A 72,089-nucleotide genomic window follows, 5' to 3' on the forward strand; every position below is an offset into this window, starting at 1 on the left:
GTTCCACGCATGCCCAAGACTGAGAGCGATTGTGATCCGATGATGCCCCTACCGTCTACTCCAGTATCAGTTGATGAGGATCCATTTGAAGATGAGGAAGAACCTAGTGAGGAGGAGCATCCTGACGATGATATTGGTGGAGTACCTGTAGACAGTTCACCTTATCCAGATTCGTCTTCCCACCAGGATCATGAGGAGACTCAGGAGGAGGACCCTACTGAGTCAGATTCATCCCCATAGACGTTGTCCCACCTTCCCCATCCCCTCTCAGTATTCATACCCTAGGACGCAAAATTATCACTACCCCCAGAAAATCCATTCTTATCCCGTCCCGCAAGAGGGCAGCCTCACCACCATCATCCTCGAATCCATCGAAGAAACCCCTGCCCTACCCACAGATGGACACCCTAGGTGGACGAATGGATACAGGAAGATAGTATTGGTTTTTATGAGGTTGGAGAGTCGTCCCAGGCGCCGATACGCCATTCCATCCCAAAGGATCCCACTGATCGAGTGATCTCAATGTTAGTCCCGCGTGTTGCACGACACGAGCTTCACATACATCGGGTGGAAGAGGATTGCGACTCGTTGAGGAGGGAGGTCATGACGTTAGCTGGTAGAGTTAGGGGATTAGAGTAGGAGAGAGATTACGAGGAGATGAGGATCCTTCATGCTTATGATCATCTGGAGGAGACTCATTCTCTCGTAGGGTATCAGCAGATCGTGATTGAGAATCTCGAGCAACGGGTGAGAGAGACGGAGTTGAGGTTGTTAGTATCTAAGATAGGAGTGGCTACTATGGAGGTGATGATCAGATGCCTCCAGTATCAGTTAGCTCAGATAGTGTCCTGTATATTAGTTTTTTTTTGGGTTATCGTAGATAGTTCTAGTCTCTGGAAGCTAGAAACTATGATTTTTGGGTTTGATGGAAGGAATAGCAATGTAGCCGATAATAGGAAACCACTACGTCTTTTGTGTAAAATAGAATACTTCCTGCTCAAATCACATCGTTGTACACTCTTTTGCTATTTCTGAAAATCTGATGTAAAAAGTTTGTGAAAAGTTAATAGAAACTATGTGATTTTAATGATTATTGTAAGACTTTTTTGATTGTTTTGTTGATATAGTTAACGTTTCTAACTAAAATATCAAAGTAAACTTAAAACAAAAACTAACATATACCTTAAATTTAGAATCATACCTCGCACTAGAAGGAACCCGGGTCAACCCGAAACTAATCCCGAGCCTATGAGCTCAGCCGCGATCGAGACACTAGTGGCCCAACACATAGTTAATGCCATAGCAATTTTAGAAACCCCTAGGAATTTAGGATCAAGAGGTAATGGAGGCGAGAGCTTGCAGGGAGATAATTGAGGTCCAACTAGAGTTTGTTCATATAAAGATTTTATGAACTATAAGCCAAAACCCTTCTATGGAAACGAAGGCGAATTTGGGCTGACTGGGTGGATGGAAAAGATGGAGTCTGTTTTCGAGATAAGCTTCTGTCCGGAGGACTGTAAAGTCAAGTTCGTCGCCTGCACCCTGTCAGACGCAACTTTAAGCCGGTGGAACAGTTACACCAAGACCATGGGCGTTAACTTAGAAAACGCCATGTCTTGGAATGAGTTGAAGTAACTCATGATTGGAGAGTATTGTCCATGCAAAGAGATGCAGAAGTTGGAGCAGGAGCTGTGGAATCTCACGATATAAGAAGCTGATGTTGCCACCTACACAAGTCGTTTAACCGACAAATACACCTTATGTCCCAGGATGGTTACCCCAGAAGAGAAGAAGATAAAGAGGTATATTTGGGGTTTGCATCAGCCTATCCAAGGCTTAGTCACTGTTTCAAAACCAACTATCTTAGACAGTGCCAAGAGACTAGCCTTTAGTTTGACCCATCAAGAGGTTCGTCGCAGAATTATGGTCGAGAAGGTTGACCTTCAAAATGTGGAGGGTAGAAAGAGGAAGTTTGGCAATGAGTCTAAAAGGAAGGCTAGGGAACCAACATAGAAGAAGTGGGAAGTTATTCAAGCATTTGCGGTTTCAACACCCTCTATAGGGTCTACCTATGGAAGTAGCACTAGATGTAATGAGTGTGGGTTTCATCACAATGGAGCATGTTGGATCTGTACCAACTGCGATAAGAAAGTTCATCTTGCCAACAGATGCAAAATCGCACCCAATTGAGGAACTGCAACCCTAGATAGTCGAGCGTGCTATGAGTGTAAGGATATTTGAGAGAAGTGATTATCCAAGTTTGAAAGGTTAGGGAGATAATTCTAGAGGCAGAGCATTTGTCATAGGAGAAAGAGAGGTCGTCCAAGATCCGACGGTGGTGACAGGTACATTCCTAATCAATAAATTATATGCAAATATACTTTTTGATACCGGCGCCGATAGAAGCTATATTATTCCCAAATTTATGAAATTGTTAGATCACCCCTCCAGTAAACCTAGGGAAGCATATATGGTAGAAATGGCTAACGGTCAAGTCGGTAGTGTTAAACAAATACTTAGGAACTACGCCTTAACGTTAGATAATCATACTTTTCTCGTCGACCTTATGCCAATGGTTATTGGAAGTTTCGACGTCATCATCGGTATGGAATGTTTATCCTCTAACCATGTCGAGGTGCTATGCTCCGAGAAAGCCTTACGTCTACCCTTACTAAACGGAGAACCCTTAATCGTCTACGACGACAACCCCAGTAGAAACCTTAGAATCATCTCCTGCATGAAGGCTAGAAAATACTTGCAGAAAAAGTATTTCTCCTTCTTTGCTCATATTGTGGATAGGAAAGACAATAAGAAGAAAAAGATCGAGGAAGTACCTCAGGTGTGCGATTTCCCTGATGATTTCCATGAAGATCTACCAGGTCTACCGCCAGCTCGACAAGTAGAGTTTCGAATAAATCTAGTTCCTGGAGTTGCCCCAGTAGCAAAGTCTCCTTATAGATTGGCACCCTCGGAGATGCAAGAGCTCTCCAACCAACTACAAGAACTTATTGACAAGGGTTTCATTAGACCAAGCTTTTCTCCTTGGGGAGGACCCGTTCTATTTGTCAAGAAGAATGACATATCTTTTCGAATATGCATAGACTATAGAAAGCTAAATAAGTTGACCATTAATAATAGATATCAAAGACCCTAAATACACGATCTCTTCGATCAATTGGAAGGATCTAATTACTCCTTTAAGATCGACTTGAGATTGGGATATCATCAACTTCGAGTCATGGAAGAGGACATTCCAAAAACTGCTTTCATGACGCGCTATGGTCATTAAGAGTTCTTGGTCATGCCCTCGGATTGACCAATGCCCCAAGTGTCTTTATGGATCTTATAAATCGAGTGTGCAAGCCCTACTTGGATAAATTCATGATTATATTCATCGACGATATTCTGATATACTCACGAACCAAGGAAGAGCATGTGCAACACCTTCGAGTGATCCTAGAACTGTTAAGGAATAAAAACTTATACACAAAATTCTCTAAGTGCGAATTTTGGATAAGAGAAGTACACTTTCTTGGGCATTGTCACACCCCGCTAAAGCGGAAACACGAGACGCAACAGTACAAAGGGTCTCATAGCAAAACTTAAAAGACAAAACCAACCATAGTATTAAAAAGCATTACAGTTTACACTGACTTTGATCAAATTTAAAAAAAAATGCAATACATTTGAAAAATAACACATGCGTAATGCTTCTACAAGTGTTGTATCTCTATGTGCCACTTACTAGACGAGTTCCTGAAAAATCATGTAAAATGAACGGTCAACTACCGAAATAGTTAGTGAGTTCAAAGGTTTACAAAAATAGTAGTATATGAGTCATAATCATAGTTTTAATAAAAGTTTCCATAAACAGTAGTTCGTTGCTAAAATGAGTAACAAGTTTATAAACAGTAGTTCGTTGCTAAAATGAGTAAACAAGTTTGTTGCTATATTGAGTAAACAAGATCATTGCTATAATGAGTTAACAAGTTCATTGCTATAATGAGAAAACAATTTCACTGCTATGATGAGTAAACAAGTTCATTGCTATAATGAGTAAACAAGTTCATTGCTATAATGAGTAAAGAAGTTTGCATAACAAATTTCGGATCTACCATGAGAAATAAAGCCCGTTAACATCATGAGAACCAAAGTTTGATGCTAACATGAGAAACAAAGTATGTATGTGCCTAATGAACAAAACATGAGTTCACAACCCAAGTCTAATGCCCGAGTGCCCTCTTGAATACTATGTCTATCACTAACATAGGGAGAAATATGGTAAAATGCACTATGCGGGTGTGCGAGTGAGGATTTATCTACGTCCTAATAGCGATGTCCATAATGATCGTCGACCCGAAAGAGTTAATGAGTTGTGTAAAATGTTCTAGGGACTTAACCGCGATAAGGCCTCATGAATCAAAATAACATACACATACATAGAAAAATATAGCAACCAAGTTTGATACAAGTCAAATTAAATACAACGAACAATAAGTAGTTTTTTTACATGCTTTTCCACCTCGAAACGTAAAATCCGAAAATATGGGTTGTGAATATTCAAAACTTATTTCGTGATGATGCTAACGATGCCTTGAACTAAGTTCCGATCGTACCACTACCGATGTCCTACAATAATGGTATACACTAATGAGTCTCTAATCGAAATCTAATACTAGTATACTTATCTTATACAATAGAATTACGCCAATAATGTGTCAAAAGTTTGGTTTTGAATAAGTTACAATATTTTTTTTGGAAAATTTAGAATTCCATGAATCAAATTGTTAATAACAATTTAAGTGGAAAATTTCCATTTTTGAATTGTTACAACTTAACATTTTAGAAGGTGTTCCAAAGATTAGATATTTAAAATCAAAATCAAATTTGATCTAAAAGTATCCAAACTTTATATTTATGTGTTTACTGTAATTAATAACCTTCTTGTAATTTTTCATGAATTTTTGATATGCCAAAGTATTTTTCACCAAATTTAATTCCTTGAATAACCACAAAATCATGGAAAATAGTAAATGATCATGAAAAATTCTTAGAATTTTTGTATAAGTGATTCACAATATCCCTAAACTGGGAAAAATATTAAATGTCACTTTTGATTAATAAAACATGTTTTGTAATTTAATTATGTTTTACACCAATAAATTCTAATTAAATAGAAAACGGTAATTAAAAATCACAAAACATTTTATTTGTGTTCCAATTGCATTCAAAGACTTCTAGAAAATGTTTCATGAATTGTATATATGTATATCTATTTTTTTATTTAACTAATTGAATCAACACAAATCAAGAAAAATAGGAACCAGTTAAGAAAAATTGTCAATCTTTTTGTAAAACTAATATACAATGTATATGAACTGAGAAAAATATTGAAACTAGTTTTCATATAGTGGAGTCTGGTTTTCACGATTTAAGTGTAATTAATGTAAGAAAAATAGAATAAATTGTAAACAACTAAGATAATTTCTCAAATTTTTTGTACGACTGTTTTGTTATGCATATAATATGGGAAAAATATGAAAAGTGATTTTCAAATAGTGAGATCTGATTTTTGGATTTATGAGTGTTTAATCTTAGGAAAATATAAGAAAAATAGTAAAAAGTAGATAAAAATCACTAAAATTTTTATTTGGTATCCTACTATAATAGAAGATATCCTGATGAATTTTCATAATTTATGGGAAAGTGTAACTATTTTTTCCTGATTTAGTCCATTAAATATATAAAAATCATGTAAAAATAGAAACAAGTTATGAAAAATTCTCAAAATATTTATCTAGGTGTTATAAAAGGTCTAAAAGCTGAGAAAATTATTATATTTTCATTTCATATCTCAGAACTTGGTTTATGATTTATTTAAGTTAAACAATAAACTTGAAAATAATAGAAAACGGTGATTTAAATGGCTCAAACTTCATGAAAACTATTTATTTATTGTATAGATCATCTAGAAATACTCCTATAATTTATTGAACTCAGGAAGTATTTTATATAATTTATTGAACTCCAGATCATCTTATTATACCTCCGATATTCTTGGAAAATCGGGTTTAGATAAAAAATGAGTTTTAGATATTTTTGTGGATTAAAGTCTTTTATGAACATATTTGAAGCTTTTAATAACATACTTTGATCATCTTGCATCCAAGCTTGAAGGTCATCACATGCATGTTGGTTTAAGGACCATGCATGGCCTTGATTTGTTCAAAATGAAAATTTTAAGAAGAAAACTCGGATGCATGTGGGTGATGAACATCAAAAGTTGTAAAAACTCATTTTCTCTAATTTGACATAGGTTTAGGTCATGGGTTTTCACCATCTAGCAACATGCAAGATTTCTTTGTGAAAACCTACCACTATCATCATCAATTCTGAAGTTCATGAACATACATACATATTTTCAAAGAGAAAGATGTAGGAGAAGAAGAAAATACAAGAAAACGTGAGATTTTTTAATGAAAAGTGAAGGAAATGTAAGGGATTTGATTGTACATTGATGAATGACTCTTCAAGATGAAGATTTTTGAGTAAAATAAGGGATATTTAGCTGTGAATTCGTGGGTTTTGGGGCTAATCATAGAGGTAAAGAATGGGTGTTTTAGAGAGAAGAAAAGAGAGAAAAGAGAAATTCCATCTCTCTGGATATCTCATCTCTCTCGTCATCTCTTTGGGGTTTTACTCCACCAAAATCACACAACAAACTCCATAAATTTAACTTGATTTATGAACAATAGAGTGGGTAAATATCTCCTATATATTATTCTTCTAAATTTATCATTGCTAAAGAGAAGAAAGAGAGAAAATTTTAGAGAGAGAGAGAAGTAGAGAGGTAGAGTGAAAGAGTGAGTAAAATGATTGAGTTTTTGGGGGAAGTCTTGGGGAGGGAGATGAACGATTTTTGAGGGAGAGAGAGGGTGTCTCTTCCTTTCCTTCCTTTATTTTTATAAAATCCTCAATTTTTTTATAAAATCTCCCTTATTATACATACCTTATGCTTTGACCTAGTTTTATTTTATAAAACTTGGCTCTTTTACTTGTAGATTAGGAATAAAATGTTGTTCATTAAAATTTTCTTTCCATGATTATATTTCAAATTTTAAAATTCTAAGATGATATTATAAGCTTCATAATCATTTTTATAAAATTTTGATGTTAGATTTATAAAAATTTGGGTTTTTAGGGCTTTTAGGGTTTTAAGGAATTTGTTAATCTTTGGATATCAAAATAAATTGAATTTTCGATACTTCAAATTATTTTTTCGTTTCCTGACTCTTATTTACATTAGAAATAATGATTGTAATTTATTTTTGTCTGTTATTGGCATTACTATGTAGTGGTTCTGAGATTCAAGTGAAATTGAAGAACCAAGTATACTAGTCCTAGTTTCAACTTTGACTTAAGTTCCTACGAGACTTAGACCTAATTTCTACTACTAGGTCAAGTGCATGATGTGTCTATATGATTCATACAAAGATGTTCAAGTCAGGGAATGACCTGAATTTGGATAGTTGTTATAGTTAATGTACCTATAGAAGTCACGTATCAATGTGAAAGCTAAGTACACTATCCCTTGTTGATAATTGTCTCCAAGTTTCTAGTTGGTTATGACTTAGCCTCTAACTACTAAATCTAGCATGTTTCATGCCTATACGTGTAACTAAGTTTATTTAAATCTAGAACATACTCAAATTTTGATGGTTGTCACAGGCATGTAGTAAGCAACAGAGGAATTCATGTCGACCCTTCCAAGTTAGAAGCGGTAAAGAATTAGGAAGCACCCAAAATGCCAACAGAGGTGTGTCAATTTTTAGGATTGGCTGGCTATTACTGGATATTTATAGAAAACTTCTCTCGTATAGCCATACCCCTCATAACATTATCCCAAAAAGAAGTAAGATTCGTTTAGGGAGACCAGAGGAAACAACTATTCAAAAGCTGAAGGAAATGTTGTATAGTGCACCGATACTATCACTTCCAGAAGGCACTGATGACTTTGTAGTATACTGCGATGCTTCACATAAGGGGTTTGGATGTGTATTGATATAAAGGGAGAAGGTCATAGCCTACGCCTCAAGACAACTTAAGGTGCATGAGAACAACTACACTACCCACGACCTAGAGTTGGGAGCGGTAATTTTTGCCTTGAAGATTTGGCGTCATTACCTTTATGAGACGAAGTGTGTAGTATACACGAATCACAAGAGTTTGCAGTACATCTTCGATCAGAAAGAGATCAACACGAGACAAAGAAGATGGTTAGAGTTGCTAAACGACTATGATTGTGAGATTCGTTACCACCCAGGAAAGGCTAACATTGTAGCTGACGCTTTGAGCCGCAAAGAGCGAGTTAAACCCCATATAGTCAAAGCACTCACGATGACTATCTAGTCAAATCTAATCTCGCAAATTAGGAGTGCTCAACTTGAGGCTTTAATGGAAGGAAAAATTAAAGAATAAGGCCTCAGAGGGATGGAAATACAACTCAAAATTAAGGATAATGGAACGAGATATTTCATGAATTGAGTATGGGTTCCGAAATACGGAGAAGTCAAGGAACTAGTTCTAAATGAGGCCCATAGAACTAGATATTCCATTCATCCTGGAGCATAGAAGATGTACCTGGACCTAAAAGCCCTTTATTGGTGGTCAAACATGAAGGCTGAGATTACGGCCTATGTAGGTAAATGCCTAACATGTTCCAAGGTCAAGGCAGAACATCAACGACCCTTGGGATTGTTGTAGCAGCCGGAGATTCCTGAGTGGAAGTGGGAGCAGATCGTAATGGACTTTGTTACTAAATTACCAAAGACTACTGCTGCTTATGACACTATATGGGTAGTTGTCGATAGATTAACAAAGTCTGCCCACTTCATACCGATAAAAGAGACGGATAAGATGGAGAAGCTGACCAGAACATACCTTAGAGAGATCGCCATATTGCATGGGGTACCATTATCCATTATCTTTGACAGGGATCGTAGATTTACCTCCTGCTTCTAGCAGAGTTTGCAAAAGTCCCTCGGTACGCGTCTGGATATGAGTACAACTTATCATCCGCAGACCGATGGCCAAAGTGAAAGGACCCTCCAAATGTTGGAAGACATGATTAGAGCATGTGTGATAGATTTCGAACATGCATGGGATACTCATCTTCCTCTTGTTGAGTTCTTATACAATAATAACTATCACACAAGCATCAAAGCAGCACCGTTCGAAGCACTATACGACCGAGAATGTCGATCTCCCATTTGTTGGACAGAAGTTGGCGATACCCAACTAGCTAAGAAATTCACAGGGGATACTCTACGAATAGGCCTAGAGGTTATCCATGAGATGACTGAAAAGATAGTGTAGATAATAGTACGCATGAAGGCAGCACGTGACTGTCAAAAGATCTACGCCGACGTAAGGCATAAACCCTCGGAGTTCCAAGTTGGAGACAAGGTGATGCTCAAGGTGTCTCCTTGGGAAAGAGTTATAAGATTCAAAAAACGGGATAAACTAAATCCAAGGTACATAGGACCATTCAAAATCCTCGAAAGGATAGGTCTACTCGCGTATCGACTTAGGTTACCCCAAGAGCTTAATAATGTGCACGACTTCTTCCATGTGTCAATTCTTAATAAGTGCCTTTTCCAATGATACGCTCGTCATTCCACTTGATGAAATTCAGATTAACCCTGAACTGAACTTCATCGAAGAGCCAGACGAAATAATGGATGAAAGTTTAGAAAAACTTAAATTATCAACTAACAATTAAACTAAATTTACTTAGACTAAAGCAAACAAATATAGAAATGATTGAAACAAAGATTAAAGAGTGCTTTTGATTAGCTTTAAATCACCTTTACCCTATGGTTGATTTCTATGTGATGGATTATTTAGTTGGTTACCAAATTATGAAGTTACTAGTTATCTTGTTCCGATTTCCTAGTGTTTATTCAATTCATGACCTACTGTTACAATGGTCATGCAACAAGTGAACACTAAATTGATTTAATGTTATTTGGACGATGAATGCCAAGATATTGTGATTTTCTTATCTATGATCAAGACAATAAATCAAGCACATAATATGATTATTAATGCTCTCTAACATAATCAAAGTTGCTAATTATTACCACCTAACCCTATGATTTGTTCAATCACTAGATCCAACTATTCAATGATCATGAATATATAAATAACAATTTAATACAATTGGAGTGATAATCTAAATACACATAACTCGAAGATAAGCAATACAAATCATAACTTTAACATGCTAGGTTGTTGATTTATCAAACACAAGTAAAAACCAACATAAACAAATCCATAAAAGTCCAAAGCAACGTATAATATCAAGGTTCATCTATGTTAAACGAAAGCTAAGGGGTTGTCATCTCTTGTCTTTGGATATCTTCCATTCTTTTTCTTCAATCACTCTCTAGCCTTCTTAGGGCTTATAAGAGGGTTTTTTTCATCTTAAGTCGCATGTAATCGCATCACACCCTGAATTCTGATCTAGTAATCATTTATATAAGTTTCAACAGTAACATAAAAATGTATGGCCAACTGTAACACACTTCAAGATTAATCTTGAATCATTAGAAAACATTTATTCCGAAAGTAAAACATCAAACCATTTGGTGTTATAATAGACTTTACCCAAATATTTTAATGGTAATTAACAGTCATTTAACTGTATCATATATCAATTGAGAGCATGTATGTGTGTGCCATAATTAATATTTTCATTTTATGTATGTATTGTCATTACTTCATTTCAATTTGATCACATAGAAATATTGATTTATCATATTTTCTTAAGTTTTACTTAGGTTGTTTACTATTTCTACATACCTGCTCTAGCAGTAAGGAACTAACAATATATAAGTATGTCTGTTTCTCTTGCTATGGAGACATTGCAATTGTATAAACTCCCTTATATTGGTTGTTAGACTATTGAGGTGAAGGGGGGTTCCCACATATGGTATTTATCCTTTTTATTATATTGTTAACTCCCACATATGGTATTTATCCTTTTTATTATATTGTTAACTTGTAAAGAAGATCCATACTCCATTTTTAAAAAGTATTGCTATAATTTATTAAGCCTCTTTGTAATTCTTTAAGAGCGGATGTAGGGAAAGCTATTAAAAAACTTAAAAATCAAGGGAAAATTTTCTTTCATTTATATTATTTTATTCCTATGATAGTTACATCGTTTCAAGTGTTGAAGTATCATAAACATTCATTATAAAATTTAGATAAAAGGATGTAACAAATTATTCATCTCATATCCGTTAGTCCACTTTAAGATGTTATTCAATATAAACACAACTACAAATTTTTAATCAATATGACATTTGAACTACACTTTGTGAGGGTTTTCAAGTCATTATTGCAGATTTATAACAAAATATAGAAAATATAATTTTTAAGATCATATTTACATATCACATTTGTTCCTTCCATTTATCTCTCTCTCTCCATCTCTCTCTCTCTCTTATTATCTATTTTTCTAAACACATACACATGTTAACACACACACACACACACACACATATATATATATATATATATATATATATATATATATACATACACGCAATGCATTAATACAATTATCTGCATCTTTACCACGTAGCACCGACCCACCGACCTTTGATTACTATATAGAAGACCATTCTCTATTTACTCCCACCAAACTCTGCAAACCACTTTAATAGATAAAGGTGGGAGAGAAGAACACGTAGAAGGTTAATAAACACCAAGATCTAAAGGATCAATCGTTTCGGCTAATCAAATATATCAAGGTATAACTCTCATCTTCTCAACACTAAATCACTATGATAATGTTGTTCGATCATTATGATATTTAATGTAGATATTTTATTTTCCACACTTATTTGATTTTACTACAACACAATCAATTTATGCTATATAATTGGTATATATGTCTAGTTTTGGAATAAAACTAACCTTCACCTTGATATTTGCATGTTTATTGTAATAATTTGAAGATTATAAAACATAACTAATACACACACAGATACATACATGTCTAACTTAAATTGTATAACCTCAATATTTTTAATTTCACAATTGTATTTTGGCCATCAAAACTTTGTTCCTAGTTGAAACCATGTGTTTGACATAGCAAACCAATTACACTGTTTCCTTTTCATATATACATGAAAGTAATAAAATAAAATCAAGATCATATGATTCTATTATGTTAATAAATTGAGTTTTGGTTAATTTGTGTGGATGTTAATTGGTAGGAAATTCAATATTTACAGTTTTCAATGTACTAGATTTGTAGAATGTGATTTTGATAAATATAGTGTGTGATAAATCTCTTGTTTCTTCAATTTTAACTCAACAAGGGTATTTTTAGTCAATTTCAATCGGTTCATTTATTCATTATTCAATATACAAATCATACCTTGGATGACCATCTAAGTTAGGTGCATTTATTAAACACTACTGAGGATATACATGTGTTCGTCAGAGATGACGACAATTATCTAGCTCTTTCATACATAACACCGACCTTCAACAAACTATATTGAAGGCCTCTGGCAATTGTATTTTGCTAGATTCTACAAATGTCTTTAACAAAGTGCGATCTAAGGAAAAAAAGAACATTCATAAAGGGAGATAACATTGATATTATGCTTTAAGTAATTTAAATTAGTTGAAAGTATGCATAGTCTTTAAAATCTTTCACGGCGTCACTTTTATTAAGTTGTTACGTCATATATATATATATATATATATATATATATATATATATATAGGGCTAAATTATTTTTTTCTTACATTTATTGTGTGCTAGAATGCACCAATAGGAATTTAGTAAATTAAATAATTATTTAATTAAATAAATATACATATTAAATGATTTCCATAATTATATGTATATTAAATGATATTCATAATTATAATTCTCTTTTTATGGAAACTAATTAAATCTGTCATTAATGTCAGCAATAACATTCTTTCAGAATAAATTCGCATCTAGGTTTTTATATATGACTTTGTATTTTATTTCAGGACTCACTCACTTAAATACAATAAAGTTCCATGGAATATGAAGAACTAGAGTGTATTCTACTAGAATACACTCTCATTCTGCTGTAATACACTCTCATTCTTCTAGATATGAATTCATTCTGAAAGAATATTATTGTTAATATTAATGACGAATTTAATTAGTTTCCATAAAAATTAATTATAAGTATGGATAGCATTTTATATACATATAATTAATACTAAATTCTTATTGGTGCATTCTAGCACACAATAGATGTGGGAAACATTTGAACCTACCTCTCTCTCTCTCTATATATATATATATATATATATATATATATATATATATATATATATATATATATATATACAAAATTGCAAAAAATGGTCCCTGTGGTACGCATTTTTTTGGGGTTTTAGTCCAAACTCCGACTTTTTTGGATTAGTGGTCCTTTTAAGCTAGTTTCGTTGCAGATTTGGTCCCTCGGTAAACAGAAATGACTGTAATACCCTTCTGATTTATTTTTTATGTTTTTTTTATTTAATTTAAATAAAAAAGAAAACAGTTAATTAATTTGGGTCCACATCTCTCTCTCTCTCTCTCTAAAGAAAAAGTCAAAAAACCCACCCCAATCCATCTTCTTCTTCCCAACCCATCTTCTTCTTCCCCACGTTTTCTACCTCATCTATTAGGCAATTAAACCTGTAAATTATTGATGAAGAACTATAAGCTACGCTGGAGTAAAAAAAGATGAATCAATAGGAGTTGGGAGCTTACTTGTACGAAGGGGATTTTCGTGTATAGGGGAACGGATAAACCATCGATTAGTCCCTGATGCACACGATTTAGTCTCGGTGATGCATATGTTGAGGCATGGAAGCCTTACCCTTGAAAAAGGTAAGGGGGGTTTGAAGAACACCCAGAAAAATTTCATACTCATGTCGTTCAAGTTTTACTTTGGGTAAGTCGTAATCTTGCAGCTTTACTGGGGACCGAATTTCTTTAGGAGGTTTTTATGAGGATAAAACACATTGTAAAAATACAACATGTCCATCATCTTCTCCATCTCACGCACACAGCTGAATCGATTAGGTTCATTTTCAGATACAAAATCTCCCCAACAACATTCATTCTTCATTTCACATTATCAGATCATCCCCAATTTCTGATCTCCACAAGTAGATATCTTAGATATCTAAAAAATTGGTGAATGTAGTCATTCTTAGATCATGTAGTCAACGTGTTCGATGAAATGCTTATGTGGTTTCTTGCAGTTGCATGAGGATCTACAAACAACTAAAACATCAAGATGTATGGTCGGAAGGCTTATCAACTCGTTAAAGAATTCACAAACAACGAATCTAGGCAGCTCACCACGATGAGAGGTCAAAAAAAATGACAAACATGGGTTATTGATCCAGAGCTCTTGGGTATAGGAAATGTTATTCTTTGGGGCATTTTGTCGAACACCTTGTATGCATGACTCATATCCATTTTTTTTCTAACATGTTTGTTAAACACACACACACACACAAAGAGGTCCTTTATTATTTTTTTAATTGTTAAAATAAATAAATAAATATTAAATTTTAAGAAAAATGAAAAATAAATACCCCAAGGGTATTATAGTCCTTTCAATTTTCAGAGGGACTATTTTCACATACAAACCACTCTAAAAGGACCATGAATCCAAAAAACTGGGGGTTTGGACTAAAACCCCAAAAATTTGCATACCATAGGGACCATTTTTGCAATTTTGTCATATATATATATATATATATATATATATATATATATATATATATATAGACACACACACACAATCTCTCTCTCTCTATCTCTCTCTCTCTCTCTCCCTCCCACTCTCTCTCTCGCACACACACAACAATAATAACAACAACAAAATACTAATGCCATATAAAAATAGTATAAGGAGTAAGGTATGGAGTAAGCAACCTTGTGTCCCCTGAGAGTAGATGGGCTTCTTCCAAAATATGTATTTGACTATATGGTAAGAGTACCAAAATAAAGTTGTTAAATAATCTATAAAGGCTGTTAATATAATGGATAAAATTATATGGACAAATAGATACTATATATGGATACACAACAATGCTAAAATATTATATATGAAAGTATAAAATTTTGCTAACCATGTCTACTACCCTAGCTTTATGTATTAATAAAAAAATATATAAAAATTGCAATTATAAGTATAGAAGGATAATCATGGTAACTACAACATATACTACTATACAAACCTAATTTTAAGCCTCAACTAGTTGCAATTAGAGGTCATGTATTCAGAAAGACACAACTCTTTCATGAATATTCCCAAAATATCATTCGATGTCCTCTTCGAGTATCTTCTCATCCTTGTTCCATATTTTGATATGGGCTTACATTTACCTTTCATTCTTCGTTGTACCCTACTATTACACACAAAAGTATAGTGGTCGCCTTTCATTCTAACTATATCACCTTTATACAAAATGTAATATTATCGTTTATATACCGTCCTTGTAGATCATATATCCCAAATACTTAAAACCCTCATTTGGGTGAAGGACATGCCTTATATACTTCCACCCCCTCAAAATTAGCCCCCTATCAAAATTACGACAAAGAAATTATGTCTTATCTTAATTAATATTTTTTCTTCTAGTATTGTCCTCCACATATTGTACACAATAGAACCAACATAATATCATTAGAAAAGTCATGGACTGTGGCACCTACCTTGAATATTTGAGAGATCTCATCTCGAATCATACTAAAAATGTATTGGTGAAGTATTATCCTTATTAAAATCATGTTTCCACAAAGTAATACTCTAAGTCCCCTACTAGATTTCAAAGATAGGTCTATAACTACAAATACACAAAATACATACATATATGTATGTACACATATCAAGTAAAAAAGGACAAAAAACGATAAACACAATTTAAGAAAAAACTAAAAACAACAACAATAAGAAAAAACACTATATATATATATATATATATATATATATATATATATATATATATATATATATATATATATAAAGAATGAGGTAAAGGGAATGCAATACCTAGGTATTAAGCCTTTACTCGAAGGTAATAAGAATGCTTTGATCGATGAATTTCAACATGGAAAAAACATTAGCTCACATTTGAATACAAAAATTTCCACCCATAATGGTCAATAAAAATGGTAAGCGACTAAAAAACATTTATTAATATTAAGGTTAGGACTTGGGAGTAAAGAGGGGAAAATAGTAAGTAAATACATGTATAAGTAATACAAATAGTGAAAGATTTTTTTTGAAATACATCATTAAATAGATACTAGCAATACAAATTTGAAAGTAAATAGGTAAAAAGTAAGAAAGAATATTATATGGAAACCACAAAGAATGGAAAGGAAATTAATACTTAAACCATGTTTGTACTACTCTACTACCCCAATTTTAAGACATAACACTCTTTTATGTGAGGTCATGTCATCGATAAGAGCCAACTTGTTTAAGTTGACCTTACACTATGTTCCCGCTTCATTCTCGGGGTGTATTCTCCTCCAAATATTACCAACATCGATAATCTCTACATTCCTAATTGTAACTACCAATTTTCTAATTGGATATGTATGAATCGCCACAATCTTCCTTACCTCAAATCTATAGGATCGACATTGATCCTAGTAGTTTTTCATGTTCGATGGATAACATCTTAATTGATACAATTTCCATGTTTAGTGGCTAATATTTAGATCCATACAATAAAGCTAGCCTTACAACAACTATGTAGAGTTTTCCATTAAGTTTAATCAGATCTTTTTGTCGTACAAAACTCATGTGGTTACCCCTTCACTTTAACCATCTCATATTTAAGCGGTGAATAACATCATTCTTTACACTCCTTTCCTTTATAAACCATAGTAAATGATAGTTGTCAAAACACAAATGAAATATTCACCCCTTTTGTAACTATTCAAACATTTTTCTAACCATTAACCTGAATATACAAACCAAAAGTTGGTTAATAATATAAAACACGTTGCATAGGGTGTATTTATATTGTTTCCTCTTAAAATAATATTCCAACACCCATAAGTAATAACTCTTATTTGCATTGTGAAGATTGTGATTACCTCATCAATGTTATACATGATACATGATTCGTCTGGATACCTAAGAACGACACCAATAGCGAATCTAAAACCAAAAACCCATGTTTTGAAAATATAATTGGACCGGCCGGTTCAACCAGGAACCGGTTCTTATAGGCCAGAAAACCGCTCATTATGTTAAACCGGTAAAAACCGGTTTGGTTGAACCGGGAAAACCGGAAATTTTAAATTTTTTTTTTTTTCATTTTTGGTAATTTTTATAAAATTAAAATTAATAATAATATAATTATGACATCATCCGGTTTTTTCAGTTTTTGAGACCGGTCCAACAGGTTGGATCAATTGAACCATCGAGCTGGTAAAACAGCCGGTTCGGTCTACGGTCCGGTTTTCAAAACATTGCCAAAACCATGTGGTTCCTAATGTAAATGAAATTGAAAATATAAAAGAGTAAAAAGTACTAGTGGTGGCGGGTCGGGTTGTAAATAAGTGGATTGGTTGTGGTTTGGTGGAGGGGATGACAACAACAGAGGGCGACTAGGTAGTGGCTGATGGCATGGCTGGACGACGACCGTGAATGGAAGTCGGTAGGAGAAACAATTGAACACTTAAGGCCGTGAAAGTCGCTGAATCGCTGAATGACGTTTCCAATTTGTTTTTGTTTAATTTTAGATGGACCAACTAAGACATTGGGCTATTCAAAATGTTTATTGGGTATAAAAAATATAGACTCATTTATATTTATTTATTTTTCATAAAATCATTAGGTAGTTTCTTTAAAAATAATAAAATAATTCCTATTTTATATGAATATATATATATATATATATATATATATATATATATATATATATATATATTTTTTTTTCTTATATGATTTAAAAAAAAATAGATTTCAGAACCTACCTTCACTAGTTTAGATACGCCATAAATGACAAATAATAACACATAACCATTTTTAGGAACAGGTGAGCCCTATCTAATTTATTTTATTTTATTTTTTTTGTAAATAAGAAGTGTTTTTATCAAAATCAAATAACTAAGTAAGAGAGAATACGTAAAGTAAAATTTAATGTCAAGTATTGCTCATGAAAAGGCTATTTGTAGAAAAAATAAAACAATCGTGGCCAAAGTTGAAAAAGATAAAGAAGAAGGGTAAGCTTAGAATATAAGAATAAGAACACTACACAGATTGAAATGAGAAAAGGTACAGCTAAGACACAAATCGATGCAATTAAGACTTTGACTTCAGTCCGCAAAACTCAAATCAGAAAAACCACCGGAAAATTCAACCTCAGGACGGTTCCAATTCCGATTCACCGCTTGTCTACAATGCACCAGATGACGTCCTTCTCCCTCAGGTTTCCCACAAATATTTTTCTGTTTTTCCATTAGAAAAAATGGCGCTTAGATCCATTTCTCTGTTTCTATGCATGCCTAATTGTTAGTAGCGGTTTAGATATGATTCAGGTGAGTGATTGCCCAAACTTTTTAGCGCCTTTAATTTAATTTCTCAACCAAACTGCTTTATGGTAAATTTTACTAAGTTCTGTAGCTTGATTAGACTCAATTAGGTAATTCGAGTTTGTTTATTTGGCATTTTGATTTACTTTTGCCGAAGTTGTTCGTTAGGGTTTATTTTGAGGTTTATCAGCCTTAGTTCCTAGGTTTTCATTTTAAGGTTAAAAACCTAGGGTTTTGAATTTCACAAAAACCGTTGGATGTTGATATTGATGCCAAAACTGGGTTTTAAGAATCCTCTAGACAAGGTTGAATTAACTGCATTCTATCCCATACCAGTTTGTTTAGGCTAAACAGAAAGCAATATGAAATATAAAGAGGTAAACCCCATTGACATTATTAAAGAGGTTCAACTGATCAACTCCCATAAGATTTAGAAGCATATTCTTTTATGCAAACCTTTTGCATATTTTACTTAGGTGCCTTTTTATTTTGACTCAATGAATACATTAGTGTTTCTTTTTGACTTAATGCATTAACAATGACCTAATAGAGGAAGTCAGGGAAATGAGGCTTCTGTGCTAAGTTCTAAACTTTTTACAAATTTAACATCATTCACTTTTTTCATTCCATTTCCCCATGTTTGTTGTAATTTTTCACAACATGTTATCTTATCATGACCCATGGTTATGCCATGTAAATAATAACAAGTTTACTTTTTGTTATGAAACATACCTATGAGCTTGAATTAGACTTTTTAACCAGTAGAAATGGATAACTGTCGATGTTGATTTTGTAGTAATGGCTATACAAAGATGAAAATGCAGCCAGCCCTTATGAGTTCATTATCTTTTGTTGTATTACTTTCTTTACAACTTGTTAATTCCAATCTTAGATTTAGTGTGATTTTGGTCCTCTAAGTGTTTGTTATTTTGTTATATTCCATATTTAGGTAAACATGTTAGTTTGTTATTCATTTAGGTTTGTTGTAGAGTTTTGGTTGCTTTGAGATGGTGGGGTCTGAGAAAGAAAATGGTTCTTCACCAGCACCACCGTCACAGAAGGCGGATGTGAAGAAGAAGTATGGTGTGGTGAACCCAATATCATATGCGGGACCCACTGAGGCTGACCTTCACAGGAATGCACTCTTGGAAAAGGTAGACACTGGTCTTCCTTTGTTTTTTTTTCCAATTAAATTCGTTTGTTACTTATGTCCAAGTTTTTCTTTTTAACTTTTCAATGATTGTTTTACTTGTGTTTGTTGTAAGCTTTTGATGGAGTCAGGGATATATGAGAGCATGGAAGAAACCGCAAGGAGAGAAGAGGTTCTTTGTCGTCTGGATCAGGTAATTGTAACCCTCTTGTATTTATTGTTATATTCTATGAGGTTAAATGCAAAAAAAAAAAAAAAATAGCAATTTACTTTCATTGAATTGTTTAATTCAGCATCCTACTTGCATTTCTTCCCTCGATCCCATCACAAAACACTCTACATTGAAAAATCTAACAAATTATAGCATTTTCCTCCAAATACAAAAAGTACAAAACATTATTCACTGCTATAATTGAGTATATTTTTCAACTTATAATCTCCTACTAAGATATTTTTTTGTTAAAGTACAAGTTTTAATCGGTAGATGTTTCAAGTATAGCTCTTTAATAAGAACAATATTGAAAGTAGAATGTTGTAACAGAAATATGAAACTAAAGTTACTATTTCTTGCAATGTATTTGTAGCCCTATTCTATTTAAGACATAATGTGCTCATCACTACACCTCCTTCCATAATTTTGTAATCAGTTTGGATATATATAACATTTAGGAATCCGTGACACATTGCAGCAGATACAGTAAGTAACCATTTATTTTGCAGTGATCATTTTGAAACATTTGTTTTGTAATTTGTTCCAGATTATTAAAGATTGGGTGAAGCAGTTAACACGCCAAAAAGGGTACACAGAAAAAATGGTTGAGGAGGCAAATGGTATTGTACGTACCTTTGGGTCTTATCGCCTAGGGGTAATAGCCTCTACTTTTTTTTTTCTTTTCTTTTTTTTTTTTTTTTGAATTTAAAATTGTACTTTTAATTCGCAACATAAAAGGTCAATATCATTATATCACAGCTTATTTGTGTCTTTGAGAATGTAAAGAAGTAATCATAATAAAACACTGAGACATTTTTGTTACAGGTACATGGTCCTAATGCTGATATTGATACACTATGCATTGGGCCCTCATATGTGACTCGAGAGGTGATTTAATGAATTTATCTCGACATTTTTCTCATTTATGATGGATGTATTCATATCTATATGTTTTAACCAATTTTCCCAATTTCTTCTTATCAGCATGATTTTTTTGTTATATTGCATAATATTCTGTTGGAGATGGAAGAAGTATCGGATCTTCAGCCAGTTAATGATGCACATGTTCCTGTGATGAAGTTCAAGTTCCAAGGAATATCCATTGATCTTCTTTATGCCAGTGTATCTCTATTGATTGTTCCAGAAGTAATTTCCTTTCCACATTTGTCCACATTTACTTATTTGCCCCTATATTTGCATCTTATGTGGTATATTTGATAGAAGTAGTACTGGTAGCATACTAGCATCACATGCCATGATTTGAGTAGTAATAGCACATGATGATTTATTACTGTTATGTTTTTGTTTCTTGTATGTTATTCTTATGATGTGATAGTCACTGAATATTTAGTGATATAATTATAAGGTAGAAACAATTAATTGTATTGTTTTATGTGTTTGAGTTTGGTTTTTTTGTTTGTGAAACTAACTTGTGACAGGATTTGGACATCTCTCAAAATTCTGTGTTGTACAACACTGATGAGAAAACGGTTCGAAGTCTTAATGGATGTCGGGTTGCTGATCAAATACTTAAACTTATTCCAAATGTAGAGGCATGTATTGTGGTCCATAATATATATATATATATATATATATATATATATATATATATATATATATATGTATATATACCCTTACATGCTTACATTATTGGTATTTGACATCTATTCATATGCCTTTAAAAATTTGTAGAACTTCTGCACCACACTTAGATGCTTAAAGTTTTGGGCTAAGAGGCGTGGCGTTTATTCAAATGTAAGATTTTTATTCTATGCTAATTTTTATTTTTGAATTGTGTTTTGAGTAAATTACAATTTTGGTCCCTGTGCTATATCAAATTTTTTGGATATGGTTCAAAGAGGAATCTTTTGCCTTTTTTGTTCCCAATTCACTGTTTCACAACACTTTTTTAGTCCCTCAGACAGTCACCGTTTATAAAAGGTTCCTAAGCCTAGACAAGGGTGTTTCGGTCATTTCACCCCCCTCCATAATGATGATTTTTGAAAAGCCCTATAACTGACAGTTGGTTATGGTTTCTGAAAATGATGGTTAAAGTGGTGGTAACGTTAAAGAGATAAATGAAATGACCTAAATGCCCTCTTCTGCAAGGTATGACTATGTTATCGGGCTTAACATCCTTTTATAAATGGCATATGTCCCAGTGACTAAACGTTTTATGAAACATTGAATTAGGGACGAAAAAGTGGTCCTTTTTGGATATGGACCAAAAAAGAATATTTTTGCCCTTTTTGTTTTTTTCTTCCATAATTCACTTTTTTATAACACTTTTAGTCCATGAGATGAGACAGACACCATTGTAAACAGCTTTAAATTCATAATTCACTGTTTCATATCTCTGGATGACTCTGGAAAACCATATATTTGACAATTGTGGATGATTTGTGAAAAACCTCTTTGTAATGATGATGAAAGTGGACATAAATGGAATGAATTAAATACCCTTATGTACAAGTCATGTGATAGGACTAAAAGGCCTTCTTCTATAAAAGGCGTGTTATGGAACAGTGAAAATGAATACAACACAGGGACCAAAAGTGTAATTTAGTCATGTATTGTATTATGAATGATATAATAGTTAATGATGTAGTGAGGTGTTTGTTTGTTGATTTAGGTTACTGGATTTCTTGGTGGAGTGAATTGGGCTCTTTTAGTTGCTCAGGTATGCCAGCTTTATCCCAATGCAATACCTAGTATGCTGGTTTCCCGTTTTTTCAGAGTCTATACCAATTGGCGTTGGCCAAACCCTGTCATGCTATGCCCAATTGAAGAGGATGATCTTGGATTTAACGTGTGGGACCCACGGAAATGGTCCCGTGATCGAACCCATCTCATGCCCATCATCACTCCCGCATACCCATGCATGAACTCTAGTTACAATGTTTCCGCAAGTACCCTTCGTGTTATGGTGGAACAGTTTCTCTTTGGAAATAAGGTTTGCGAGGTAAAACTAAAAAAAAAAAAACTCTCACAATTTTACCGTTTTACCCCTGTTTGATCTGAGCTGGCAAAAGACTTGAATGCCCTTCTCTCTCTCTCTCTCTCTCTCTCTCTCTCTCTCTCTCTCTCTCATCAGAGCCCTAGAAAGGAGTGGACAAGTTTTCTAGGGCTATTTTGAATTTTCAATGACAAGGGGCATTTATGTCTTTTTGCACATTGAGATCATTTGGTAGACTATTGATGTTGTTTCTTTTTGGATGAAATTTAGGAGATTGAGTTGAACAAAGCAAATTGGAGCTCTCTGTTTGAGCCTTCTCTTTTTTTCGAGTCGTATAAAAACTACTTGCAGGTAGACATTGTAGCTGCAGATGCGGATGATCTTCTTGCATGGAGGGGATGGGTGGAATCCCGCCTTAGATTACTTACTTTGAAGGTTTTAATTCATATTTCTCATCTTTCAAACTTTTTACTTTGTGTTTCGTTATGTATGATGGAATCAGAGAAGGAATGGAATTGTTCATTCCATTGGAATCAAAAGAACCGGTTGTTTTCTCTGATGGTATGGACCATTAGTTTTCATTTCAATATAACCCATTTTATTCAATTTATTTGTTAATGACGAATCTTTTTTAAAAGAATACATTTTTTTTTTATTTATCATAATCATATATGGGTTTTAGTAAGTTAACTGTCTGAGTGACTGTAAATGACCATTTTACCCTTAGTATCTGTTTGGATTCCGTACAATAAGTCAAGGGTAAAATAATCATTTACTATCATCGAGTGCAAAAAAGAAACAGTCTTGGTTGTTTGTTGGTACTTTTCAGATACAAAGGGTAAAACGGTCAAAAAGATGTCTAATCCATGTTTCCATTTTCCATGGTTTTTCAGATCGAACGCGATACAGACGGGATGTTACAATGCCACCCTTTCCCAAACGAATACATCGATACATCAAAACCATGTTCCCATTGTGCTTTTTTTATGGGTCTTCAAAGGCAACCTGGAGTCAAAGTTCAAGAAGGTCAACAATTTGATATCAGGGCAACTGTAGATGAGTTTAAGCAAGGAGTAAACAGTTACAACCTTTGGAGACCTGGAATGGACATTTTTGTGTCTCATGTACGTAGGAGACAACTTCCTACATATATTTTTCCTGAAGGGTATAAACGTCAAAGACAATTAAGGCATACTACTACTACTACTCCTGAAGGCTCAAGCTCTCCTTCATCTGAGAAGCGTTTCAAGAGGAAACATGATGCTTCTTCTGGACCTGGAAAACCGAAGAAAACGTCTTTTGGGAGCCCGGAATGTGTGGGAATTGGAGGGAGTAGCATTCCAGTGAACTCCGGAATTGAAGATATTGCTTGTGAGGTGAGTTTTGTAACTTGAGGAATTTTCTACTGTTTTATGTTTACTTTCCTGTCCTTGTGTGAGACGATAAGATTATTGGAATAAAAACAGATAGATAGTGTTTGGTGCGATGGAATTGAGGAAGGAATGGAATGGTTCATTCCAAAAGCTGGCTGTTTTGCTTGATGGAATGGAATGAACCATTTTTGAAGGAATGTGTTTCCTCCCATTTTGTGAATTTTCATTTCTTGGCTAGAGAATTTTTTTTTTTTTTTTTTTTTTCCATCATTGAACGGATGAAAAATGCAATATAACTATATAATCCATTTTTGTTTATATATAGTTATTATTATTTTAATTAGATCACAAATTACTTTTTTCAAAAATATTATTTTTATTGTAATTTATTGGGGTTTAATGAGCTTTTCTTATGTTTATTTATTTATGTTGATAAAAGTCGGAATGGAATGAAGAATTGGTTTATATTTTGTCTACAGTCTTCAATTACACAAAAGGTGGTATTGGAGTCTGAAGATGGAGCAAATCCCGAATCAATGCAGCCATCTGCAATAAGGTATCTTTCCTCTCTGTAGGAGGAGGGCATTTACGTCTTTTCTACAGACAAGAAAGCCGGACCTTGCGACACCTTTTTAAGGTGGGAGAAAAAAATTGCACAGGTTGTCCCATTGATATTAGTACCGGTTAGGGACATTGTGATTTACCTTTATCATGTTAGCAGTTAGCTGGGCCCCACATTTTATTTTCAAATGATATTTTATTTATTTTTTGTGGCAGGTTGAGCCTGGAATCAACAGCTTAAATTATTGAGAGCGGAAGTGTGACCTTTTAGTACTGACAACTTGGGAGTAGTAGTATGTAATTTACCAAGAATGAGGGCTTGTTCTTTAAATTTTAAATTTTAAACCTTGCAACTTTTTTCTTTCTTTCTTTTGTTATGGTTTTGGAATGTAATGGATTGAATCGTGTTTATCGTAGAAAATGTTATCATCACATTGTATCTTGTTAGTTTTAGCTCTTTTTCTTTAATTATTCTCATCACACTAATCCAATCTTGCAAAACTATAATCAAATGAACACAAAACTGTAGATAAGATGTTTAGGATTTTCATGCTCCATATACTTAACAATGCACAATACTCTTTGATCGTAAACCAAAATGATTTTACCTATGAATGATTCCATTTGAGTTGTATTTTATATTTTCGTAATGGAATCAATGGTTCAAAGTACGAATGTAAGATAAAAAAAACTAGGGGTCTAAATTACTAGAATTTGATACTCATGCATGAGTCTAAAATTGCCATTTTACCCTTTTACAAAATGTAAAATGAGCCTACTTCTGTTGCTTGATATGTGCATCGTAAACCCGTCATTATCTTTTTTATCACTAATTTGTCGTTAATTACTTCTGTTTACATGCAATCGCTGATGTCGTTAACCTGTCACTATTTTTCTATATATACACATAGAAATACACGTATACATACATATAACATGGATTATTATACATGTATACAAATCAATTTCACACTTGGGAAACAAGAACACCCTCGTTTTCATTGGGCCCAGTAACAGATCTTTCTCTTTTAAGAAGAGGTGCAACATCAAACTCATCTCTTCCCTCTTTCATTTCTTCAGGGAGTTCATCCATTGGATTACATCTTCTAAGAATCTCAAGAACATCTTTCATTGATGGCCTACTGGAAGGCAATGTGCTTGTGCAAATGAGCCCTAGTTTGAACACGGTGGTCATTTCCTCCATGTAAGTATCGGAGTCTTTGATCTCAGGATCACAGACTCCAACCATGGAGTCACTTTCTCCATGGTGCTTCCATGCCCATTCGGCTAGGTTTAGGTCTCCATCTTTTCCATTTGGTTCTTTTCCGGTTACTAGTTCAAGTAGCACTACACCAAAGCTATATACGTCTATCCTCTCATTAATTCTTGTTGTGTATGCGTACTCTGAAATTGAACATGTCGTACATGATGAGTTTTTGTGTAAAAACTGAAAACTGTAATTGAAACTGAAATAAACGATTGATTGGTTTAAGTTTTAAAGAAACTATTTTGTATGACCGTAATAATGGTAAAGAATGTGAGAATCCACAAGCAGTTAAAACTGAATATATGGACTTTTGTTGTGACAAAATCCATAAAGAAATGAAAATATTTGTTAATTTTGGCTTTTTAAATTGGGCAAATTCCATAAATATCACTATGCTATTTTATTTTTTTGTTTAACAAATGGAAGTTTTTTTAATTGTTTCTGGTTTAACCATTGAGGATTTTTTTAGAAAAATCTACATAAAACTTTGGATTATAGAAAAACCAATATATTTTAGAATTTGATCGGTTTAACCATTCTGATATATATTTTTTTAATTATTTAACCATTGAAACTAAAAATACATCTTTAACCCAAAAAAAATATTCTTCCAGTTGGTTTTTTTGCAACTTATTACCGAAAAAAAATTTACAGTGATTTTTCTGAAAAACAAACAAATTTCGATGTTTAAACTAGAAAAAAAATATTTTAGTCCAAAAAAACAAAACACCAAATTATAATGGTTTTTGATGACATTTAGGTATTTAATAACAAAAAAAGCATTGTATTAAAATATGGTGTGTTTTGGTTTTAAAACAAAAAACCACTCGAACCTAAATAAACAGTATACTTTTAAAAAAAATCGATATTCTATTAACGTTTTTTGGTTAAAAAAAACATGATTTTTTTTTTCTTTCTAGAAAAAAAAAAAAAGAAAAAAAAACCATACATTTTTGTTAAATAGTTAGGTTTTCTGGTTATAAACAATCCTTTATTTTTCTTTTTATTTTGTTTATTTTCCCGATTTATGATTCAATGGCTGTGTCAAAAGAGTTCATACCAGGAGCAAAGTAACCTAATGAGCCAACGATCGACGCCATATTATCATCACCAGGTTTTTGCTTCTCCAAGATCTGTGCCAATCCAAAATCCGCAATCTTTGCTTTAAACTCCGAATCCAACAATATATTGCTCGACTTCACATCTCGATGCACAATCACCGGCGAACAATCATGATGCATATAACAAAGCCCCTGGGCGGCGTCAATGGCAATCTGCAACCGCCGCCGCCAGTCCAACACGAAATGTGGAGGTTCCAAACGCAGCTCCATTTCCGGTTTCCTCTTCTTCCCATGTAACCACTTATCGAGACTCTGATTTTCCATGTACTCGTAAACCAGAAGCTTCGAGTTAGGGTTCGAAAGACAACACAGAAGTTTCACGATATTCGAGTGGCGAATGGAGCCCAAAATCTGAACCTCGGAGGAGAACTCGTTTTCAACATCCCGGTTGAATTTCTTGTTTGAAATCTGTTTCACGGCGACGAAACCTCGAGGCGGACCGACACCGATTCGGTAGACTTTACCGGAACCACCGGAGCCGATTAGATTGGCGTCGGTCATGCAGGATAAGATGTTTTCTTCGGTGAAATCGAGATTGTGGAAGGAGATCAGTTTCCATGTCGTTCGAGTCCGTTTAGGGTTCTTTTTTAAGTGGTCTCGGAACATGAACAATGTGAAGAGGATCGCGAGGAGTAGAAGGAAGGATGATAAAATGACGATTGTGGCGATGATTTTGGGCGAAAATTTCTTCCGGGAGCTTTTGGTGTAACAACTATGGAGATTGGAGATATGGGAAGTGGAACAGAGGTTTGGATTGTTGAAGAAACTGTTCTGAAACGCGGAGTTATCAAAAGCGGAGGGAATTTTTCCGGTGAGTTTGTTGGAAGATAGATTCAAACTGGTAAGTCTGAGATTACTCAATTGAGGTGGGATTTCGCCTGAGAATTGGTTTTCTGAGAGATCAAGTCCAAGAAGATTTGGTAAAGTACTGAGTGAAGATGGGATATCGCCGGAAAGTTTGTTTCTTGCGAGATTCAGAATGGTTAGCGAGTTCCAGGACTTGATCTGTGATGGGAGTTCACCGGAAAGTGAATTTCCGTCAAGATAAAGAACGGATAGCTCTGAAAGAGTAGTGAATTCAGGTGGGATGACGCCGGAAAACAAGTTGTTACTAGCTTTGAACACATTGAGTTTCATCCAAGAAGAAATTTCAGTCGGGATTTGACCTGAAAACTTGTTGTCACTGATTTCAAATCTAGATAAATTCCAAGCGACTTTACCAGGAAGCTCACCGGAAAACGAGTTTCCGGTGAGCAGCAAAGTTGAAAGATTTAATAATGTCCAAACTCCTGGAGGAATCTCACCGGTGAAGTTGTTATTATAGAGTTGGATACTGTTAACCTTGTTACAGCTCTCGTATGATCTTGGTATCTCTCCGGTGAGGCTGTTTGAGAAAACAATCACGCCTGTCAAAGCACCTCCGGCGCATAAACTCTCCGGCAACTTTCCGGTGAGGTTGTTCTCGGATACCTCAAATGATTCAAGTTTGGAGTGAAGTCCAAACTCCGGAGGTAATTCTCCGGTGAGATTGTTTCTAAAGACCCGGAAGGTCCTCAGTGTTGGAATTTGAGAAATACTCGGTGGAATCTGTCCGGAAAATCGATTTGAATACAAATTGAAAACCTCCAGTTTCAGCAATTTTCCAAAATCATCCGGAATCGAGCCGTTCAATCTGTTCATGGCGATATCGATTTGAGTCAAATTCTGAAACTGAATCAAGGAAGGAAGGTTGCCGGATAATTTGTTGAGATACAAAAACATAACATCCAGATTTGTTAAGAGGAACAATCCAGGAGGAATTTCACCTTCCAAGTAGTTTAAACTCAAATCTAACGATGTGAGATTGGCCAAATTCGATAATGATTCTGGAATATTTCCGACCAGATTAGTCGCCGCCATCCACAAAATCTTCAAACTGCTCAATTTTCCAAACTCCGGCGGTATCACTGGATCTGCAAATTCGTTATACGCCAGACCTAATGTTTCCAGATTTGATAAGTTTCCGATCTCCGGAGGTATACTTCCATTAAACAAATTCTGATACAATTGCAACGAAGTCAACGCCGAAATATTCCCGATTGCCGGAGGTATGTCGCCGGTAAAGTTATTACCCCCAAATTCAACGATTTGGAGTTGTGATAGTCGGTCAATGTCTTCCGGCAACCTTCCGACGAACAGGTTCTGTGAGATATCAAGCTCAACCAGCTTCGAGCAGTTATAGAAAACCCTAGGAAACTCTCCGGTGATAAAATTGTCATGGAGAATCATGTTTTCCAGGTTCCGCAGGTCGCAGATAAACGGCGGTATAGGTCCGGTAAGTTCCTTGCTTTTGAGTTGCAGCATGACGACGGAACCATTCCGGCACTGAACCTCCGGCCAGCTGCAAGGTGACGAGGTGGAGTTCCAATCTGCTAGTGACTGTGGATTTCCCCACTGTTGCTTGAGGTTAAGCAAGGTAGTTTGGTCTGAAGTCGAGAACTGTTGTGAACTTACGACGGAGGTGAGGAAGATGAAGACGAAGAATGAGAGGAGATGTGGTGGCGACGGCGATGCCATCTTTTCCGGTGGTGGTTTGTGTTATCGGAAAAACATATCGTTGGCGTGACCTTTTGACTTGGTTAGTTAACTTTTTTGTGACGTTCGACAGGCCGTCAGATTTGTTATGGTGTGTTTGGCCGCCGGTTTGATGTGGTGTGTCCAGAGAGGGCATCTACTTGTATAAACCCACTTGTAAGAATTTTATTAAAATATGGAATTAGGTGACCTTTTAATTAATTTATGCAACTTTAATTTATTACACACAAAAATTGATATAAAATTACTTTAAATCCAGTAATTTATAAAAGTAGTGCCAAATAAAATAGAGATAAAAAGACAAAATAGTTAATTTTTTTATATTTATTTTATAAAAAAACCAAAAACTAACAAAATAAGATTGGTCCTATGTGTTTTATATTTTATATAGTGAAAAAAAATTTAAATTTGTACAAATGGTTTAAAATTAAATTTTTTTTATCTATCCAACTTGAAAAATACTATTATTATATTTATTTATTTTTTATTTTTTTCTATTTATTTTAATGTTTCTAATGGAGGAGGGAGTCATTCCCTCACGATCCATTCCAACATGAGCCCCATATAAGATTTTATTTTTCTTCTCTCTTCTATCTTTTCCAATCCACAACCCATAAAACCTTATGTTTTCCAACCCATTCGACCTATTAAAATAAAATAAAATAAATACCAAACAACTAAAGTATAAGTTTTAAAACACATGAGAGAGAGAGAGAGAGAGAGAGAGAGAGAGAGAGAGAGAGAGAGAGAGAGAGAGAGAGAGAGAGAGAGAGAGAGAGAGAGAGAGAGAGAGAGAGAGAGAGAAACTATATAAACAACCCACTACTCCTAACCCCCTGAGAAAGAGTGGTGTCTTGGAGGTACCAATGTGTAACATCACAAAAATCAAGATAAATTTTTTTTATCAATCAACAAAACCATTCCAAAGACCATAATTCTTTACAAAACATTGTTCCAGAAGTAATAGTCATAAGTCAGAGTATTCCAAGGTCCAATAACGTAAAAATTTAAAGGATGTGCACGATCACACATTTGCTTTCCCCCGATCATCTGAAGTACCTGAAACAATAAACTGAAAACCGTAAGCCAAAGCTTAGTGAGTTCCTATAATGTACCACCACACACACATATAACCAAACGGATACCGGGTCTACAACCTCTTGGTTGGATTACCCCTGGCCCATAACCTTCCGGTTAGAATGCACCGAACCATAACCTTTCGGTTGGACTGCCTAATACATACCAGGTCCACAACCTCCTGGTTGGATTACCCCTGGCCCACAGCCTTCCGGTTGGAATGCCCCGACCCACAACTTTTCAGTTGGAATGTCCCGGATCGTTGACTGATAGCACAAAGCAGTACAGTCTCAACACCACTACATCATGTTGACATATGCATAACAAATAACAAATGTCCATCAACAGATAATCATATAACCAGTCATCAGATAAACATGAGTATCTACAGATCACTACAACATAGCAACATCCTATATACTCAGACACCGATCTAACAGTTCACTACAACATAGTAACATCCTATATACCATGATACATAATCTAATGGGCTGACATTGGTGCCTTCGACCCACAAGTACAGTGAGGAAAAACTCACCTGAAACGAAGAACCCGAAACACTGCAATACGTTTCCCTTCTGTATAGATTGCTCCCACGAGCCCTCTATCACAAAATCTTGGAAGAAACTTAATAAATAGCCAAAAACCTCCAAGTTTGACCCAAATTCAAACAGGTTAAAAAGCCAACGGACAACGGTCAACGAAAGTCAACAGTCAAACCGCCCTTCACGACGTGACCAACTATGGCTCACGTCGTAAGCTACTAAGGGACAAAATAGCCGATGCTCATGATCCTCACGATGTGACAGACAAAGCCTCACGCCGTGAGATAAATCTGAATGACATTTTGATCCATAAACTTCTTAATCCATTAAGCCACGAATCCATATTTTCTAAAAGGCTTCCTAACTCCCTAATGATCATAAAAATCGATGCTTTAAGGTCATGCATGTCCACTGTAATACTTGAGCTCAAACTAGGGCATTCATGAAGAAAAGGGGGATTAATTCTCAAGTATGAACTCAAACATCATCCGAACTTCAGATCCATTACATATAATCACCAAGGGACTCTAAGGACCCATAAAGTTGCTAACTTTATGGAGTCCCAACACTCTAACTCTTATAACAATGGATAAACATGCATAAAATCTTATATCTAGCAACAAGGAAACAAAAAGCTTGAATCTTGCTAACTCACAATGGTCCATAATTGTTGCTAGAGATTGCAAATGGAACTTCCAAGTTGAATCTATGCTCCAATGGGGTTCTCTTCTTCTTTAAGCCATCAAAATTCCACCAAAAGCTCAAGAATCACAAGGAGGGGCTAGGGTTAGGGTTTTTCTATGCTTAAGGCGAAAGAGGATGTTGAGGAACCCTAAAATGAAGTTTATGGGGATTAAATACGAAGGAAACCCTAAAAGATCATGGGCTTGGGTTGCAACGCATCTCACGTCGTGAGCTCAGTCTAAATCAACTTTCTCATTTAATCTCTTGTCACGTCGTGACATATCTATGGTCACGTCGTGACACCTGATTTTACCTAAAAACAAAGCCTTTGACCCCTTGAAGCCCTAAACCAATCCGTTCTAGAAGCTGGGTGTTACATAAGGGTACATCCCCATCTTTTTTCCATGACCATGTCCCCTAATAATTAATTAAAAATGAAAAAGGCCTACCCATCCCACACCCTCTCTTCCTCCCCCTTTCTGATGCACGACACCATTTGAATACATTTCCCTTTCTCACGTATTTTTCTATCATCTTAAAAACCTAACCCTCGCTCACAGTATTCCACACCATAAAAATCTAACCCTATATTAGCTTAAATTTGCAAATCGATTTCATGTGCCCTAACTGGTAGTATCTTTTTGAGTGTCCTCATCACTAAACTTGTCTTAAACAAGTGCACTAATGAGTGGACTCAACTTTAGGGTCGTTGAAATGTTTCTTGCTTTATGAATTATTGTTTATGAGTTTCCACTACACCGCCGTCCTCTAAGCTAACATCATTATTGCAGATTTTATGGATTTAGGGGCGAGGGTGCAAAAATCAAAATCCGTCGGAGAAGAAGGCCAATGTAAAAAAAGAAACCCAATTTGTAGGTTTTCTCGATTTAGGTCATAGTGCGCTTCACCATTTTTATATTTTCTTGGTGGTTGTGGTATCTTTGTTTCTCTTTCCCCTCAGAATTTAAATGTGTGTGTGTGTGTGCTATTATGAATTTGGACACGAGCTGCTAAATCTAGGTATCTAGAATATATTTTATGAATCTAGGTTTGCAAGAATGATTTTTGATTTTTGATTTAGGTTTCATGTGTTTGATAAATCTGGGTTCAAAAACAAGAGGAAGCGGTGGGAGATGACCTTGATAATGGTTGGAGAAGAATAAACTGAAGGATGGTACCGGTGGGGGCGAAGTAATGGCCGGAGGAGATGAACTAGACAATTATTCTTGATTGGGGATGACATGTGGATGGAAGAGAGATGGCGGTGGGTGTGAAATAATTTTATATAACATTATTAAAATAAAAAAATTAATAAAAGAAATTAAAAAATAAATTTTAAGGGATATATTAGTATTTTAGAGTATAAACCAAATAAAAAAAATCAAGTTTTTCAAGAACCAAATCCATATAAACTATCTTGATTTGGATCAGTAATGCAAGTTGAAATCCTTTTTGGTCTAAATCCATAACTTTTCGTAAACCACAAGCACCAATTTTTTAGATTTCTCTTTCGATAATAACCACATATTTTGCACTTAAACCTACACAATGAGCTTAAGCCCTGCAAAATGGTTTGGTGGTTATCCCTAACGAAAGTACACAAACCAGATCTTGATTTTTTGTATCTGAAAAAATATATGATCCTACTTTTAAAATTTGATCTCAAAATATTCGAATAAAATATATACAATCTAGTGGATAGGAGGCTACACCAAAATTTTACGATCAAATATTTCCCTTACGTAAAAACTAGGTTTCAAATAATCGAATCCAAGTTCGGATAAACTGAATATAACTATGCAGAAAGAAAAATAATATTTTTTTTTTGAAAAAACAAACAACTATATGACCATTAATATAACCATTTAGAGCCACTAAGACTCTTATGATCAATGTACAACTTAAGAATTTCCATCCACCTTCTATTTTGCATATTCAGATCTTTTTTATTAAACATGTACTATAGACTCTTATGACTAGTGTTCAACTTACATTTCGTCCCATACAATTAATTTCTCCATAAATTCAAAACATAAACTACAAATGCAAGCTCCAAATCATGAGTTGGATAGTTCATTTCATATGTTTTAATTTCTGTGATGCATAAGAATGACTTTATCTCTTTGCGTGACTATACACTGTTGGGTTAGGATATGTTGTGACAAGTCCAAAGCAAAATGAAAATATCCAGACGTATGCTAGCTATATTGCTCATAACTACATGTATATGTTAGTATGAACATGTTGATGAGACGTAATGTATCCTCGCCTACATGTTATTTATGATTGACTGACATATACATCACTTTTCCCCGTGACTCTATATATAGACATATACTTAATATATATATATATATATATATATATATATATACACTATGATGTCTTCTCATTCAAACAGCTAACAAATGTGATGGTACTTACTAAGTACATGCCATGTGAGATTGCATGACTTGAGATCCATACTCGAGGTAAGTTCACCCTTTCAATCATAAGAATCTTTCACAAAAACCATCAATGATTGAATTTCAACAAATATGTCACTAATGAATCTCCTTCAATTACATAACTTTCCTTGTAATCTTAATAATTACAATATACTCCAAGTTTATTGATAAATCCACTCTGGTGTATTACTTGGTACTCTTCCAAGAAAATACTTCACCATTCATTAAAAGACACGAATTCCATATGCAAACCGAATTGTCTTTATTAGTGTGAAAGCTAATGGGTTTTATAAGTTATAAAATTACATGTGAATACAAAAAAATCACTTAACACTTAAGGGTACATGCAACCTATAAAGATCTATGTTTTCACAATTAATAACAACATACCATGAATATCAAGAACCCTATGAGAACCCTATTATAATGAAACTAGTAGATCTAGCATTACATACCTTTTAATTGTTGTAGTAAACAATTCCTTGAATCCCTTCCTTTGTGGATCTTGGAAAGCTAGCACCAAAAGTATGATGCCTCTAATGGCTCACACCTAAAACCCTAAAAACCTTATAATGAAGAGGAGAGAGAGGGAGGAGAAGCAATTTTTCTTCATAATCCTCTTAGAAATGTTATGCACGAAATTTGGCTCCCAAGGGGTCCTATTTATAGTTTAGGTAACTTGCAGGCAAAACCATATTTGAATTGATTAAATAATATATTTAATCACCAATTCAAATCCTTTCCTTATCTGCAACCAGGAGGCTTCCTGAAACCCTAGGAATCCCTCTAAAACCGTCCATACCATGGAGGGTTCTAGAATTGCTTCTTTTGTTCAACTATTAAACAATTAAAATTCAACCCTTGCACCTTTAATTAATTCTAATTAGTTCATGATGGAGCTCAAGTAGAAAGTATGAGTTAATTTCTCAGAGGCAACGATCTAAGAGACCTCGGACATTACTTGCGAATACAAATTCTTGTTGTGCCGCCAAAGAAGCTCATAAATGTCCATTTACGGGCCAGGGCCATAAAGGCCTAATCCTGAATTAACTCTAGATTAATTCTGATTAATAATTAATTAATTCTTTTTGATTTCATATTAATTTATTAACCATATAAATCAACAAATCAATCATTTAACTATTGATCTCATATTAATTTATTAATCACATAATAATATAACAAATCAATCATCTATTTCCAATTAACATATTAATCATATAATATATTAATAAACCATTTTCCCATAATTTCCAAATAGTTTATTAATCATATATTAATCTAATAAATTATCCTTCTCTATCCTAATATCATTTCTAGCTATTTCTGGTTATGAGGGAAAGCCAAAAAGGACTATGTTTCTAGTTAGAAGAATATACCAATTTAGTTATGAGCTTAGACACCTTAATCCAATAGTCTCCCACTTGGATAAGTCTATAACTACAATTGAAAGTATACCCTCAAACTACACAGCAAAGTGTGCTTTCCAAAGCAACTCCTGAACTCTGGTTTAAATAAAATGTTGGCCCTAAGGTAAGTAATCAACTATTCATTCGTTCTATAAGATATTGTATGAACAGAGTCATGGATTAACTGATCAACCTCATGTTTATTTTTTTTGTTTCTCGGTCTCCGATTTTATGATCAAATTCAGACTACAAAATCGAACACATCAATTTTGTCTGGTCCAGGCGCCTGGTTTTCGTAGATCAACTCAAATCACCGAGGGGCCCAAAGATATCACTTTTCCTATTAGGGAAAAAGGAACGAATAAACTTTGACTACATAACTGTAACCTTTACTCCTCAAATCATACATGACACTAAGTTTTATAACATCATGTTACTGATGCGTTTAGGCAACACTAATGCACAACCGACTTGTAAATTACAAATTACACATCTCCGTTTGAAGAATAGAAGATATTATCATCTTAGAATTACTCGTGATAGACTCCATGAAATAATCTCTAAGCGCGAGTTTATCCAATACTCAAAATCTCCATTTTCTAAGTACTCATGAATATTGCAGTAATCCCTATGCAATGTCTAATCTCTATTGCTAATCTACAATCGATTCATGAAAATCTTAATCCACTACTTACTTCCAAAATTACGAGTGACTGTGGATTTTTGAATAATATTTAAATTACTCAAGAAGTAAAACATGCAAAGTGAAACATAATAATAAACTAATTGACTATGGTATCATACCTATCGAATATAAATAAATCCATATTATTTCATCACCATAACAATTACAAATTTATTCATTGTATAATGTTTCGAGAATCAACTAACCACTTGAATTAAATAACATCAGTCATGACATGTTATAAATATGCATACTATGTCTTTTCACGGTCCTTCCTTTATGAACAGATCGACTGGACATTATTCCAATGATACTCATTTCACAATTCCAAATTCTTACCACTATCCAAGATGTAGTGGAATTCCAACTTTACATGCATTGACGTCCTATGATGTCGAGGTTATAAAGTCATAGAGACCGAGCATTCGATATTACAGACTGTTCCACTGGAACTTGTTACTTGAAAAAATTCCATGGTTATGAAGTCTCTAATTCAAGATACACTCCTTGAACACTTCTCTTGCATTAAAGTTTCCAACTCACATGTAGATTCTACAAGCATCTCCCATTATGGAAACACTTCCATATTCTCATACGACCATTAATTCTGACCAAGAATCATCTCAATCTAAAACGTGTCACTATGGTCCTTCCCAAATAATATCAAACTTTTAACTATCCACAAGCAACCAGTCTTCGGTAAAACCTTAGAATGTTCTTGAAAGTTGCTTAACAACTTTAGTCACATAAAATTCTAATCCTTTTCTCACAATTCTCAAGGCATTTGAAAAATTAGAATAAGTACATATTATAGTATATGTGATCGATCCTCTATCCGAAGCATATAAGACTCGACTCATTATTACCTGTACAAGGATTTAATATATTTTCAATTTCTTTCTATAATATTTCCATATAGAATATTTTATGTTGAAACATTTCAACATGATATTCATATATGTATTTGACTAAGTTATATTAAACAATATAATCTAAACCTTTAGATTCGAAATAAAGCATGAGCACCCTCTCCCTTAAGTCGACTATAGCGAAAAATTTCCTGAACTTTACAATTTGCAAATTGGAAACATTGTTCCCTACGAATAGTATTGTCAACATGCAATACTAGCATAACAATTATGTTCCCACTAACTTTGACATGTACTATAACACCCATAAATTAGGGCAAGTCAATTTGACCATTATAAGCGTTAAAATTAACTTTCTAATAGAAGATTATTTATGATAAATAATCTTAAACAAAGTTATAGTATATGTGACGAGGATTTCGTGCACATAAAGAACGCCCAAATCTGACTTCGAGTGAAGAATTTACAACCTTCCAAAGTTTCGTGTTCAAACTGCATGTCATAAAATCGGAGATAGGTTGTTTTTTAGCCTAGGTGGTCTAAACAAAAGTCGTAGTCGTTGAACCGGGAATGTACATATAGCGAACGTCAAAATCTGGCTTCGTGAGAGGAAGTTAGGATTTTTCATAAGTTTCAACGCAACAATATACGACTAAGAAACTGAAGTAGAGATCGGTTGATTGTTAGGAAAAACAATCTAAACAGGAGTTGTAGATATCGTCCTCTTGATTCCGTCGATATAAAGACAGTTGAGAACGGATATCATATGAGAGAGCTATGAATTTTTAATGTACTTTAACAATCTAAGCTTGTTAAACATATAGCTTTAAATATAAAGTCAAAAGTAGCCGACGGAGTCTAAATGAAAGTTGTAGATATCGTTGATAGCTACGCGTGGATATAAAACCCATTGTAAATGGAGCTCCTATGAAGAAGATATGAACTTTCTTGGGAACATAACTGTAACACCCCGACTCTCAGGTATAAACTTTACAGCCTTATATTTATTTTGAATGGTCTACTCGACGAGTTGGATGCCCTAACTCATCGAGTAGGAACGAACTTGGCCGCGTGTCTTAAGTGACCAACTCGACGAGTTGGAGGATACAACTCGATGAGTTGGAGCTAGAGGATGAAACCCTAATTTCTAGGGTTTTGCACCCTATTTAAAGGGTCATTAGCCTCCCTTACAGCCCCCCTTGAGCTCAGAAACCCTAAATCGTATTTACTCTCCATATTTGTGTGTTATTAAGCTTGGAAGGTGGATTTTGGTGAGAAGCGCTTGAAGTCCAAGGAGCTTGGAGCAAGGAGAAGTTGTGGATCCAAATTCTAATTCATCTTAGCATCACTTTGAAGGTAACAAGTCGTTACCTTGGCTCTCCCTTAGCTAGGTGTCATCATACATGGGTTTAGAACCCTTTCTAGTGTATTGTTGTGGTATTTCTGGATTTGGGGCAAGATCTGAAGTTGTAACTTCAGATCTGGACTCATTTAGCCCCTTATTGTCACAAAGTTCTAGTCATTGTCAAACTATGGCCTTCTCCTTGCCTTAAACTTCTTCTTTAGCCTAGTTTTGGCTCTTAAGACCTTGCATGCACGTAAACTTTGCAACTTTACGTGGTAACTAGGCCCTAGGAGACTAGATCTACCAATTGGAACTTTGGAGTAGCTTATAATCATTTGGACAAGAAATGGACTGCATGAACTCGACGAGTCGGATAAGCCAACTCGACGAGTTGGGAAGGGTTTTCCCGTTGTTTAGTTTCTGCATGGACTCGGCGAGTCAGTAAGAGGACTCGATGAGTCAGTTAGGGTTTTCTCGACTTTTGGACACACATGGACTCGACGAGTTGTCTGGAAACTTGACGAGTCAAATGGGGTTTCACGACTTCTTGAGTTCTGGAAGGACTCGACGAGTCAGTGCTGCACTCGACGAGTTGGGTCAACATGGACTGTTCACCATGATCGTTGACTTTGACCTTGACCAAGGATTGACCAGTTTGACTTCTAGTGGTATTTTAGTAAATTGGGAATTTATGGAAGTGGTCCTATGGTGGATATAGGTGGTGGAGTTCGTGGCTGTGATTCGAGAGTTTGATCTTATCACTACAGATTCGACAATTGTGAGGTGAGTTTTCCTCACTATACTCAAGGGTCTAAGGCACCAAGGCCAACCCTTTTAGATTGTTATCCGGATATGTTATGCTAGTATGATCCATTAGATCAGTACCCTGGTAGATAGGATGGTATTATGCTGTTATGATCTATTAGATGAGTATCCTGGTAGATAGGATGTTATTATGTTGTCATGCATGATCTGTTAGATCATTTTGTTTGTCTATAGTGTAACATCCATAGATTTCACACCAAATTCAAACTTTTTAAATCATTAATAAAAGTCAAATAGTATTGTTTACAACATGTTTTCAAATCAATATCCATCAGAGTGTCCCAAAATCATAACATAAGGATGAGGAGCGGTACGGTCACGCCTTCGCCTTGCCACGATCTCCTGAAGTACCTGAAACAATAAACTGAAAACTGTAAGCCCGAGGGCTTAGTGAGCTACCCCCAAAATACCAATACCACACTGACAATACCATATCAGTAACAATCAATCAATCAATCATGCATACTGGGCCATCGGCCTGACTGGTCCGCCCTGCCGGGCGTACAGTCTATCTGAACCTATCCAAACATACTGGGGCATCGGCCTGACTGGACCGCCCTACTAGGCCTACAGTCTATCTGAATCTATCCCGAGCCTTCGGCATGACTGGTCCGCCTTGTGGGCCTGCAGTCTCCCCGGACCGCTCATAGGGTATGTTGGCCTTCAGCACAAAGCAGGACCGCCTCAACCCAACCAATAAGCAAATAACCAAATTCGCATACTATCATATACTGGCACATACAAACATCAAACATATCTGTCATACTGATCATCAACCATAGAATCCACTCATAACTAGAGTACCGACCTAGCAGGTCACCAACATACCGATCCTTACGGATCATAAGGCATAACATACTGTCTATCCTGATTCCGATTTAGCAGACCAAACCATGTAGCATACCATAACAATAACAACTAAAGGGCCAGCCTTGGTGCCGTAGACCCTATCGATAAAGTGAGGTTAACTCACCTCTCAGATGTCGACTCGGAAGATAACCTCCAGCTCTCGGATCACTTGACACAGGCTCCACCACCTATGATCATAGTACAATATACTCATAAGTCCTTATCCTTATAAGGTACTCCATAACCCACTAGTCAACCCCTGATTAAAGTCAAAGTCCCCAGTCACGGTCAACAGTCCCTGTTGACTCCAACTCGCCGAGTACCCTTGTCTACTCGCCGAGTTCCTCAAAGTACAATCCACTCGCCGAGTCATCGTGGTGACTCGTCGAGTTCCTTCGATTCTCGTTCCAACTTAAAGGCCACTCGTCGAGTTCCCTCCTTGCAACTCGACAGACACACGTGCATACAGGTTCTAGGGAAAACTCATCCGACTCGCCGAGTTGTTCTTCAACTCGTCGAGTCTTATGATGATCTTCATCGGACTCGCCGAGTTGTTCATCCAACTCGTCGAGTTCACGACTATCTTCATGTGACTCGCCGAGTCAACCTTGCGACTCGCCGAGTCCATCCAGTCCTCTTTCCATACAGACTTGTTTTGAGCCATGCAGCGGCTCCAAATCACAGATCCAAGCTTCTAGGGCATACTTATCACGTAAAGTTGCAAACTTTACGTGCATGCATGGCTATAAAGGCTCCAATGTCTATTTTAAGTTCTTAATGGAGCTTCAAGTCCGAGAGGGACCTCAATCACAACCAATACAATAACTTTATGATTCTAGCATCCAAGGAGGGTCTAGATCTGAAGTTACAACCTCAGATCTAGCCCATAGCTTATCCTTTCAACTTAGTATTTCACCAAAAACCCTAAAACTCAACAATAGAAGAGATTCACAAGAAGAAAGGCGATTTGGTTACCTCCAGAAGATGATGACTGAGATAAGAGTTGATTCCCACACTCCACTTGCTCCAATCTCCTTCTCCTCCAAGCCTTCTCCCTCCAAAGATCCTCTTTTCAAGCTTCAATCACACAATGGGCACACACACACACACACACACGTATTAGGGTTTTAAGGGCTCTCGAAGACTGTAAGGAGGCCAAAGGAGGGCGAGGCTCCTTTAAATAGGGGTGCAAACCCCAGAATTTAGGGTTTCCTCTGCCAGCTCCTACTCGCCGAGTCCCAAAGTGGACTCGCCGAGTAGGTCACTTAACACGCGTTCCCACCCCGCTGCTACTCGACGAGTAGGTCGACCAACTCGTCGAGTAGAGCTTCATCACAAAATTCTTATTTAATTAATACCTGAGAATCGGGGCATTACAACTCTCCCCCACTTGAACTAGACTTCGCCCTCGAAGTCCGTTGGAACAAAAAATGTCGGGTAATGCTCGCGCATCTCCGATTCCGGCTCCCATGTCCACTCGGATCCCCTCCGATGTTCCCACTGTACCTTTACTAAAGGTATTTCCTTGTTCTGCAGAATCTTCTTCTTCTTTTCTAAGATAGCCACAGGCCTCTCCACATAGTTCAGGCGCTCATCGACCTGAATGTCATCCAACGGTACCACTGCCTCCTGGTCCATAACGCATTTTCGCAATTGCGAAACATGAAATGTGCTATGGATCCGGCTAAGCTCCTCCGGAAGCTCTAGCCTATAAGCCACCCTGCCAACCCTGGCAACAACCCTGAACGGCCCAATGTAACGGGGACCCAATTTTTCCCTCTTCCTGAAACGGATCACTCCCTTCCAGGGTGAGACCTTCAGGAGAACCATGTCACCCACCTGAAATTCCAGCTCAGATCGGCGTCGGTCAGCATAACTTTTTTGCCGACTCTGAGCGGTCTGCAGTCGCTGTCTAATCTGCTGTATCATCTCGGTAGTTTGCAGAACTACCTCTGTACGACCCATCACCCTGTGCCCAATCTCGCCCCAACAGACTGGGGTCCTACACTTCCGCCCATACAACAGCTCGAAAGGTGGGGCGCCAATACTGGAATGATAGCTGTTGTTGTAGGCGAATTCTACTAGCGGTAGGTGGAAATCCCAACTCCCACCGAAGTCAATGACGCACGCCCTCAACATATCCTCGAGGATCTGTATGGTCCGCTCACTCTGCCCATCGGTCAACGGATGGAACGCTGTACTAAAATGCAACCTCGTACCAAGTTCCTCATGAAACTTCTGCCAAAAACGAGAAGTAAATCGGACATCCCGGTCGGAAATTATGGAAACTGGGACCCCATGGCGAGAGACAATCTCGCGGACGTACAGGTCGGCCAACTTCTCCGTTGACGAACTCTCCCGTATAGCTAGGAAGTGGGCACTCTTGGTCAATCGATCCACGATGACCCATATAGCATCGAAACCCTTTGCCGTCTTTGGCAACTTCGTGATGAAATCCATCGTGATCCGTTCCCATTTCCACATGGGAATCTCCAGGGGCTGCAGCTTACCATGCGGCCTCTGGTGCTCGGCCTTGACCATCCTACAGGTCAAGCACCTCTCAACAAACCAAGCGATATCTCGCTTCATGCCCGACCACCAGTAACTCAAACTCAGATCACGGTACATCTTGGTGGCTCCCTGATGAATAGAGAAGCGAGACTTATGAGCCTCCTCCATTACTGTCTGTCGGACCCCTCCGGTCATCGGAACCCAAACCCGACCGTAACGGGTCAACAATCCGCGGTTATCCTGAACAAACCGGGCGCTTTCGCCCTTAATCTTCTCCAACTTCCAGTTCTCTGGCCTCATACCCTCAATCTGAGCATCCCTGACCAAACCCACCAGCGGGGAATCCACCGCTATCCTCATACATCGTGCGTAGGGTATCTCCTCTCATGCGGCTTTAGCTGCCGTGATGCATAGGCTATCACCCATCCCCTCTGCATGAGGACTGCCCCTAAGCCTATGATGGATGCATCACAAAATACCACAACATCCTCCACTCCCTCGGGGAGTGTCAACACTAGCGCCTCGCATAACCGCTGCCGGAGGGTCTCAAACGCCCTCTGCTGCTCAGGGCCCCACCGGAAATCCACTCCCTTCCTCGTTAGACGAGTGAGGGGTACGACAACCTTGGAGAAATCATGAATGAATCTCCGATTATACCCTGCTAAACCCAAGAAACTCCTGATGTCTGAGGGAGATCTCGGAGTCTCCCACTGCATAACCGCCTCCACCTTGGCCGGATCGACCAAAATCCCATCCTGGTTAACGAGATGTCCGAGGAACTGAACCTCTCGCAACCAAAACTCACACTTCGAGAACTTGGCATATAGCCGTTCCCGTCGCAGTACCTCCAACAGCTCCCTGAGATGCTCCTCATGCTGCTCTCGGGTCTTGGAATATACCAAGATATCATCTATAAACACAATGACCGAGCGATCGAGCATCGGTCTGCAGACTCGGTTCATCAGATCCATGAACACTACTGGTGCGTTGGTGAGCCCAAACGGCATCACCACGAACTCATAATGACCATAACGAGTCCGAAATGCGGTCTTCTCCACGTCTTCCTGTTGGATTAATGTCTAAGTCCATAACTATAATTGGTAAGACTTGACCCAACCCGGCATGGTCCATTTGGGTTGCATGGCATCATGCATTTGGATAGACTATAATGAGAGAAATAACACTTAAGGTTGGTTAATATATTATAAGTTCTAATATATTAATAAGGTTATTTAATTAGTATTGACCAAGAATTAATTTGGAATTAATTAAGTGATCAAAAGGAGACTAATTAAATATATGGGTTGATTGTGTAAATCATTCATTCTTATATATGTGGGCTTGTGATCCAAGATTCCTTATGTTGGACTAAGTCCATGGGGTGACCCATGGATACTCCATGGAGGTTAAAATCCATGGAGCATAAGGAATGGGTAAAGTTATGAGTTACATGGTGTAACTGTTGGATTAGTGTCTAAGTCCATAACTATAATTGGTATGTACTTGACCCGACTCGGCATGGTCCATTTGGGTTGCATGGCATCGGAACATTTGGATAGACCGTTTATGAGGAAAAGACATTTTGTGACATATTAATATATTATAAGTTCTAATATATTAATATGAAATCATGTTATTTAATTAGTATTGATCAAGAATTAATTTGGACTTAATTTAGAGATCAAAAAGAGACTAATTAAATATATGGGGATTGATTGTGTAAATCATTCATTCTTATATATGTGGGCTTATGATCCAAGATTCCTTTATGTTGGGTTTAACCCATGTGGTGATCCATAGATACTCCATGGAGGTTAAAACCCATGGAGCATAAGGAATGGGTAAAGTCATGAGTTACATGGTGTAACCCTAATAGCCACACTATATAAGAACCCCTTTAGTTCAAGAAATTGGCACAAGTGATACATACTTTGAGGGCTAGCCAATTTGAACATGTATGTCTTCTTCTCATGGTTATTCCAAGAGTTCATGATGTTGTGTGAACCATTTGAGGTGTCACACTTGGGGCACTAGGCTCTCAAGCTTAATGGAGTCAAGCAACAACAACAAGGTATGTATTATATCTATTTTATTATCCTAGTATCAATGTTTTGGTATGCTAGTTAGGATAATACCTTGGATAATCATATTTGCATGTATAATAGAGAAAACATAGATCCAAGGTATTTAGGATTGCATGTACACTTAGGAGTGTTAGAATGCTCAAAACCCAACAGTGGTATCAGAGACTAGGCTTGTTTTCAATTATACTTGATGCAAATTGCTGAAAAATGCTGAAAAAGTCGAATTTCGGGCATTCTGGGCACTGTACTCGCCGAGTCCACTGATGAACTCGCCGAGTACATGAAGAAAATCATCCTACTCGACGAGTAGGTTGATACACTCGACGAGTAGGAGCCCCAGACAGCATATTTTCGAGTTTTTTGGCTAGAAATGGACTAGGAACATTACCATAAGCTGTTTTTGAACTTATAAACTTGTTTTTGATGTGGTAATGTTCATGCTAATCCAATTTCAAAGATACTTGTCAATAGATTCATGTTTTGTATTAGTTTAGTGATTAGGCTAATTACATGAAAAAGTTTGATTTGAATTATCTTGTTCTTATGAGTTGCTTAGATTAATAGAAAAGTTAATGGATTATGTGTTTTCAATCCATTTTAATCTAAGAGTTGATTCTAAAATGTGTTTTTGTAACTTGTCCTCAAGTTATATGAAAAGTCACATTTAAGTTTCATAAAACTCATAAAAGTTGGTAATGGTTACAAAAATGAAGAGTCTTGTCCTCAAGTTATGGAGGTTCAAGAGTCACTTCATTAAGTAATAAAATGTGTAACCTTAGTTAATTCCATAAATTACAAAATAAAGAAAAGTTACATTCTTTTATTAGTTTAAAGTCTTCCATAACTTGTCCTCAAGTTATGGAACTTGAAGAGTTTTTTAATTAAAACTACTTTAAACACATAAGTTATGGAATTAATTAGTTTTGAATAGTTTCAAAACTTGCCCTCAAGTTTTGGAATTTGAAAAGTTTTCTCTTATGAATACTTTAATTCCAAGTTAGCCCTTAGAATTTTAAAAGTTAAAATTCAAACCCTTATACTATTATTATAATTTTAATTATATAGATATGTATAAGAAAAGTCAATCTTACTGTTAGTAGGCCTCATTCACGAAGCCGGTCTATAAGGGGGGTATAAGGTTACTGCCTATAAAATGGCAGTTTAATGGGTGTCCACTCTCACCCACCGCTTCCTTGACTGGTGGAGGGTCGTTAGCCGAACGGGTAGGAAAGGACTATAATTCTCCCTTCATTAAAAGTATTAATGATAAATACTAAGTAACTAAACACTTGTAAATTCCCAATCTTAGTTACTTAGGAAAATGTGAAATTGGTGCTAGCCCATAAAATTACACTTTGTACCTTACCAAGTCGTTAGTGGAGCGTGTGTGGTTAACCGGCACACTAACATGGACTAGTAAGAGTGGCAAAGGGTAACTTAACTTTATTATAGATCGGTGGAGCGTGTGTGGTTAACCGGCACATCGATTAGGTAATATTGTTGAGGGTACCAAGTCAATTTGTATGGTTATTCACACCTTGTTTGTGATCCTCGGCATCCCAGTCACAAACTTGAGAGGGCACAATCGAGATTCAAACATGCCATTGAAAGTTCAATGTATCTCAAAAGATCTAGGAGTTTCAAATCCAATTAAAACTTAATTATATTTCGTTTTTCTATGGTGGAAATTGGTAAATCGTCATTTACCTACCTTCAACTATTTTATAACTTGGATTACGGCATCCCTCTTCCAGTTATAAATAGGTTGTTGGGTCCTAGCCTTAATATTTCATATTGGGTGTTATATTAAGGACTTTAAATCAACTATCTTGAATATCTCCCAAAATATGATCTTCCCAAATCTCTTGAAACAAGCTTTCCTAAATGAAGATGATGTCCCATGGAAATCATACTTCTTTCGCCTCCTCCAATTATTCTCCCTAACCCACAAGTTCCTAAAAAGTTTAAGGTCACTCAAGCCCTATTGGCAAGTAAAGGTCTATATGTGATCACATCTTGGAGATGTAGTCATATATTGACAAGCCGGGAGAGTTGGGTGTCAAAGTCTTGAGAAAGTTGGCGACTCAACTATTTTCTAAGTCACATAGTGAGTTCCTTTGGGACTCCTATGAAACAGACTATGACAAGACCCTTAATGATCTTATCTATTTGCTAAGATCAACTTCCTAAAACTTTATGGACATTGACAATGATGACATTGGATATCCAGTAAAGCTCTCTCTTCCCAATGGAAAGGGATCGGCCATAGTCAACTCGGTTGACCAAATGGTAAAGAGAGAGGCTAAGTCTGAGATAGTCCCATTATCAATGGTCCATTGCCAAAGAAAGGGGCATTGGTTGCGAAGCTGCCAAATTTACCTAAGGATGTTAAAGTCAATAAGTTTGACTCTACTTCAGGTAAAGTCCACTATCTAACTCTACTAAGTTTCTATTCTGAGATTCTTGATACATGATGTGACTGGGTCACATGTTGATGTTTTAAGAATCAAAGAAAAGGTGAAGAAACTTAAAGAAAGAATATGCTGAATCTGATCGCGTAGATGGATTTCTATCACATAGTTTGAAGATCGGATTCTTGAGCTACTTCTTAAGAGTTATGATATATTGCTTAGGAATAAATAACAACAAAGTTTTCATGTGCTTTTGCATTGTAAGGATAGTTTTTCCGCAAAGTTTTTAAAATAAAAGGAAAAATGATGATTTTATTTATTTATTTTAAAATATCCTTACAAATGGCATTTGAGGAAAAAGTTGTTGCTTATAAGATTCCATTAAGAGCAAGAGTGGAAATATGAATTTGATTCTTTCATTTGTGGTAGTCTCTAAATTTACCAAATAAGGAAAGATTCTCATCACCTAAGTCTCAATTGGACCGAAACTTGGAATCATGCAATTTGTAGAGCATGATGAATGAGAACCTTCAAGCATTGGAAAAATTAAGACTAACCACTTGTTCACATGGATGTGTGAGTCAAGTAACAGACTAAGGGATCGAGTACACATTCTTGTGCACTGATCAAGCCCACCACAAATAATCGTTAAGACTATTCGTCATTATTTACTAAAGTTTAGTAAATATGGTTATACTTACAGGCTTAAGTATAATTCTGAATCATTGGAAAAAGGTTTCAATGTATGGCAGAGCGAATAAGAAGAATCAACTTAGGCAGAAAGATAAAAGTTTCTCAAATCTGAAAAGATGGGAGAGTACTTTAGTATCATGTTATATAATCATCTTAATGATTAAGAGACCTTATCACAATTCATCCTCTAAGTGCATTCTGGTAGCTAAGAAGAGGAGCTATGAATTGTTGAAGTGGTTAAATCAAGAAGATGATTTATACTTCGTTCCAAAAACAATTCTTAGAGTTATACTCTAAGATTGTAACTTGAGTGACATGTCTTAAAGAAGGTTTAAAACACTTGTCAAATGTAAGAGTAAAAGTTTTCTACTCTTGTACATTTGAAATTGGTAAGTTGTGATGTTTTGGATAAAACAAAGACCAACTAAGGCCAATTGTGTGAAGTGTTTGTCTTGATTAGAATCCACACTATCTCTTGAATATCTGACAAGAAAGTCTTATATGTCAAGAGGACAGTGGGAGTCTTAAAGGTCTTGAAAGTCTCAAGAACTAATCAAGAATAAAACCTGAAGTTCTTCACTAGCACACGACTTGAGGTTTATAACCTATCGTGTCGACATGTATGTGCCTATTCAAGTTGGCTTTGCATAGGAGTTCTGAGAGTTCTCAATTGGTTGCACAGCTACTTGGAAGCAATGGCAGGCCCTTGAGCTGCCAAATGGCAAGAATTTAAGATTGCACAAGTTTAATCCATATAAGTGTGGATTTGTCAGTAACCTTGTCTTGTGATTATGGGTTTGACAAAATTCATATGGATAGGAACTCATACACCATAAAATCTAAGTGTCATAAGGTTTCTCTCCGATTCATGAAGATGATGGTGAGGAAACACTTTCACTAAGTAGATTTTAGCTAGATAGCAATTGTGATATTTGCATTCTCAAAGTCGTTAGTGGAGCGTGTGTGGTTAACCGGCACACTAACATGGACTTGTGAGAAGTGGTAAAGGTCTAAAAAATCGAGACTATGATTACGTCATCCCTTTTCATAGTTCTTAAATTTGTTTAGACACACATGTGAGCTATCTAAGATAAGGTGTATGATATTGATAAAGTTTTATCAAAGCAATCTAGTATCAGAAATCTGAACTTTGGTAAGAAAGTCAATAAAGTATTGATTTCTAGAAGTCCAGTTGATTTCTGATTACATGTCAAAGCTAGTGGGAGCATAAGTGTTATGCTAATAATCATCATGTTAGTGGGAGCATGATAATTATGATAAAGGTTGCAAGTTAGCAATGTTAATTATAGAAAACAAAAGTTTCAATTCGTGAGGCTGCAGGGGTTGAAAAAGTTGTTTTGCTATAATTAAGGGAGAGAAAATTATACTTCATTTCAATTCTAAAAGCTTAGATTGAGATTTTAATCGTATTTAGTCAAGGATATATATATGAATTTCATGTTGGAATGGCTCAACATAAGGAAATTCTATATATGGGTCCATTATTTGCGTTCTAAAATTCGATTATGATTACGACATCCCTTTTCATAATCTGAGTTATGAGATCTTGGCAAATAGAAATGGAAATGTTATAGCAAAAGACTGGTTTAGTCTTTATGTGAGACATCATGACTCGAGTCCCATATGCTTCGGATATAGGATTGATTTCATGTGCTATATTCATCCTTTCTAAAATTTTCCAAATGCCTGGGGCATTAAGAAGGGAAAAGGTCTAGAACTGGATATGACTAAAAGGATTAAGCAATTGTCGAGGACAATCTAAGGTTTACCAAAGATTGGTTGCTCAAGGACAATTGGAAGTATAGTGTTAATTTGAGAAGGACCATGTTGACATATTCTGAAAAGAGGCAACTCTTGTTCAAAGTGATGGTCAAAATGGGAATATGGAATTGTTTCCATAGGTGGAAGTTATTATTTGAATAAGTGTAAGATTAAAGAACTTAATGCAAGAAGGATGTTCAAAGGAATGTACTTTGAATTTGAGACTTCACTTCCATGGAATTGCTTTCCATTGGAACACCTTGTAATGTCTGTTGCCAAGTCTTTGTGACTTGTGTGCATATTCATTACAAGAGGATCATTGCATATAAGTTTAGAATCTAACAAGATTACGGTCAATGACAAGAATTTGGTGTTCTTACATTTACAAAAGGATTTGGGACTGTGAAAGAGGATCATTGGAGTTATGTTCAATTGATCTAATTCACAAAGTGAAGATCATAGATAAACATAGTATGCATACTTGGTGTATGGCATGACTAGTGTTTAGAAAACATAGTGTGCATGCTTGGAGCATGGCATGACTATTGTTTCAATTCAAGTATTAAGTTGATTAATCGAAACATGAATAATGAGTAATCAATATGGTGCTTAGATAAAAGATGTTTTATTTACACTCAAAGTGTTGGGGCCATATAGGATTAGTATTATTTTGTGTTTCACTTTGCATGTTTTGACTTCCAGGATAACTTGGTCGTTCTCCCTGAATGACTAAGTTATTCAAACCATCCACAGTCAGTCATATGTTGGAAGTAGATATGAATCAAGACTGTCATGAATTTGGCTTGTATGATTTGTCTAATGTGCATTAGACATAGCAAGAGTTGCTACAACATTCATGAGTGCTCATAAGTTCTGAGTATTAGATTCAACCCGCGCTCATTGGAATCACTTCATGGATTTTATCACGAGTGATCATGAGACGATAATATCTTATATTCTTCAAACCTAGAGATATGAGTTGTTAGTATGAGTTGGTTGTACATTGATTGCACGAAAACGCATTCGGTAACTCGGTGTTATAAAACGTGCCTTTGTGTATGATTCAACAAGTAGTAGATCAAGCCATATGAGTCGAAGTTTATCCATTCCTTTTACCTTCGGGATAAAAGTGATATCTGTGGGCCCCTCGATGATTTGGTGATGACAAATGTAAGTGCTCGGCCGGGCCTGGACTGATTTGATTTGTTCAATTAGTCAATCATCATAAATCGGAAATCGGGAAACAACAAATGGACAGAGAGAATGATTATAATCCATGTCTCAGTCCATATGATATCTAAAATGGAGGAATATATGATCCCTTATCTAATGGACAAGTCATTGACAAAGGTCAGAGTTCATCTACAAGGTCAGAGTTCGACAGCGGCTTTTGAGAGCTACGATTGCCAGTTGGTTCCTGAAGTCATACGCAATAATAGTTTTAGACTTATCCAAGTGGGAGACTGTTGGATTAGTGTCTAAGTCCATAACTATAATTGGTATGTACTTGACCCGACTCGGCATGGTCCATTTGGGTTGCATGGCATCGGAACATTTGGATAGACCGTTTATGAGGAAAAGACATTTTGTGACATATTAATATATTATAATATATTAATATGAAATCATGTTATTTAATTAGTATTGTTCAAGAATTAATTTGGACTTAATTTAGAGATCAAAAAGAGACTAATTAAATATATGGGGATTGATTGTGTAAATCATTCATTCTTATATATGTGAGCTTATGATCCAAGATTCCTTTATGTTGGGTTTAACCCATGTGGTGATCCATGGATACTCCATGGAGGTTAAAACCCATGGAGCATAAGGAATGGGTAAAGTCATGAGTTACATGGTGTAACCCTAATAGCCACACTATATAAGAACCCCTTTAGTTCAAGAAATTGGCACAAGTGATACATACTTTGAGGGCTAGCCAATTTGAACATGTATGTCTTCTTCTCATGGTTATTCCAAGAGTTCATGATGTTGTGTGAACCATTTGAGGTGTCACACTTGGGGCACTAGGCTCTCAAGCTTAATGGAGTCAAGCAACAACAACAAGGTATGTATTATATCTATTTTATTATCCTAGTATCAATGTTTTGGTATGCTAGTTAGGATAATACCTTGGATAATCATATTTGCATGTATAATAGAGAAAACATAGATCCAAGGTATTTAGGGTTGCATGTACACTTAGGAGTGTTAGAATGCTCAAAACCCAACAGTAACCCTAATAGCCACCATATAAAAGAATCCCATGGCTCAAGAAATCGTGCACTAATGTGTGAGTGTGAGGGCTAGACGATTTCAAGGAGTGTTCAAGTTTCTCTCAAGTTATTCCAAGTGTATTTGGTGTTGTGTGAACCATTTGAGGTGTCACACTTGGGGCACTAGGCACTCAAGCTTCATGAAGACATTCTACATCAAAGAGGTATGTATTCTATCTTGTTATATTTATTATTTTGTATGCTAGATTAGGATAATACCTTGGATGTTCATAATTGTATGTATAATAGAGAAAACATAGATCCAAGGTATTTAGGGTTGCATGTATTCTTAGGAGTGTTAGAATGCTCATAACCCAACAGTGGTATCAGAGCCTAGGCTTGTTTTCTTGTTATACTTGCAAAAGTAGCTGAAAAATCGAGTTGGATGCATATATTCGATTGTTTTGGCTGGAATTGGACTAGGAACATTACCTTAAGATGTTTTTGTAAACTTGTTTTTGATGTGGTAATGTTCATGCTAATCCAATTTCTAAGATAATTGTTATAATTTCAAGATTTGTATTAGTTTGTATGTTCATGCTAATTTCTTGAAGATTGATGATTTGAATTATCTTGTTCTTATGAGGTTCTTAGATTAATAGAAAAGTTGTGTGAAATAGTTGTTTTCAATCCACTTTAATCTAAGAGTTGATTCCAAAGTGTGTTTTTGTAACTTGTCCTCAAGTTATATGAAAAGTCACATTTAAGAATCATAAAACTCATAAAAGTTGGCAAAGGTTACAAAATGAAGAGTCTAGTTCTAATTAAATGGTTTTATGACTCCATAACTTGTCCTCAAGTTATGGAGGTTCAAGAGTCTCTTCGTTAAATTAGAAAAAAAAGTGTAACCTTAATTAGTTCCATAAGTTACAATAAAAAAAAGTTATTTTTTTTATTAATTAGTTTAAAGTCTTCCATAACTTGTCCTCAAGTTATGGAACTTGAAGAGTTTTTTTTCTTTTTTTTTAATTAAAACTACTTTAAACTCATAAGTTATGGAATTAATTAGTTTTGAATAGTTTCAAAACTTGCCCTCAAGTTTTGGAATTTGAAAAGTTTTTACTTATGAATACTTTAATTCCAAGTTAGCCCTTAGAATTTTAAAAGTTAAAATTCAACCCTTATACTTTATAATATTATAAGTTAATAATATTTATATATATGTATAAGAGTAAAGTCAGTCTTACCGTTAGTAGGCATCATTCACGAAGCCGGTCTATAAGGGGGGTATAAGGTTACTGCCTATAAAATGACAGTTTAATGGGTGTCCACTCTCACCCACCGCTTCCTTGACTGGTGGAGGGTCGTTAGCCGAACAGGTAGGACAAGGACTATAATTCCCCTTTCATTAAAAGTATTAATGATAAATACTAAGTAACTAAACTCTTATTAATACCCAATCTTAGTTACTTAGGAAAATGTGAATTTGGTGCTAACCCATGAAATTACACTTTGCACTTTGCTTAAGTCGTTAGTGGAGCGTGTGTGGTTAACCGGCACACTAACCTGGACTTAACAAGGTAGGCAAAGGGTAACTTAATATTTATCATAGTATCGGTGGAGCGTGTGTGGTTAACCGGCACACTGATTAAGGGGTAAATATTAAGGGTACCCAGTATATTTGCATGGTTATTCACACCTTGTTTTGTGATCCTCGGCATCCCAGTCACAAAACCTGAAGGGCACACTCGAGATTGAAACATGCCTTTGAACAGTTCAATGAATCTCAAAGATCTAGGACTTTCAAATCCAATTAAAACCTAATAAATTATTTCGTTTTTCATGGTGGAAATTGGTGAATCGTCATTCACCTACCTTCAAATATTTTATAGCTTGGATTACGGCATCCCTCTTCTAAGTTATAAAATAGTTTGTTGGGTCCTAGCCTTAATATTTCATATTGGGTGTCATATTAAGGACTTTAAATCAACTATCTTGAATATCTCCCAAAAAGATGTCTGGTCTAGACATTTATGATCTTCCCAAATCTCTTGAAACAAGCTTTCCTAAATGAAGATGATGTCCCATGGATATCACACTTCTTTCACATCCTCCAATTATTCTCCCTAACCCACAAGTTCCTAAAAAGTTTAAGGTCACTCAAGCCCTATTGGCAAGGCAAGGTCTAGGTGTGATCACATCTTGGAGATGTAGTCACATATTGACAAGCCGGGAGAGTTGGGTGTCAAAGTCTTGAGAAAGTTGGTGGCTCAACTACTTTCTAAGTCACATAGTGAGTTCTTTTGGGAATCCTATGAAACAGACTAAGACAAGACCCTTAATGATCTTATCTATTTGCTAAGATCAACTTCTTAAAACGCTATGGACATTGACAATGATGACATTGGATATCCAGTAAAGCTCTCTCTTCCCAATGGAAAGGGATCGGCCATAGTCAACTCGGTTGACCCAATGGTAAAGAGAGAGGCGAAGTCTGAGATAGTCCCACTATCAAGGGTCCATAGGTAACTATTGCCAAAGGAAGGGGTATTGGTTACGAAGTTGCCAAATTTACCTAAGGATGTTAAAGTCAATAAGTTTGGCTCTACTTCAGGTAAAGTCCATTGTCTAACTCTATTAAGTACATGCTGATTCTGATCGCGAAGATGGATTTCAATCGCATGGTTCGATGATCAGAATTTTGGGCTATTACTTAAGAATTATGATATTTATATTGCTTAGGAATAGATAACAACAAGGTTTTCATATGGATTGTAAGGATAAGTTTTTCCGCAAAGTTTTAAAAAAAAAGAAAAAGGTTTTGATTTTATTTATTTTAAGTATCCTTACAATGGCATTTGTGAAAAGTTGTTGCTTATAAGATTCCATTGATAGCAATATTGGAAAAATGGATTTGATTCTTTCGGTTGTGGTAGTGTCTAATATTACCAAATAAGGAAAGATTCTCATCACCCAAGGTTAAATTGGACCGAAACTTGGAATCATGCAAGTTGTATAGTATGATGAATGAGAACTTTCAAGCATTGGAAAATCAAGACTAATTACTTGTTCACATGGATGTGTGAGTCAAGTGAAGGACTAAAGGGATCGAGTACACATTCTTGTGCACTGGTCATGTCCACCACAAAGCTCGTTAAGACTATTTGATTTACTAAAGTTTAGTAAATATGGTTATACTTACAAGTTTAAGTATAATTCTGAAACATTGGAAAAGTCTCAATGTATGGCAGAACGAATGGGAAGAATCAAATTAGGCAGAAAGATAAAAGTTTCTCAAATCTGAAAAGATGGGAGAGTACTTTAGTATCATGTTTGTGATCATCTTAATGATTTAGAAATCATATCACAATTAGTCCTCTAAAGGTCATCTTAGTGCATTCTTATGACTAAGAAGAGGAGTCATGAATTGTTGAAATGGTTAGATCAGGAAGATGAGTCATACTTCGTTCCAAAACAATTCTTAGAGTCATACTCCAAGATTGTAACCTGAGTGACATATCTTAAAGAAAGGTTTAAAACACTTGTCAAATGTAAGAGTAAAAGTTTCCTACTCTTGTACATTTGAAATTGGTAAGTTGTGATGTTTTGGATAAAACAAAGACCAACTAAGGCCAATTGTGTGAAGTGTTTGTCTTGATAAAGAATCCGCACTATCTCTTGAATATTTGGCAAGATAGTCTTATATGTAAAGAGGATAGTGGGAGTCTTAAAGAACCTAAAAAGAATTTCAAGAACTAATCAAGAATAAAACCTGAGGTTCTTCACTAGCACACGACTTGAGGTTTATAACCTATCGTGTTGACATATTCTGTGCCCATTCCAGTTAAAGTTGGCTTTGCATAGGAGTTCTGAAAGTTCTCAATTGGTTGCATAACAACTTGGAAGCAATGGCAGGCCCTGTACTGCCAGGTGGCAAGAAGTTAAGATTGCATAAGTTCAGTCCATATGAGTTTGGATTTGTCATTATCCTTGTCTTTTAACTATGGTTTTGACGATTCACATGGATAAGAACACATACACCATAAAATCTAAGGGTCATAAGGTTTCTCTCCGATTCATGAAAATGACGGTGAGGAAACACTTCCACCAAGTAGATTTGAAGCAGATGGCAAAAGGTCTAAACAATTGAGACTATGATTACGGCATCCCTTTTCATAGTTCTGAAATTGTTTAGACACACATGCATGCTATCTAAGGAAATGTGTATGATTTTGATAAAGTTTTATCAAAGCATCTCGTATCAGAAATCTGAACTTTGGTAAGGAAGTCAATAAAGTATTGATTTCTAGAAGTCCAGTTGATTTCTAAGTACATGTCAAAGCTAGTGGAAGCATAAGTGTTATGCTAATAATCATCATGTTAGTGGGAGCATGATAATTATTGTTAGTATTGCAAGTTAGCAATGTTAATTATAGAAAACAAAAGTTTCAATTCGTGAGGCTGCAGGGATTGAAAAAGTTGTTTTGCTATAATTAAGGGAGAGGATATACTTCATTTCAGTTCTAAAGGCTTAGATTGAGACCTTAATCATCTTTAGTCAAGAATATATATATGAATTTCATCTTGGATTGGTTCAACTTAAGGAAATTCTATATATTGTGTTCTCAAAATTCGATTATGATTACGACATCCCTCTTCATAGTGAAATTTTGAAAACATGGCAAATAAAAATATTGTAGCAAAAGACTGGTCTAGAATCATGTCTTTATGTGAGACATCATGAATCGTGTACCATTTGCTTTGGGTACAGGATCGATTGCATGTGCTATAATATTTGTCATTTCTAAATTTTTCCAAATGCCCAGAGGCATTAAGAAGGGAAAAGGTCTAGAATTGGATATGACTAAAATGATTAAGCAATTGTCAAGGACAATCTGAGGTTTACCAAAGATTGGTTGCTCAGGGACAGTTGGAAGTATAGTGCTAATTTTGGAAGGACCATATTGACATATTCTGAAAAGAGGCATCTCTTATTCAGAAGTGATAGTCAAAATGATAATATGGAGTTGTCTCCATAGGTGGAAGTTATATGTGTAAGATTAGAAAACTTAATGAAAGAAGCATGTCCAAAGCAATGTACTTTGAATATGAGACTTAGTTTCCAAGGAGTTGATCTCCATTGGAATACCTTATAATGACTGTTGACAAGTCTTTGTGACTTTGTACATATTCATTACAGGAGGGTCAGTGCATATAAGTTTAAAATCTAAACAGATTTCGATAAATGATAGGAATTTGAAATTCTCACATTTTTCGATAAGGATTTGGGAGTGTGAAATTAGAATCATTGAAATTATGTTCAATTGGTTTATTTCACAAAGTAAGGATCATAGACAAACATAGAGTGCATACTTGGTGTTTGGCAAAGCTATTGTTTAAGAAAAACATAGTGTACATGCTTGGAGCATGGGACAACTAGTGTTTTTAATTCAAGTATAAAGTTGATAAAACCGAAACAATGAATAATGAGTAATCAGTATGGTGATAAATAAAAGTGTTTATTTATATTCATAGGGTTTGATACCATATTTGATTCATTTATTCTTGTGTTTCACTTTGCATGTTTTGACTTCCAGAATAACTAAGTCGCTCTTCCTGAATGATTAAGTTATTCAAACCATCCACAGTCGGTCATATGTTGGAAGTAGATATGAATCAAGATTTTCATGGGTTGGTTTGTAGAGGTCCAAGTTGGTGGACAAAGTGGTGCTACAACACTCATGAGTGCTCATAAGTTCTGAGTATTGGATTCAACCCGCGCTCATTTGAATCACTTCATGGATTTTATCACGAGTGATCATGAGACGATAATATCTTATATTCTTCAAACCTAGAGATATGAGTTGTTACTATGAGTTGGTTGTACATTGATTGCACGAAAACGCATTCGGTAACTCGATGTTATAAAACGTGCCTTTGTGTATGATTCAACAAGTAGTAGAACAAGCCATATGAGTCGAAGTTTATCCATTCCTTTTACCTTCGGGATAAAAGCGATATCTGTGGGCCCCTCGATGATTTAAAGATGATACATGTGAGTGCTTGGCCAAGCCAGGACTGATTTGATTTGTTCAATCAGTCAGTCATCATGAATCGGAAATCGGGAAACAACAAATGGACATAGAGAATGATTGATAATCCATGTCTCAGTCCATATGATATCTAGAATGGAGGAATATATGATCCCTTATCTAATGGACAAGTCATTGACAAAGGTCAGAGTTCATCGACAAGGTCAGAGTTCGACAGAAGCTTTTGAGAGCTACGATTGTTGATCGGTTCCTGAAGTCATACGCAATAATAGTTTTAGACTTATCCAAGTGGGAGACTGTTGGATTAATGTCTAAGTCCATAACTATGATTGGTAAGACTTGACCCGACCCGGCATGTTCCATTTGGGTTGCATGGCATCATGCATTTGGATAGACTATAATGAGAGAAATAACACTTAAGGTTGGTTAATATATTATAAGTTCTAATATATTAATAAGGTTATTTAATTAGTATTGATCAAGAATTAATTTGGAATTAATTAAGTGATCAAAAGGAGACTAATTAAATATATGGGTTGATTGTGTAAATCATTCATTCTTATATATGTGGGCTTGTGATCCAAGATTCCTTATGTTGGACTAAGTCCATGGGGTGACCCATGGATACTCCATGGAGGTTAAAATCCATGGAGCATAAGGAATGGGTAAAGTTATGAGTTACATGGTGTAACCCTAATAGCCACCATATAAAAGAATCCCATGGCTCAAGAAATCGTGCACTAATGTGTGAGTGTGAGGGCTAGACGATTTTAAGGAGTGTTCAAGTTTCTCTCAAGTTATTCCAAGTGTATTTGGTGTTGTGTGAACCATTTGAGGTGTCACACTTGGGGCACTAGGCACTCAAGCTTCATGAAGACATTCTACATTAAAGAGGTATGTATTCTATCTTGTTATATTTATTATTTTGTATGCTAGATTAGGATAATACCTTGGATGTTCATAATTGTATGTATAATAGAGAAAACATAGATCCAAGGTATTTAGGGTTGCATGTACACTTAGGAGTGTTAGAATGCTCATAACCCAACACTTCCTCCCTCACCCTGACCTGGTGGTATCCTGATCTCAAATCGATCTTGGAAAACCAAGATGCACCCTGCAGCTGATCGAAAAGATCGTCTATCCTCGGAAGCGGATATCGGTTCTTCACCGTTAACTTGTTCAACTCCCTATAGTTAATGCACATCCTGTACGAACCGTCCTTCTTCCTGACGAAAAGGATCGGTGCTCCCCAGGGTGAGTACTCGGACGAATAAACCGCTTCCCTAGCAGCTCCTGCAACTGAGATGACAATTCCTGCATCTCTGGCGGTGCCAGTCGGTAGGGCACCTTAGCGATAGGGGCCGCACCCGGCACTAGATCAATCCTAAACTCAACCTGCCTCTCCGGAGGCACTCCGGGCAACTCCTCCGGAAACACGTCAGCAAACTCTCTAACCACTGGTACCTCTGAAACTGAGAGTTGCTCCCTAGCCCGCGTATCTACCACATACGCCAAATAACCGGCACACCCGTGCTGTATATACTATCGAGCCCTGCCTGCCGAACAAAACCCTGATCCCAACCTGGTGCCCTCGCCATATACTACCAGTTCTCCCCCACTTGGGGTTCGAACCACTACCCGCTGCCCCTCACAGTCGATCATGGCGCCGAAACGGCTAAGCCAATCCATCCCTATAATCACGCATACATCCCCCATGGGGATAGGAATAAAATCTATCAGGAAGGACACCCCGAAAATCTCCAACACACATCCCCGGTAGACCGAAGAAGCAGAAACTCCGTGCTCGTTGGCGATCGAAACTCGCAACGGACACTCAAGATCATCTATCGGCGCACTGAACCCTCCAGAGAAGGTCTGAGATACAAACGACCGACTCGCCCCCGAGTCAAATAATACCAGAGCAGGCAAGGAATTCACTAAAAACGTACCTAACCACAGGCACAATCAATAAGCATAACCCAATACAATAACTGAGACAGAGAATAGAAACGTACCAGCAACCACATCCGGTGCTGCCTTGGCCTCCTCGGCCGTGAGCTGGAAAGTGCGACCCTGAGCCTTCGGAGGCTCCACTCTGACTGGCCTCCCATCTCCAATCCTCACAGTTGCTGGCGCGGGACCCGACGCTGGCTTGGCGGCGAGCTGCGGACATTTGGTCTTCACATGACCAACCTGATGACAATGGTAACAAATCCTCATATCTGCTGGAGGGGCGGACTGTCGGCAGTCCCTGGCATAGTGCCCCTCCTTGCCACATTTGTGGCACCCACCTCCTGCTCGACGAACTCCCGAATGACCCCTGCCACACTTTCCACAAGTGCGGCTCTGCTGACTCCCAAATCGAGTATCAGCGGTCTTAGACCGCTTAGGCGCCGACTGAGACTGTGCCGGTGCCTGACGCTGCTCTTGTAGCTGCAGCTCTATCTCCAACTCACGCCGCCTCGCGGCTTCCTGTAGATCCAGGAGGGTCTCACAACGCTGTGTAGCCACAAACTGCCGTATATCCGTCTTGAGCATACTCAGATAACGAGTCATCTGAGACTGCTCTGACGCAAACTCCGGGCAAAACATAGCCCTCTCTGTGAACATCGGGGTAATCTCCATCACAGACTCCCCATCCTGTCTCAATGTCAAAAACTCCTGAGCAAGCCGCTCCCGTTCCACGCGCGGAACGGAGCGGGTGCGAAACATATCCCGGAACTGCTCCCAAGTAACAACAGCCCGCTGATCGTCATAATATAAACCTGTCGTCAATCTCCACTAATCCTTTGCTCCGAGCCTAAGCAGGTTCAGAGCACACCTGACCTTCTGGTCAGCAGGACATGAGCACGTGAAGAAACAGCCCTCCACGTCAGACAACCACCGCATAGCCCTGATCGCATCCTGAGTACCATCAAATGTCGGGGGCTTCGTATTACCGAAGTCCCGATACTGGAAAGCCCTGCCGGCTCCTCCTCCAACCCCTGCTGCGGTTACAGCCGAAGTGGCTGCAGCGGCTGCTGTCTCTGCCAGAGCTGCATATCGTTCATCAAAATACTCGACCATCACGGTCTTGATCGACCCAAACATCTCTGGTAGCTGCGCTCGGAAAGCCGCAGCGACCTCATCGTGTAGAATCTCCCGGATTCTGGCATCCAGCTCCTCAGTCCCCATCTGAACCACGGGCTCAGGTGCTACCGGCACCTCTGGCCCTCCGCCCCCCTGTCCCGACCCTGATCCGGATCCCGATCCTGACCCGGACCCAGCAGCAAATCGTCTCGTCACCACCATACTGAAAGATACATTCAAGACATCAGATACACAACATAATATCGGGAGACCAAAACTCACAATTCCTAGGGGTTGTGACTTCCTTGCTACGCGTATGGGTCCTGTGCTTCCAGTAGTACGGGCCCATACTACCTTCCACACCTACCCATATTTGTCTCAAGTATCACCACAACTCCCTAATACTATACTCAACATAATGTGCGCTCAACCCTCACTTCTAGGGGACATCGCCTATCTCACCACTGATCCCACAGCTATGCACAACTTGCACCTCCATGGAACTTCCATCAGCCCCTGCAGCGCTAGTGTATGCTAGCCGCACATAACGCTGGACCCGATAGACTTTCGAATATCCAATCCCACCCTAAGGTCGAATCAGACATTCTCAGGCTATAAGATCTTAACTATACACAGCCGTGATGCATACACTAAACATCTACAGTTATGATGTCAATCCCATATACAAGAACCCTAAGCTAATAGGTATCATATAATCAGGCAAATCTATCATGCGATTCCTGAAGATCCCTAGCCTAGCACTAGCATGCTGTTCTAACATATCTGAATAACTGTATGGTATTTTGGGGTTTACTTACAGGCTCCGACTGATCGTACCATCTGCATCCTCCATCCTTTCTTTTGAAAACCATTTTTTTAATACTTACTTTCCAAAAATCTCCTTGATTTGAGACTGGATTCACACGAGTGTTCCTCCAATTCACTCAAACCAAGGCTCTGATACCAACTTGTAACATCCATAGATTTCACGCCAAATTCAAACTTTTTAAATCATTAATAAAAGTCAAATAGTATTGTTTACAACATGTTTTCAAATCAATATCCATCAGAATGTCCCAAAATCATAACATAAGGATGAGGAGCGGTACGGTCACGCCTTCGCCTTGCCACGATCTCCTGAAGTACCTGAAACAATAAACTGAAAACTGTAAGCCCGAGGGCTTAGTGAGCTACCCCCAAAATACCAATACCACACTGACAATACCATATCAGTAACAATCAATCAATCAATCATGCATACTGGGCCATCGGCCTGACTGGTCCGCCCTGCCGGGCCTACAGTCTATCTGAACCTATCCAAACATACTGGGCCATCGGCCTGACTGGACCGCCCTACTAGGCCTACAGTCTATCTGAATCTATCCCGAGCCTTCAATTAGGAGCTCTTGAGTTAGAGTTCTGTCCGCTTAATTCCCAGTTTTCATCAGTGTGCTTTGTAAGTTAAGCTACACTTATTTTATTTAAGTGAAACTTTTAATTATAGTCATAGTCATTATTATGAACCTATAATTAAGATTTATCAGTGATTCTAAGTCGTTATACTGACTGATCTACTTACGGGGATAATGTCTACGCTAGATTTAGTGAGGTGTTTAAAGTGGGATTTCCAAACAGTATACTATGTGTACCAAACGGACCCTACCTCTGATATGATCCTACCTGGTTGCCTCTTATCAACTATAGATCAGTATACATTGGAACTATTGAGAAATCTCAACTATTAATTAGTCATAAGAGATAATAAACTAAGACTTAGAGATAATTAAACCTACATGTCACAACCCGAAGTATTCTATCTTGTGAGGTCAAACACATCAACTGAAGGTCAAACTTATAGGTTTCTAGACCTAGCATACGTAAGGGTTGTGTGTTAGGAAGTGAACTACGTAAGAACCAAGAACCAAGAACTTCATTCGAGCCATAAACCTCAACAAATGAGGTTCACGGCCGCAAACCATGTTCACGGTCGTGAACCCTCCTTAGGCCGTGAACTATATGTATATATAAGAGTTTGGTTCATTATTTCTTCACTTCTTCATCTCTTGGCCGCAAACATCCCTTTCTCTCTCAAATATCATACACCAAGAACACCATTTTTACTCTTTTCATCCTTTTTCCTTTAACACCTCCTTAGTATACCACTTAGGACCTTCAAACAATCGACAAACATCAAGATCTTCAAGTGTTCATCCTTGTTTTGGGCCGTGAACCACTCTTAGGGCCGTGAACCCATGAAGCCTAGCCGTGATCAACATTCAGCCTTCTATTTTTTGATTCTAACACTTCTTTGTAAGTATTCCCTACTTCATAGGCTGTATCCTTTGCACCTTAGATGTTAAATACACTAACTGTATACATATATATGTCACAATATGCTATTTAGGACTCGTTTGTGCTCCGGGACTTCGTTCGTGAGTGTAACATCCTTATTCCAGTCTTCAGTCGAATCACTCACATAAGGTGGGTTCATACTCCCCATATCTTTCCTAACTTTTTAATGTTTTTAGGGGGGGGGGGGGGAATACAAGTATAACACAAGGTATCTTGTGTTTTAAAATATAAACCACTTATTATGTCTTTCTTACCTTTACAAATGTATTTAAAACATGAAACTTGTTAAAACATGGAAAATAAGCTTATAAGCTATAAGTTATTTTATTAAACAAAGGAATTTTTTTACAAACTTATCTGTTAATTGTAAAAAGGGTTTTTCGCATTATTACTTGTAAAGTCGTTAATCTAGCTTGTGAGACACGTCTTCGAGTACTTACATAAGTACCAGTGGAAGTCTACCCTTATGAACCAGAGTCTCCTGGAGGGAGAGCGTGAGTTTGTGTATAGATCTATATGGGACCAAAAATCCCTCACCTTTATTGTTAGCTATAGTTGGACCGGCAGATGTGCGGGTGACAAAGTCATAAACGATACTGGCATCCGTTTCACGTCGTATCAATTAGTATGGTCATAACACTCACAAATAGATACCAAAGATATATTTACGTAGTAACATACTTTCCTTAAACAATCTCAAGGGATATTAACTATGTGATTACTCAATATATACAATAGGGTTAGATAAAACTGAAGTCCGGTAGATAGTGGAATGTGTGATTTCCGCCTTACTTCCTGTTACTTGTTTGGTTGTGGGCTTAGGGCAGATTCGCCCATTCAACTGTCTATTCGATCTTGGTTATATACAACTCGTATGTATTAAGTGATCATAGGAGGGTAGTATCGCCGTATCAGGTTTTCATGGTAAACAAGTCTTTATTCAGTTTAACTTATCAACATAACTAGATATCATTGAAGCAAGTATATGGATTATACTTGTGCTTTTCAATCTTGGAACAATTAAGACTACTAGTCGGTTTTATAGAAAATATAGGTTTTTCTATGGTAAACATCGTTCTTTTAAGGTAAACAGTCTTCGATAGAACTTTCTGAAAACAATAACATTTCTTACCGAAAACAATGTTTCACAATAGAGTTGGTGAAACTAGAAACATATTTATAAAGCTTTAATGCTTATTATTAAACTAATATAACATAAAGGACCTTAAATGGTTAATTCTATAATTCCTTCGTTTATACATCAGAGTTATATATAACTAATATCCGATAGGCAGTGGAATGTGTGACTTCCGCCTTACTTCATGTTCCTTGTTTGGTTGTGAGCTTAGGGCAGATTAACACATTTAACTGTCCGTTCGATATTAGATTATATATAGCTAGTATAAACTAAGTAATTATAGAAGGAACTATTGTGGTTACCATTTTACTAAAGAAAATATATGATTTTCTTAAGGAATATTTTCATCAAATGTCAAAGAACTATTACAGTTAACTCCGTAAGCACCTGGTGAATACATCAGGGTTATATACAATGAGGATCTAACAAACAATGGAATGTGTGACTTCCGCCTCATTTCCTGTTCCTTGTTTGGTTGTGGACTTAGGGCAGATCCACACAATTCATTGTCTGTTTGATCTTGATTGTATATAACTTGTATTCATTAAGTACTCATAGAAGGAATTGTAAGAGTCATTTTTACTTATCATTCATCACATCAGAAAATATAGAATTTTCTGGAGGAACAGGTGAACTTTTCCAAAGAACTCAGACTATACTTTTTATAACGAAAATATTTATGAACTCACCAGCTTAAATGCTGATCTACTCTTTCAAAATAACTTGTATTCTCAAGAAACTAGTAGACAGGTACACGCACCGGGATTCAGAAGATGGAGCATAGTAGCTTCATGTCCTTGTTTTGTTATTTACTTTTGAAGTCAATCTTTTGTGAATTGAATACAATGTAAACACTTTAATATTAATGCATTGGTTGTGGTTGCTTGTTTTACTATTCTACATTTGTTGTGATACCGATCATGACGTCCTCCGCCCCCGAACGTTTCCGCCGTTCCGGTCTGGGGGTGTAACACTGTGTCATATCAAAGGAAAAGCCAACTGCTGAAGCGAAGCGCTATCCAAATTTCCAATCATTCACCTAAGTCAAGTGAGTGCATAGTTACCTTCAACTTACACGTAGATATCAAGTAATTAATTTTCCTAAATGCTTTATGTGCTTATTATCCGAGTTTCTGATATTTGTGTTACATGAGATAATGATTTTTTCTATAATATCATATATGTATTTTACCATACTCATAATGTATTGGGTAGGACAGGTAGAAAGAGATAAGAGAAATGAGCCAACAGTTAGTAACCATAAGAGTAAAGATAACTATGAGAGACCATAAGAGAAAAAGAGATAATGGCGAGAAACCATAACAGAGATGGATTAGTGGTGAGAGACCATGCGAGAGATAGGGCAAAGAGGTCATGCCCAACAGAGATCAGTCATCAAGCAGAGTACTGACAGCGACCACAAACTATTCTAGACAGTCTAGTGGAACACTAGCATACTTGCAATCTGTAGATGTTAATAAAATCACACAAAATGAGAGTATGGATTGTGGATTCATTTAAGTACTCTATTTTTCCTTGGTTACCTTATTAACGCATAACCCTTAGGGTAGAACCCTTGGGGGGGGGGGGAGAGAGAGAGAGAGAGAGAGAGAGAGAGATATAGATAGACAGATAGAGAGAGAGAGAGAGAGAGAGAGAGAGAGAGAGATAGATAGATAGATAGATAGATAGAGGGGGGGGGGGAGAGTAATAGGAATGGGTAATCAGGTTAACTATTTGGTGTGAGTTATAAAAAGTGATAAATTATATTATTCTTGGTTGAAAACCTTATGTACTCACCAGGTTTCCCAACCTGACCTACTCAGTTTATTGTATCACAGGTAATTATATATGATGATATAGATATCTATCGAGAAATTCAAAGGAGATATAAACTATTAATATAAAGAGATGTTATAAGTCTTCGTTTATGCTTTGTTCCTTGTATTGACGATCCCGAGTTTTATAAATAAAATACATTTCTTGGAAATGTCTTGATAATATTATTATCATATTTTTGGGATAAATTCCTCAAAGTAAATATTTTTAAAAGGATACTCTGATTTAATAAGCATAAATAAATCGGTATTTTATGGCCGCAAAAATGAGGATGTCACAGTTGGTATCAGAGCATTAGTTTAAGAAAACTAGGAATTTGTGGGGATTTCTAGATTTAAACTTACAATGCTAAGCGATGATTGTGAGGAGTTTGTCTATTATATTTTAGGTTGTACACCTAAATTGAAACAAGCACTAAAATACTTTTAGGAATGTGCCCTTAATTTCTATTACGTGCTAAATGATTTATAGCATGCCTTAGGTTGCCGATTTAAGTTGCTATTACTTGATTAGATTTAAGGTCTATTTCGGACCTGGAATTAGGAAATTTTATGTGTTCAGATTTCTAAGCGTTTAATTACGGTATTAGAACTGACATATAACTTTTCAGAGTGATACAGAGAATCATGTGTCTAAAGCTTCCCTATATATATTCTTGTCTCGGTACACCGAACGTCGGCTTTGGTGTACAAAATTTCATGGTAAAGACTCGTAGCGGACTGAGAAAATGAAGAAATGAGAGGGCTTATGATAGTGAATGATACCTATTGGAAGATATTGTTGGTAATACCTATAGATTGGTATCTTGCCTTTAGAATACATAATAGTACAATACGTCTAAAGTACACCTTCGATTGGTGGGATGGTAGAACTTTTGGTGTGATTCCCGAAGTCGTCTCATCTTATTGCGTTTCCACCACCAACCGAGTTGGAGCAGAATTACTATTAAAGATATGTCTGGAAGAAGTGCTACTGGATTTTAGGAAATTTTTTATGATTTCTTGGACACATTAGTATGTGTGAAATTGTTTTGTGATTTTAGAGCTTGGGGACTACGAGACAAGGTTAGGTATGAGTAGGTGTGGAAGGTAGTATGGGCCTGTACTACCGGAAACACAAAATTCATACTTGTACCAGGAAGAGTCACAAAGTTACTAAAGCACTAATAATTGACTTCGTTTTGTTCATATCTATCGTTTCCATCATTTCGGTAACGACTAAGAGGATGAATTCATTCCGACCCTAGTGGTCATATCGAATCGAGTCCGGCTAAGATAAGTCTATAAAGTAAGTTATAGAGCATGTTTGGTGTAGCATCCTACTTAAGTCAAGAGATTGTAGGAAAATATAAAGGCATCACAGTCGTCATTGAGATCAAGCAGCCTGTAGCTAGAAGTGCTACATGCAAAAATGTGATTATATCACATTAGAACATAAATGTAGGTATCTTCCATCCTAAATTCTGACCTAAAGAGACTTGAGTCTAGCCATTGCATCGTACGGCGAGAGGTCATTAGAACATGACCCATCGGTCTGTTATGATAGTCAAAGTAGATGGAGGAGGAGTCTCCAATGAAGAACAAATTCAAAATCAAAGAGCAGATACAAGGTTGAGGACCATCAACAATCAAGAAGTTTAAGAGTTAGAAACTCGATACAAAAGAAATGAGAGATACGGTTGTTACCTAGGATGGAAAGGTAAGTGCGTAGTCATTATACAAGCCCTGTTTTATTGATGATTTCGAGAGGATGCATCTTAAGGGGGAGATAATTGTAACACCCGTAAATTAGGGCTAGTCAATTTGACTATTATAAACATTAAAATTGACTTTCTAATAGAAGATTATTTAGGAGAAATAATCTTAACCAAAGTTATAGTATATGTGATGAGAATTTCGTGCACATAAAAAACGCCCAAATTCGAATTCGAGTAAAGAAGTTATGACCTTCCAAAGTTTCGCGTTCGAACCGGATGTCATAAATACCGATTCGGAGATAGGTTGCTTTTTATCCCAGGTGACCTAAACGAAAGTCGTAGTAGTCATTGAACCGAGAATGTACATATAGAGAATGTCAAAATCTGACCTCGTGAGAAGAAGTTAGGCTTTTCACAAGTTTCAGCGCAACAATATACGACTCAGAAACTGAAGTAGAGATCGATTGAGAGTTAGGAAAAACAATCTAAAGGAGAGTTGAAGATCTCATCCTCTTGATTCCCTCAATATAAAGATAGTCGAGAACGGGGATCATATGTGGGAGTTATGAATTTTTAATGGACTTTAACAGTCTAAGCTTGTTAAAAATATAGCTTTAAAAATAAATTCAAAACTAGCCGACAGAGTCTAAATGAAAGTTGTAGATATCGTCTATAGCTACGCGTGGATATAAAACCCACTGAAAACGGAGCTCATATGAAAAAGATATGAACTTTCTTAGGAACATAAATTCTTCGCGTGCACCTGCACGCAACAACAAAGTGTGTCGCGCGTATTGACACTTCATCCAGAATGTGACATGTGGCACCACACAGAAATCGACACGTCATCACTTCCGACCAAATGCTTGGCACATAGGGGACCAGGTGCGAGGCGTGTAGTCCCAAATCAACTATAAATAGGAGTCAAAATTCAGTCCATTCTCACACCCTTCAAACGTCTCTCTCTCTCGATTTCTCTCAGTTTTAATCCATTTCTCCCTTAAGCTTTTAGGCGGCAAAGCCCTGTGGTATCTGATAGCATACGATTAGAAGCTATCGAGTCAGAGTTCTATCTGCTTAATTCCCAGTTTTCATCAGTGTGCTCTTTAAATTAAGCTACACTTATTTTATTTAAGTGTAGCTTTTAATTATAGTCATAGTCGTTATTATGAACCTATAATTAAGATTTATCAGTGATTCTAAGTCGTTATATTGATTAATTTACGTACGGGGATGATGCATAGGCTAGATTTAGTGAGGTTTTTAAAGTGGGATTTTCAAACAGTATACTATGTATACCAAACGGACCCTACCTTTGATATGATCCTACCTTGTTGTCTCTTGTCAGCTATAGATCAGTAGACATTGGGACCATTGAGGAATCTCGACTATTTAGCCATAAGAGATAATAAACTAAGACTTAGAGATAATTAAACCTAGGTCATATCAAAGGAAAAGCCAAGTGTTTAAGCGAAGCGCTGTCCAACTTTCCAATCATTAACCTAGGTCAAGTGAGTGCATAGTTACCTTCAACTTACACATATATATCAAGTAATTAATTTGCCTAAATGCTTTATGTGCTTATTATCTGAGTTTCTGATATCTGTGTTACATGAGATGATGATTTTTTCTAAAATATCATATATGTATTTTACCGTACTCATAATGTATTGGGTACAATAGGTAGAAAGAGATAAGAGAAATAAGATAACAGTTAGGGATCATAAAAGTAGAGATAATGGTGAGAGACCATAAGAGAAAAGAGATAATGGTGAGAAACCATACTAGAGATAGATTAGTGGTGAGAGACCTTGGTAGAGATAGGGAAAAGAGACCATCCCCAACAGAGATCACTCATCAAGCTGAGTATTGATGGTGACCACTGACTATTCTAGACAATCTATTGGAACACTAGCAAAATTGCAATCTGTAGGTGTTAATGAAATCATCCAAACCAAGAGTATATATTGTGGATTCATTTGAGTACTCTATTTTTCCTTGGTTATCTTATCAATGCGTAAACCTTAGGGTAGAAGCCTTAAGAGAGAGAGAGAGAGAGATAGAGTAACAGGAATGGGTAAACAAGTTAACTGTTTGGTGTGAATTATATAAAGAGATAAATTATATTATTGTAGGTTGAAAATCCTATGTACTCACTAGGTTTCGCAACCTGACCCACTTAGTTTATTGTATCATGGGTAATTATATGTGATGTTAAAGATATCTACCGAGAGATTTAAAGGAGATATAGACTATTAATATAAAGAGATGTTGTAAGTGTTCGTTTATGCTTATGTTCCTTGTATTGAAGATGACATCCCAAGTTTCATAAATAAAATACATTTCTAAGAAATGTCTTGATAATATTATTATCATATTTTGGTACAAATTCAACAAAGTAAATCTTTTTAGAAGGATACTCCGATTTAATAAGCATAAACAAATCCGTCTTTTCTGGCCGTAAAAATGAGGATGTCACATGTACCCAGAAATCAACTGGACTTCTAGAAGTCAATACCCTTTGACTTTCTTAAGGAAGTACATGTTTCTGTTATAAGATGATTTGGTAACTTTCTAACTAGACTTGTCAAGATTATACATCTTAGTTAGATAGTATGTGTGTGTGTGTTTAAACATTTAAATATTTGATAGATATCTCTCGAAAAATTCAAACAATTCCTTGCCATTCCTCATAATTCGAAATATGAAGAAGGTTGTCGTAATCATATTGTGAATATAAAAATGCAACCAACACAACCAATATCTATTTTAATCTTTATCAGATGTTTAAAATCTGTTAACGAAAGTATTTCCTCATAATCATTTTCATGAATTAGAGCGAAACCTTTCCCACTTAGATTTCAAGGTCCATACGTTCCTATCCATGTAGATATTTCATTTCCAACCTACAATAATAAGACTAGGTTTAGTACAAAACAAGTTCAAACTCAGTTTTCCTTCATGGACCGAACTTCGCTATTCTTAATTTCTTGCCTCTTTGGCAACTCAAGGCCTACCATTGCTTTCGTGTCGTTAGCATCCCATCCGTATTGATCAGTGTACCTTCATTGATCAACTTTTACTTTTGCATTAAAATGAAAACATAGAAATCAAAAGCATTGCTAACTTTAACTGGAAGTGCACAAAAATAAGAATGCGTCAACTGAAACATAATAGGTTTTCAACCTGAGGTTACGTGCTAGTGATAACTAAGAGGTTTATTTTCAGTTGTATCTTGAAACTCTCAAGATCAATATGAATCCCAGCGACTTCTTGACATATGAGTTTTCTATCAAGGAACATTCCTTTATGAGCTAAAACAAATATTCAAAAGTTTGTGCGAACTCCCGACAAGAAAACACTTCATAGAATTGATGTCGGGTTATCTTTTGTTTCTCAATCAGAGAAAACATCACAACTCCAAATCTAAATGTGCTAGAGTAAGAAAAGAATTATTACTCCACATATTATGAGGTGTTATCAACCTTCTTTATTTTAAATGAGTTTCAAGATACGATTTATAGTTACTAGAGCACAACTCTAAAACTTGATTGGAACGAAACATGACTCATCGATCAGACCATTTCAAACAATGTTCGATTCCTCTTCTTAGTCATACAATTGCACTAAGATGTTCTTTGAGGATCAGTTGTTATACAATTCCACAATTACTAA

At 36.4% G+C, this 72,089-nt stretch overlaps 2 protein-coding genes across 5 annotated transcripts; one reads left to right on the plus strand and one right to left on the minus strand.

Annotated features, from left to right (window-relative positions):
- The first annotated feature begins 18,360 nt into the window (after nucleotides 1-18,360).
- LOC145167359 (nuclear poly(A) polymerase 4-like) lies at nucleotides 18,361-25,302 on the plus strand. 4 transcript variants are annotated; one of them, XR_013741090.1, is made up of 13 exons: nucleotides 18,361-18,516; nucleotides 19,598-19,773; nucleotides 19,885-19,962; nucleotides 20,528-20,635; nucleotides 20,806-20,868; nucleotides 20,965-21,126; nucleotides 21,420-21,533; nucleotides 21,673-21,735; nucleotides 22,613-22,942; nucleotides 23,207-23,371; nucleotides 23,830-24,312; nucleotides 24,789-24,968; nucleotides 25,087-25,302. XR_013741090.1 is itself a non-coding variant. In XM_079086548.1 (13 exons), the coding sequence occupies exons 2-13, from the start codon at nucleotides 19,627-19,629 to the stop codon at nucleotides 25,109-25,111; spliced, it is 1,815 nt and encodes a 604-aa protein (XP_078942674.1). In that variant the 5' UTR covers nucleotides 18,361-18,516; nucleotides 19,598-19,626; the 3' UTR covers nucleotides 25,112-25,302. The 4 variants fall into 4 exon arrangements, 2 of the variants coding, with proteins under 2 accessions (XP_078942674.1, XP_078942675.1); XR_013741091.1 differs by having other exon boundaries at nucleotides 24,789-24,946; XM_079086548.1 differs by having other exon boundaries at nucleotides 24,789-24,865.
- A 439-nt stretch (nucleotides 25,303-25,741) lies between these two features.
- LOC145167360 (uncharacterized) lies at nucleotides 25,742-29,983 on the minus strand. The gene is made up of 2 exons (XM_079086550.1): nucleotides 27,198-29,983; nucleotides 25,742-26,274 (listed from the first exon to the last, which is right to left on the minus strand). The coding sequence occupies exons 1-2, from the start codon at nucleotides 29,812-29,814 to the stop codon at nucleotides 25,838-25,840; spliced, it is 3,054 nt and encodes a 1,017-aa protein (XP_078942676.1). The 5' UTR covers nucleotides 29,815-29,983; the 3' UTR covers nucleotides 25,742-25,837.
- Between the last annotated feature and the right edge of the window lie 42,106 nt (nucleotides 29,984-72,089).

The sequence above is a fragment of the Lactuca virosa genome, chromosome 3 (genome assembly GCF_052849685.1).
Source record: "Lactuca virosa cultivar CGN04683 chromosome 3, Lactuca_virosa_CGN04683_v6, whole genome shotgun sequence".
Classification (NCBI taxonomy): domain Eukaryota; kingdom Viridiplantae; phylum Streptophyta; class Magnoliopsida; order Asterales; family Asteraceae; genus Lactuca; species Lactuca virosa.

Coding starts and splice junctions, on each gene's coding strand:
- LOC145167359 (XM_079086548.1), top strand. CDS start 19,627: ATGGTGGGGTCTGAGAAAGAAAATGGTTCTTCACCAGCACCACCGTCA. Junction 21,534..21,672: donor AACTTATTCCAAATGTAGAG/GCATGTATTGTG, acceptor AAAAATTTGTAG/AACTTCTGCACCACACTTAG. Junction 21,736..22,612: donor GGCGTGGCGTTTATTCAAAT/GTAAGATTTTTA, acceptor TTGTTGATTTAG/GTTACTGGATTTCTTGGTGG.
- LOC145167360 (XM_079086550.1), bottom strand. CDS start 29,814: ATGGCATCGCCGTCGCCACCACATCTCCTCTCATTCTTCGTCTTCATC. Junction 26,275..27,197: donor ATTAGGTTACTTTGCTCCTG/GTATGAACTCTT, acceptor GTTCAATTTCAG/AGTACGCATACACAACAAGA.